At 27.5% G+C, this 60948-nt stretch overlaps 1 protein-coding gene and 1 pseudogene across 1 annotated transcript; both read left to right on the forward strand.

Moving 5' to 3' along the window:
* Positions 1-43945: 43945 nt before the first annotated feature.
* LOC135931856 (NECAP-like protein CG9132) lies at positions 43946-44931 on the forward strand. Its single transcript, XM_065469162.1, has one exon. The coding sequence runs from the start codon at positions 43991-43993 to the stop codon at positions 44666-44668; it is 678 nt and encodes a 225-aa protein (XP_065325234.1). The 5' UTR covers positions 43946-43990; the 3' UTR covers positions 44669-44931.
* An 8575-nt stretch (positions 44932-53506) lies between these two features.
* On the forward strand, positions 53507-60492 carry LOC135930953 (5'-AMP-activated protein kinase subunit gamma-1-like; annotated as a pseudogene).
* Positions 60493-60948: the final 456 nt, after the last annotated feature.

The following is a 60948-nucleotide window of genomic DNA, read 5'->3' on the forward strand; positions in this document are numbered from 1 at the left end:
AGGGTTAGAGTATTTAAGCTATTTATAATTAGATTCTTATTGAGCCCATTATAATGTATAACACGCAGATAAATATGTGAAGTTTGACTTAACGGTAAGGATATTTTTTTACTTTCGTTGATGTTGTAAGTTTTGAATTGGGATTAACATTAGGAAGAAATGCAGCATATGTTAAGGATTGAAAATTGAGAAGTAGAATTAGAGTAAGAATATTGTAAGAAATAAGACAGTTAGACAATTGCGGACCAATGAATTGTTTCAGTCGGGGTCAAAAAGGACACGTCGCTGCATTGCGAGTTAACAATGCACGAAAATGTGGACCTAATGGTCATGCAGATACGAATTGTAGAGGATATATTATTATTTATTTTTACTCATAAGCCATTAATACTAAATTTTATTTACATTAATTCACCAGTGTTAGATGGAACTCTCTTTAGAGTAGAGGATGAGGTCTCACAAAAAATTCGTTGATGATGCTAATTGATAATCATTCTAATGGAATCATTTTAACTATCATCATGCTCATGGGGGACACTGTCTTAAAAAATGATAGAATATTGTAATCATCTTGTGTGATCTATCGTAAAAAAAAGGTCTAAAAAATAATCAATAATTCTGTTTTTAAGGAACTCCAATTGAAGACCTCTTCAGGATCAAATTGCAATTTGGGATCGACTAAGAAAATCTTGAAGATTTGTGGGCGTTTCTATGTATACTTCTTTATGATTTCTGAGAGATGAGATTATATTTTTTTATACGAGTTTCTCAGCCTCAATTCCTGTAGAATCAAAAGAATTATTACTCCTTATATATTTTTTTTAATACATTAAATTATTTATTGAATCGGTACAATTTTTAGCATCCTCTTTATTAAAACCTACTGACTGTAGTTACCTATTTAGTCGATCTATTGTTAACAATACCACATAAATTAAAATGACCATAATGTATATTAACGCATTGAGATAAAGGTCCAGAGGCTTCGATTGAATCTTGAATGGAAACCTCTGAAAGAGTTCTATTAGAAAAGTAAAATAAAACCTAACCAATTGCCACAAAATTCTTATAAATGATAGGAGATGTTTTTCTAAGAAATCACATATCTAATTTATAAAACCTGTTGAGAGGCTTTCCCCATACATTCACAAAATATTTTTTTCTCCTATTTTATTAATTTTGTAATTTTTAATATCTCACAAAACTTTGGAGGAGGAAATAATTTTCCTTAGATTCTTATTCATGATATAAAATTCTGTATATATAAATGGCCGTTAGACCGGGAAACATCGGGTGAGAGACATAAGAAGAAATAATGGGTCCAAACCCACCCGACCGCCATAACCTGCAACTTAGGCTAGATGTTCGTTTTTCTACTAGGAAGAAAAATAAATCAAGGGTCGATTGCAACAGACAAAAAAGGTAAGAAATATATTGAATCCAGCTTATATCGCCATTTATTAAACCCCCCCCCCCCCAAAAAAAAAAAATCATTTATTTTAAAAATTGATATTGATTAAACTTTTATTTTGAAAAAGTATATATATACCCAAATAATCCCATTTATGAAACAATTAAAAAATCTATAAAACCATGGTATTAATAATTATCTTCGTATCTTTATAGTGAAGATTTAATATTCAAGGAGGAATTGGTACTCACGAAGACAGTATGGCAAAAGTAAGCCTGATTGAAATCAAAATTACTATTATTGAAAACACCTATCGATATTCTGTATTCGAGGTTTCGTCTCACATTAGTTAAAGTATAGGAAAGGGCTTTTGACTATTTAATATATATTCGAAAAAATAAATAAATATATTAATATATATAAGAAATTGTTGTTTCATTAGGAATAATCCTAAAAAATGGTTGGAGTTGGGGAGGGGGGGGGGGTATAAGGATTTTAAGATTAGGTCCCAAAATGAATGAAGATTCCCGCTAAGAGTCGTTACCCGCTCATTTCTTTAACGCCGTCTTTAAAACGCTCGCGAATTTTAGCGACGATTAAAGGATTACCTAAAACAACCCAACGCGAACAACTAAATTAAACCTAAAAATAATTTAAAATCTTTTTATTTATAAAATAATCTATAAATTCAGAATGAAACACAACATCTATACATGCTAGATTAAAAAAATGTCAAAATTTATACAAAATAACTCACTTGAATTAAAGTAAGACCAAATTATGATAAAAATACAAATTAATTCTTTTGCGACATGAAATTTATGAGAATAAAAACTAATGTAAAATCTAAATTTAGTTTAAACTTTATATTGAGTTTGGTGGGCATAAATCTATTTTATACCAATTACATGAGTACCTTACAAACGTTAAAATTCATTTTAAAAATTTAAATATCTAATATTTATCTCGTAGCATAAGATATATATAACAAGGATAGTAAAGATGTTAATGACTATATAATTGTTATAATAATATTAGTACATTTTATATAATCCGTAATTTTATTTACTAATCTAAATGACAAAGAAATGAGATAGGGTTACCATCTAAGAGTGTCATTTAAAAGTTTTGAGAGGTATTATTGTGATCATTACATATTGATTGATCATGGATTCTTAGTTAAAAAACAAAAATTTTATTACATTCACAAGGTATCGTCTAACAGAAGATTTTTGTGAAGGAGAAGGATCTAATTCCATGATCATGTACTCTGAGTTATAAGTACTTCCGGGGAAATTCCAATATACAGCTATATTCAATTTTCCGTTCCCCAAATCTATTACACATGCATTATTGATCTTTGGAGCGTAATCGAAATTAACTTTAAAAATACAAAAACAAGTTATAAGACTATTAATCACTTAGTATATACAATATAAAATAATAGATTGCCACTTAATAGGGTTGTATAATGGCAACTTTAATAAACATATTTGGGGAAAATGATGTGATTATTATTTAGGTATGTACACTTGTGTATTTCATCAAGGGACATGTTTTAAACAAATACTAGCTTTTATTAAGAACGAGAGCTTTACTACATGTTTAGAATACCTATCTTATGAACCGCAGACCTGTCGCTAACCTTTGAGTCATTTATAATTTATATAAATAATTCTACATATATAAAATGCTTATATAAAATTATATTAAGTTTCAAAAGTGTACATATAACAAAATTGCCCGTTATTCATATGGTATGTGCAACTAAACACGATGAAATAAATCTCTGGTAGAATCCACATAATTAGTGTTGTTATTACCAAACTTTGACCATCTCTACTGTAGTTTAGTCAAGTTTTTAGCCTAAAAAAATTAAATTAAGCCACTAAATTTAGTCTCAACTTGAAGATTGATTCGAATATTTTGGATATCAAACATGGATACGCTGTTTTATAGTTGACTAAATTTAGGTAGTTTAACAACACTACACATAATTTAAAGTTGAAAAAGTAACTCTGTTGTAATGTACAAAAAAAAATATATTTTTCAAATAATTTAAGTTGCACTTGTTAAACAAAAAAGTAATGTTTTATTTCAGATGATTTCGATATTATTTAAGTCTTAGAGTATGTAGATGAGATTTAAAACTCGTAATAATTATAGATATTTCATACTTTAAGGGTTTTAACATGTGGAGTTGGGCTTTTAATGTTTTTTTCTTTTAATTATTTTATTTTGCATTTAATTTAATTTAATTTTATTTTATTTAACCCTCTTTCTTTAAATTTTGTTTAATTATTATTTATAATTATGCAATATATTTATTTACATGTTTATTTATATATATATATTTTAATTTATTATTTTTCAGTTCTTTTTATTTACCAATCTATTCTAACAACATTGTCAATAACATATATAAACAAAGTTGTTACAAGGTTTTTTTAAAATATATCTAGATACAGATACATCGTCTAAAAAATATCTAGATACAGATATTTTAATCAAAAATCTATCTAGATTACATTAACTACATTATTATACCAGATACTTGTATCTAGATCCTTTAATAACTCTATATATAATAATTAAAAATGATATGTTTCAAATATAGTTATATATATATATAAAAATACCAAGTTCAATTTCTTTTGATGTGTTTTCAACTATAAAATTTACAAAAAAATAATATATTTTTTAAAAATATTTATTAACTCATGTCTATAAATTTTAAACATATAAATGATAATTATAAATGTTAAAAGCAATCGTTATGATCATTAAAATCAATATGAAATCTTGCAAATAAAATACATAAAATGTTTAACTCCGCTAGGCTATAATTTTTGTAACATTATTGGGACTATATTTTAGCGTTAATATCTTATGAAAAATTCTCTAAAAAAAATAATTTCATTCAAGAAGAAAAAAATGATACAAATTAATTATCTGTTTTAAAAATTCAATAATACCGCAGATTGAAATTTTTTAGCCATAACATCACCATCATGCGCATATAATTCTTACTTTTAATCTTACATGTCGATAGTCTAGCCTCCTAGAAACATTAAACAAAAGCTTCATTATCACCATGATAAAACCCCAAAAAATACTTATACTTATCACTCCAGCAACATTTTCAGAACACTTGGCAAAAAACTAATAAGACTCAAACCCGAAGATCCCAAAAAGGACTACAAGAACTCTTCCATTAAGTCATAATATCACGATTAGTATGTTTGGGCAAGCTGGGTTTCCTGACCAAGAACCCATTCAGTGATTATATAATCTATAGCATTTTTTGTTTTGTTCATGTGTTATACGTTATTATCTTATTACTTATTTTTACTCGCGTTGTAAAATATTGTATTCGAATTATTATAAAGAATTAAAAGAAATGTTACCTTTAAATAGTTGCCAGAATGAATCTTTAGAATAAATCTCCTTATTTTCCTTGTGAACGTATTTCACACTAATTACCAGATAATAGATAAGACCTTTCATTAAGTCCAAAATAATAAATCCATTTTGTTTCGATTTCTGTGTAATATTTATTACGAATATTAAAATCAAGAGTCTGAAAGATAAAAATTTTCAAAAAATTCTTTGAGCAAAGAAGATTTATATTTTTTTTAAGGGTTTCATAAATGAATTCTATATAAAAAAATAGATATAACCTTCGTCTCTTGATACATATATTCAGAACTCTTTAAGTTTCTAAGGAAATAACTATAACCTTGGATATCAAAATTCTTCCATGATTTGTGTGAATCAAAAAATATTAACAAATCATAATTGGTAGCATTATTTTCTCCTAAAATTAGAACTAAATTTGCTATACCACGAATTGATTGTGTTCGTAATCTACACTTATCGTCATTGAACTTGTATCTAATTCCTACGTAAATAATAATTAAATCATTATATAAAAATATAAGCCATACAATCATTTTTTTCATGTGTGTTTGTTATATAAAAAATTATAATTTATACCTTTTATAGTAGATGCAGTCTTCAGATCTACCATAGCAAAGCAAATCCAGCCAAAGACAAAGAATATGCTGGTAAAATAATTTTTCGACATGGCAGTAAAGCAGTAAGATTATTTAAATCGTAAAAATAAAATTAAAATTATTTAAAAAAATTTAAAAACAAAAAGTTTAGAAAAAATTATTTTATTGACCTTTTGAACACGTTTGCATAATAAGAGGAAAATTTTGAAAATTTATTATTATAATTGTGTGCAGACTAAGAAGGTTAAGGGTTCAATTTCAAATTTTTGTTTTATTAACTTTAGAATAATCTAAAATAAAATTATAAATCAAGAAATCAGCTTTTGCCTCCCTAAGACTTTAACAATCACATGGGGGCCAAAAAATTTCAAAATTGAGCACATCCCCCACCCCCTTCCTTCCACCCTCTAGTGACGCGACTTGGAGATCATTTTTTTTATTGTTATAAATAAACAATAAAATGGTTAGATTAAAGATAACTCGTTAATTATTAGATTAGAGGTGCAGAAGAATCATCTTCCAGAAAAACCCATTCTCTACGACATTTTTGAACAATGCCTCTGGTCAGGAATAGAACCTCGACATTTAAAATTATTTAATTTGACTATTAAGTTTTTAATATATCGCCGGGCTGGTCTAGTGGGCTTATGATGCATGCTTGAAAGCCGAAGATACCAGGTCCTGATAAGGAACTGTAAAACATTTCAGGGTTTTCTTCGATGACTGATGCCTAAAGACATATGACAAGATGAATTTCTGAGCTTGGAAATGCCACTCTGGTTGCGACAGGCTTGGACAGCCGGGTGCTAGGATACTTGTCCAATAAACCAAATGAATATGAATTAGATAAAAGAGATAGCATGAACAACGTAAAGTGGAGAGAGATATGGAAGGCGCTTACCACCTGAAAAAAAAACAATTAAGTATTTTAAATAAATATAATTATTTTTTTTACTTCAAGAAATATACACCAATTTTTTCACCCTTCACAAGAGCGGCTTAAAATGTTTCCGACTTGTAGGTATCCAGATTTGACTAGAATATTTTGAAGTAAAATAAATAATCCAAATATATAGACAAATTGCCCAAAGGCGAATTCTAACCGAAATAGGGTTATGGCGACACCCACTTCATATCCGGCCAAACCCATTTAAATATAAACACTCTACCATCCTAGGATCGTTACGTTTTAATAAAAAAATACTTCTTTTATTATCTACAAAAACATTATTTTTTATCATTAATCTTATTTAATAATCGTTATTATATCATTATTATATATATAATGAAGTAATATTGTAAAAAAATTAATGTGGGTTTAATTTGTTATTCTTGTCGCGATTCTTTCTTTCCGTCCTCGACGACTTCGTATGCCTTCCTGGTGGTAGACCAACGTTGTTCGATACCGGAAGCGGCAAATATGAAGAATACGGCTCCGACCGTCAAGATAAAGGCGGAAAATATAAATACCCTTCTCCACTCTTCGGGACTTGACTATATATATATATAAATATAAAACATTGTTAGCGATTACTTTATCTACTCGCGATTTAACACATAATATCAAAGATCTGCAGAAGTACCATTTGCACGGGCCGGCCAGGCCCGGATTTTTTTTCAAAAATTTTATTCGGCCAGGCCAATTACATTTATTTTTGATTTTTAGTAACTTGGCGATTTCAAATATTTGGTTTTAAAATATAAGGCCTGGCCGGCCTAACTATTTTCAAACCCGGCCCGGGCTGGGTTTAGGAACGGGCCTGCAGGTCTCTGCATAATATTGATATGCTAGGAATTGGAATATGTTAAGAACAATCTCGCTACACCCGAATCTGCGATAGCCCAGCGGCAATGGGAAGAAATACAATACTACTTACTACAGTATAAATACGATTTGTCGTAAAACATTATCATATATTTTTATAACAAATTTCTTAAAAACATTGTTTAAAACACTTGTTATAACTAATATAAATTTTATTTTGCGAAAAAATAATGTTAATGCTTTAAATATAAATACTATGTTAAAATGTAAGTTAGTTATTTCTTTTTTAACAATAATTACTTAGTCAAACAATTTTATATAAGAAAGTTGAAATGTTTTATGACAAATCTTACCCACACTGTATAACAATCACTTCATAAAGTGCCAATTAAATCTTTAAAGGTGTCATTATATGTCATTTTATAAAAATATATCGGAACGAGTCACTCAAAATTTTTTGATGAAATTTTGCAAGTTTTTTTCTTCTAAAAAAACAAGCTATCTATAGTGCCAATCTTTTTTTTCCCCAATATTCCTCTAGTCCAAACATTGATGCGATTATTCCAGCCCGAAGATGAGGAAAGTTACCACAACTTTTCAGATTATCACTTTTAGCCCAAAATTTATTTAGCAATGGCGTCCCTAATCTCCCCTAAGCTATCTTTTAATTTCACAAAATAATGGAGATCATTGCATCTTAAAATGGCTACCATCAACTCAAAATCTACGTGTTACGAAGACAGCCATCTTAGTTTACTAGGAACTCTATGAGAACCCCCTTTTTACTCCTCACCCCCTGCCCCTCACTAATATGTTTTTTTATAATTGTCTAGTTTTAAATTGTTTAACATGACTTATTATACATGTTATTTAAGTATTTGTATATTATATAATATGCCAATATACACATTAACCATTAAAGACTATACTTATGATAAACTATTAGAGGTAATTCTCATTCCTCGGACAGAACATTCAAATCAATATTTTGCAAATTTTGTTCCATTTTAGGAACTCAATCATGTTTTTCTTAAAATTAAATCATTTTTCTATTTTTATGGATATAATACTATATCTTAGTTACCGTAGATCTCAATGAGGGCTTCTCTTTGTTCCAGCTCATCCCTCCTTACTTTTTCTATTATAATATAATCTTCTATTTTTATAAATATAAAGAGTATCTTCAATACTTTTTGGAGTATCAATTTATAATAATTTAATTAAAAATATTATATATAATATCTGTAAAATAACATTTTTTTATAAAAAGATATATAAAATTTAATTTATTTTTTAAAAAAGAATAATTATAAATAAGGTAGAAAATATGTTTGAAAAGACACTTGACAAAGATTCGAAATGACATTTCATAGGCTATTATTCTAACAATATTGTAAAACTTGATAGTAGAAAAGGATTTACCTCTTTAGACGTAAAGGCGGATGTGACCGTCGGTGATACGATGCCGGATTACGTGCCAAAAGTGTTAGTTATGCTCAACAAAATTCATGAGTTAATGAATATTTGTATTAAATGATATATACTATAAATCTGCATGGGGGCTTTAAACCCCCCCCGCCTTACCCGCCGTTAACAACGGTCTCGGCCTTTAAACTCGGCCCAAAAATTTTAAAATGCTAATCATTTCAAAAATAATTTTAGCCTTCCAAGTGGATTTTAAATGATCCACCTACCATACGATTCAACTGTTCAGATAAAAAAAAACAACTATAATTTATTTTCAAAAAAATGTCGGCACCGTCCTAAGTTGCTAATTTTTATTTTTAAAGGTCACTTGGTCAGGATTATTTTAAAATATAAAATTATGTCACTTTATGGCCTGTTCAGGTAGGATCAGAGTGTATAGAACCTATCAGTGTACCCGTTCAGTTCAATATTTCAGGTAGTTTAAAATTTTAAAAATGTTTCTAGAATTTTATTGGGGTTATTTATTTTTTTGGGAGAATGCTAGGTAACCGCACAAGAGCGGCTATCGTTCCTATAGGAATGCCTGGTTTAATTAAAACAAAAAAATTTTTAGATAGCATTTATCAGAACCGAGGTATATATATTAACAATGGCCGAAATGCAGAAGATGAATGGGGGTGAAAAAGTGGGACTTAAATATCCCCAGGAAAAAATTTTACAAAAAGATTACAAATAAAAAAAGGTGCATATTTAGGAAAAGATGATTCGTTTAACGAAGATGCCTTAAAGTTTTTAAAAAATAACAAAAATGGACTCCGATTAAGCTTGTTGTTTAAAAAAAAACATCTGTTATTTGCAGAGTTGTTAAAAGATACTTATAAAATGGATCAGATACACAGTTTAAAATAATATCTAGATACAGATATTTTAATCAAAAAATCTATCTAGATACAGATACAACATTTTTACGCAAGTATCTAGATCCTTTAACAATTCTGGTTATTTGTATATATAAAAAACCGGAATATATAATGGTCGTCATTCGGGTTCTCTTCATGGGGGGGACTCCATTTTGAGATCATGCTATGAGTCGCCGGCATAACTCCCTGATTTTTTTTTAAAAAAAAAACAATCAAAAAAAGCATATTCATTTTCATTCCTACTTAATATGGATTCTCTTTTTTTCCACCATTTTTATTTTTAATTAATTAAGTTTTTTTATTTTTATTTTCTTTTTCATTTCATTCTTGTTATATTTATTTTTTTTGGAATATTTTCTTTTTATTAATTTTTGTTTTATCTTTCTATTTATCATTTTTCTCCTTTTTTTTAATTACTTATTTTTGGGCCATCAAAATCCATCTATTAGGTTCCTTTTTACTTTAAAAATTTTTTTTTTGAATGATTAAAAAATAATAAAGATAAATAACAACTGCAAATTATCAGTTAAGGGAAAGAGTGAATATTTTCATTCACGCATTGCCCATCACATATGTGTTTATTATCATCAAAAAATAACCTTTTCAATTTTTTTATGACCCCTGGAGGAACATAGTTTTTTTTTTTAGAAAAAAAAATATTGTAAAATTTGTGGACGTCATATAAAGAAATATCTACAAAATTTTAATGTTTTTAGGGCATTTAATAATCATCTTTTTTTTGCAATGAATTAAGTAAGCTTGTTTAAGATTGAATTGTAACGTGATTAAGAAGTAAATTTATTTTCCTCCAGGAATGTCGAAAAAATATTAAAAAAAAGAATTTGTTTTTAATTCAGACAGACATATTTTAAATATAAATGTGAATATATGAATTTTTTTAAAATAATTAAAAATAAATTCAATTTCGATAGTTTAAAACCATTTGTGAATATAAGTGGGATTGGAATAGGGGGAGGGATATAGTGATTCCTGTCATTCCTATCATTCCTTCATATCACTAATTTCTTCTAAGAAAAAGTTTTTATTATATATAATTTCATAAGTAGCCTTTCAAAAAAACGGGAAATAAAACTTAATTAGTATTCCTTATTTTACGGGCAACACTATTATGCGATTGTTTTATCAATTTTGAATAAAGAAGTTTTTTAAAAATAAAATGTCAGTCATTAGAAGTTTTGATCGAAAACTGACCTCTCCAAGACCTTGTCCGAACCTAGCGAGCATAAAGGCGTACGGATTGAGGCGGGCCAAGGGTGGAGATATGAGGGTGCAGATAGAGACCAGGGCTAAACCGCCCGCTAGCACTCCTTTGGCGCCATACCGGAAGGACAGCCATCCCCCGGGGATTTGAGTCAGGATGTATCCGTAAAAGAACGAGGCCAGGATGTGACCCTGCATCCTTTTATCCCAAGGTAACGCGGGAATAATTCTCGAGTCGGCTTCTAAGCGAGAAGGGTGACGGGTATAATTTGTCAAATCATGGATGAGGGATTCATTAATCTATTTATGATATATATAAAAAGATGTAAATATTTAGGACAGGTGAATCTAATATCGGAATATATGCAGTGGAATACCTAACAAAATCTCTGGCCAGAAATTTGATTAAAATTTTGAATAATTATAAATTTAGAATACTAACTACAATAACTCAGCCATCAAAGGTAATTTGTTAAGTCACACGTGTCAAAAATGTCGTTTATTTATAGGTCCCCTATTATCACCTGTAAGCGCGAATTATTGATCAGATGTTTATTTTATTTATTATTGGTCATTTTTTTAAAAAAAATATCGATTATCGGATATTTGTCGATAATTATGAAAAATTTTCCGATCAGATAAAATAGCTTCCCAATTTTTAAAAAAATAATTTTCAAAATACTATATTATAACTTAAGTGATGTTGTATCTAAAAGTAAAAGGTAATGGTAATATGCAATAATAACATTCTCCTATGTTGTATACTTTTATATATTTTTAAAAAATAATTAAGTATATAAAGAATAAAATCGGATGTGATATTAGAATCAGAAACTGTAAAACATGTTTCTTATCATATCGGTGTACACAGGAACAGGGCCTGTAGCCAGGAATTTCCAGCTGAGGGGGGGGGCAACTGTTTTACTTAGGGGGAGGGGCTATTTTGTTTTTGATATATAGCAATTAGTTTGGCACCGTAGAAATCTTTTGCTATTTTTTTATTCTTCCATACGCCGTCGGTCTTTCATGAATTCTCTAATGCTCGATGGAACTATCTTCAGTGTAGAAAAGAAAACCTCAGAAAAAGCCGTTGATACATGATGATGGCTGTTGAGTAGCATATTTAAAATAAAATGAATATATTTTTTTATACATAATATTCAATTCAAAATTACCTATTTCTTTAACTTCCGCAACCTGATAATCCGTTTGAATATTATCGTTTCATGATATGTAAACGTTTAAGTATCTAAGTTTGGATGATTCTAATGGGGGCCATTTTTTCAGATATAAAATAATCAGGGTTAAATGGGGGGAACAATGCAACTAAAACAGCTGACTCCACTCTTAGAAGAACTAAGAGTACCAAAAGATTATAATCATCTTGTGAAAATATATCTATAAAAAACGATTTACAAAGTAATCATTAATTTTATAAGAATTCTTTTTTAAAGAACTCCCAATTGATCCTTTCATGATCAAATTGCAATATGGCATCATAGATTAAAAAATCTTGAAGATTTGTAAGTCGTTTTACGAACCTTTGATAATATTTTAGGTGGGTGAAATAAAATTTTGATACAAGTTTCCCAGCCTTAATACTTATCAATTCAAAAGAATTATTACTTCTTTTAATATATTAAATCATGGAATCAATACAAATTTTAGCATCCCCTATATTAGTGTACCTACTGAATGCAGATAGTTATTTAGTGGATCTATTGTTATTAATACCTCATAAATTAAAAATGGCCAATATAATGTAATTTATATTAAAGCATTTAGATAAAAGACCAGAGACTTCGACTGAATCATGAGAAACCTTTGAGTTAAGAGTTATATTAGAAAAAAGTAAGATAATATTTGAGCCTCGAAATTTTTATAAATGACCAGTCCACCTCTAGCCTAAAAGTCTCTTAAGATTATGGCCTGTATATTTACAGTATACATTAAAACGACTATTATACAATACATAAGATAAATTAAAAAAAATAGAAATGATAACTATATTATTATAACAATTTTGAACCAATTTCTTCATTTTGGCCAGACATGACGTTTGCACATCACATGCCTGATTTTATTATATTCAGTGAATTAATATTTAATTTACTAAGATGTTTTAAAATACAATTAGTAACACTTTCAGCAGAAAGACAAATTAATGATTACAAAATGTAACGAACAATTATGCTCAGGTAGAACTCGTTGAATTAAATAAATAATATTTTCTAAAATAATTGTTGTATTTTCATTTAGATTTTATCATGTATGGTGTATTCAAATTTAATAACTAAATAACCTTTTTTAAAATTGGGGTGGCCATATTTGGGGGACAAAAAAATTTGTTTGAGGGGGTCTGTCCCCCAGGGTCCTACATGGCTAAGGCCCTGCATGGGATCACCCCTAAAAATGTAAATTTTTCAAGAATAAAATATGTTATAAGAAACGGAATTCCGAGGAATGCACATAAATGCATGATGCCCTGCCTTATACTAACAATGTTTTTTTATCAAATTATTAATCATATTTTTTTTAAAAAAAATTTTTTGTCTCTCCCACTTGTAAGATTTGGCCAAATATAAAGATTAAATATAGATTAAATAGTTGTACTGATTCCTTATTATCAAATACTAATAATTTTATAACTAACTAAATGATAGTAAAAACTCCTCTATTGTCATCGAGAGTGTATAGACCAAAAATTAATATATAATTGGAACAAGGAGAAAATGTTCATGATATTTCATTTCATGAATTGCACTTTATGTTTATTTCTTCTTTCTTTCTTTCTTTCTTTCTTTCTTTCTTTCTTTCTTTCTTTCTTTCTTTCTTTCTTTCTTTCTTTCTTTCTTTCTTTCTTTCTTTCTTTCTTTCTTTCTCTCTTTCTTTCTTTCTTTCTTTCTTTCTTTCTTTCTTTCTTTCTTTCGAAGAGAAAAGAAGAGAAGAGAAGAGAAGAGAAGAGAAGAGAAGAGAAGAGAAGAGAAGAAAAGAGAAGAGAAGAGAAGAGAAGAGAAGAGAAGAGAAGAGATTAAGAATATAATTTTTTTTTAATATTTGATTTTTTGTAAAAGTAAAAATTTTGTCCAACAAGCCGGTGAGGCAAACCACTTCAAGAGACTTCCTATACCATTTGTTTTTTAAGGCCATAATAATTTGAAATGCATTTTTATTTATTAATAATGATATGTATTGAATAATTTTATAGTTTTATTGTTCAAAATATCATAATACTTATAAATTGAAGCTAATTATATACAAAAATTGATACTCAAATTTGGTTAATTTAACAAACATTTTGGATATAAAAAATTAAGGATCTTAAGGAGAGATTATGATTTCTCCGCAATAAATCATATATACCAATCAGTAATCAACCATAAAATTGCCTTTTCAAGATTTTAAAATTTTTACATTATTAACTGCCATTAATTGATGTGGCTAGCTCTAAATTGACAAATTATGATTGAAATATCTTTAGGTAAAGCCTTAATTTACGACTCCGTCTCTTCATTTCTAAAACATTTAAATTCTGACCAGGTTGATATAGCTACAAAAAAAACAATTAAATATTCCAATTTAACAAATATGTTTGGAATTTTCAAAAAATATAGACGGTAATTAGAGCCCTTATATCCCATGAAGGGTGATAAAATTGGTGTTTATTTCTTGAAAAATAATTATTATAGAAAAACTAAATAATTTTAAAAATTTAGTCAAGATTCTATCCTGACCCGTAGGGCAGACACTGTTTAAAATGTAGTAGAGAATAGGTTTTCTGGAAGATCGTTCTTCTGTGCCTCTAATCTAATCATTATTGAGTAATCTTCAATCTAAAACCATTTAATTGCTAATTTAAAACAATAAAAAAAATGATTTCCAGTTACGTCACTAGGGAGTGAGAGGGGAGGGTCTGCAACATAAAAATAATAAAAAAATATTTAGTTGCAATTTTTTTAAAAAAAATTTCTCGGAAATATTATGCAAACGTGTTGAAAAGGTCAATAAAATAATTATACTAAATTTTAGTTTTTTTAATCTTTTTATATAATTTTTTTTTTAAATTTTTACGATTTAAATTATCTTACTTCTATTCTGCCATGTTGAAAAATTATTTTTCCGACTTATTCTTGGTCTTTGGCTTGATTTGCTTTGCTATAGTCGAATTGAATACGACATCTATAATAGGTAAATGTCAATTTTTTTAATATTATCTATTTTTTTAAAAAAAATAAAAATTAAAACAAACCTATGGTAATTTTAATTATATGATTAATAATTATACCTTCAAAGGAAAAGAACCCGTATCAAAGGGCACGAAGTGTGTTCTAACACAACCAACTATGCTTTGGCCCTAGCCACCGCCTTTGTAGCTATTCTCTTGGATTTTTTGTAATTTGTCTTGTCATCAAGGTTTTTGGATTTGTACAATATTTTATATAGGGCTTTTTCTTCTTTATAGTGGCTTGTACTTCTTCAGTCCCCCGCCATATTTCTTTATATGATTGTTTTCCTCCCCTTGTCACTCCTAGTGTCGATTTGGCAGTGTCTGTTAATCTGGATAAAGGTCAGTCCACATTTATTCACTGACTTGTGCGGAATTTATTATTTCAATGTTTGCATTGATTGCAAAGGCATCTGTTAATGTTTTTTATTTACCCCATGTGATGCATGGTTACAGTTTTATCTTGTTTTAAGTGGATTTATTTGTGATCTGTAAATCCATGACTAGTAGCTTGTGTTGCGCGGCTATATCTTTTCCTGGGATAACTTTGCAATCTATTACATCTTTTAATCTTCTACGAGAGATTAGCATGTAATATATCTGTGTTTTCCTTGTACCACTTTCATATGTTATTAAATGACTGTCTTTTTTCCTATAGTAGGTGTTGGTTAAGGCAAGGTCGAAGGCTTGAGCAAATTTCAGTACATGCTCTCCTTCATCATTTCTTTCTCCGTATCCAAAACTACCATGATGCCTTTTGTAGCTATCTCTTGCTTTTCCCACATGCGCATTTAAGTCACCACCTATGATAACTAGGTCATCCATGGGATTTTCATTACAGCTTCATCAAGGATAGCTCTAAAGTCATCTTTCTCTTCTTCCTTGCAACCAGTTTGAGGAGCATATACTGAATGTGTAATATTGATTGACCAATGTAGAGTTTTATCTTCATTAGTCTATCAAAGATCCTTTTGACTTCTACTACTGAGGAGGTTAGATCTTGACTGATGATGATGCCGACACCGTTACTATTGCTAACAATTCTATTATAGTACTTATACCCATTTCCAATCATTAAATTCTTCTGACCTTTCCATTTCATCTCTTGTATGCCGCTATATCAAATTTTCTCTTGTTCAACATTGATGTCAATTCTCTCGTCTTATCTTTAAATGAGTCTCCAATATTTAAGACTTGCTATTCTTGCTCTATCTCTGTGTCCTTCATTTTTGTTTATTGGACAAGTATTCTTAGCATTCGGCTGCCCAAGACTGTCGGTGACCGGGGTGTCATCTCTAAGCTCCGAAATTTATCCTACCATATGTCTTTACACATCAGTCATCGAAGAATAACCGGTAAATTTTTACGTTCCTTACCATGATCGAACTTGGTTCTGTTTTCAAGCCTACATACCACTAGGCCACCCCGGCGATATATCTAAAAAATTATGAATGTGAAAATTCATTTAATTTTCAATTTGGGCATAGCAATTTTCAAACTATATTAACTGGTGTAAAAAAAAGAAATTTTTCTAAATTTAAAAAATTTTTGAATTTAAAAATTATATTTATATAAATTTATAACTCAAGACTAATTAATTTATATTTAAGATTTATAATTTTAAACTAAAATTGTAAAATTATATTATACCTCATTGAGATATGATGAAAATAAAAGTCCCTATTTGTGAATTGTAACTATGCAACTCTCGTCGGTAAAATCATTTCCAATTATAGCATTTGTTTATAATGATGTATTATAGTGCTTACAAATTTAGTTTGCTATGGCCTTGTTTAAACTAAGGTGATATTAAAGATTAAAGATAATTAATGGATCGGAAATTTAATTAAGATATTTTATTAAATATGTTAGATAATGCAATGAAAGAATCCCACCTATTTTAAAGATTATATTTGGAATTTATTATTTACTTGAGAATTAAAGCAGCTTCAAAAATTCGCTACCTTATATGATGATTATTGAAAGATAATTTTTTATTTTAAAATTTTTAATATAGTGACCAATCCAAAGAATATTAATAAATCAAATATTAAATAATAATAATTGACATTTTATTTTATCATTGTTATATATTCTACTAATCGTATTGAGAGTATTACAGGGTTGAATCAGGCAAATATTTTTTATTTTATCATATTTATTTACAGATTCTATGAACATTATATCTCAATATTGAATAGTAACTTACACTAAAGAAATCAAACCTAAAATTAGCCATCACACACCTTTAAATTAATTAAATTATACTGTAATTCGCGGGTATAGGTTTTTTTTTGCCCCACTTCGTTTTAATAAGCCTATAGAGGTTTAAGCAATATTTTCATGTTGTGCCTAAAACGGGCTTGGCCGCAAACGTGTGGAGGGCTCCTCATATTTTTTACTTTTATACCCAAATTAAATTATTCCAATTAGATGCAAATGAGGAAAACCTAGCGTAGCTCTGCCACGTATCACTAATCGTATTTAATATTTAATGAAAACATAGGTTCCGCACTTTCAAGTAAATACTTAAAAACATCTTTATTTGATAATAACTACAATATTATTAATTACAATCTATAAGCTAAACATGATTTATATTTTTCTTTAAAGATTTGAATTAATTTTCAATGTATAAAAAAATGTAGACCCTTAGCTGGATCTCGATATTATTTATTCTAATTCGGAATTATATTAAATATAGATTAAGTAATTTTGTTTAGGAGATGTAATGCTAGATCCCATTATTAATAATCTAGTGTATATTATTTTGCTTTTATTTTCAATTTTTTATCTTGCTCAATTACATTTCGCTTATAGCCACTTTCAAAACAAAGATTATCCAATAATATAACAACAAATACGATCAGACCTCAACACAAATATTAATTATTTATCATAGAACAAATATAATTAAACTTTATTAACTAATTAATAATATTTTTTTTAATTTAATCGTAATACATTCTCATTTATTTAAAATCCAGAGATTAAAAATAGCAAAGGAACTAAAACATAATTATAATAATTCTAAAATTATTATATAAATATGAAACAAATCGATATTTTATAATAAAATATTAGAATAAACAGATCATAACATATATTCCTCAATACTTCTTTAAAGCCACCATTTTAAACCTGTTCATTCATGATAATCTTTATAAAAAAATGTCTAGTCGATTTCAATACTCTAAGAAAAATGGATGTAAAGATGACCTTATTTTTTGAAGCTTATTATCAGTTTATTGTAATTCAGATTTTATGACATGATTGAATGATGAATTAAAATAGTACATTTTTTTTTACAGTTATACTAAATTTGATTTATTTAATAAATATAATTTAAGTAAAAAATAAAAATTGATATTTCAAGATTCTAAGTTAACTCCACTGAGGATGTTGTAAGGCAGAACTTGAAAATAATCATTTAGGTAGCAATTTCGACATATAATTATCAATTTACTCAATTTTTAGCAAAAAATAAATAAACCCCTACTTTCACACAAAAAATTATCATTGTTTTAATACAACATCAAAAACAATATAATAGCAAAAGTAAATGTTTTAATATTTGTATAAAATATTATCTAACTTAATTTTTTTTTCCTCTAAATATTACCCTTGAGTTAGTTATCTTGTTAAATTATTATATTGAATAATAATTAACAACATTATATTATAATTTAAATTTTATTGAGATTATCATTTTCAATTATTAAATTAATATGTTGCATATTGAGAATCATTTCTATTTATTTTTTTTGAAAATTTATTCTTTGATGATTAATATGATCAAATTATCAATCGCAAATATGAAAAAAATTATTAGGCATGATCTAATTCGATAGAAATGTAATATTTCCAATATAATAAGTTTGTACCAAGTATTTTTATTTTCCTACCAATTCTAATAAATTTTAATCATAAAAGTCATGCGATGCATACATCATAAATCTCTTAAATTATTTAGGGTAGATTATCCTTTAATTTATTTAGACATCATTGTGTGTTTTATATTTGATTTTCAAAAATCTACTAAATGCGTTATTTGAATTTAAAGAGGGAAATTATATTTTTTGAAAGTTTTCTTCCAAGGTATCCTTGAAATTTTTTAATATTATTATAATTTTTCTTTCCATTTTTTATTCAAATGTCAAAGCTATTTCTCTAAATCTAATCTGATAGCCATTTAACCATAGGTCACCCCCAAACTTCATCAACAATAGATTATAAGTAGTCAATGCATATAATTTTAAGGATTAATCAAATTATCTAATCTTAATATACAGTGAATTTATTTGTATTAAGATTTATAATTTAAAATAATATACATCCTTTCTTTCTCCTAAACCAAAAATTGTAAAATAATATTATACATTGTTCAAATATGATAAAAAATAAAAAGAACTTATTTTTAGGTTGCATTAGCAACGCTGTCCTTAATTCATATACAATCATTAAATTTGCGTATAAAGCTATAATATTGTAGTGTTAACAAGGTTTGCTCGTGTTTAAATTGAAGAGTAAAAATAATTAATGTATCGACTTAAATAAGATTTTTTTAAAAATGTTATTAGATGCAATAAAATAATCGCACCTATTTGAAAGATAGTATTTGCAATTATCATTTACTTGAGAATTAAAGCAACGAAAAACCGTCAATCTTATATGATGATTATTGAAAGATATTATTTAAATATTTATTATAACGAATCCAATGGATAGGGATAATTCAATAATTATATATATCGCACCTATTTGAAAGATAATATTTGTCATTTATTTTTTATTTGAGAATCAAAGCAGCATTAAAAACTGCCAATCCTATATCATGATTATTGAAGGATAATTTTTTATTTATTTAAATATTTATTATAGCGAAGAAACCAATAAATAGGGGTAATTCAATTCATAAATAATAATATATTAGATATAAGTTTTAATATTAAAATAAAAATATCTTAAAAATTAATTAATTTTTATTAATATTTTAAGTAATTTATTAATAAATGTTCTAAGTTTATTATTTAATATATACTAATTTGGCTTTATGTTATAGTAGAATATAAGATTTTCAGTTTTACTTTATTATAGCTTATAACGATTATTATTATAGATAATTTTTTTTAAAATATATATTCATATTATAATTTCTTATAGATAAATAAATATTTTACAATTTTATTTTTGACTCATATTTTAAAAATTATAATAGCTAACTATTTATAAAAATATATAAAATTATTAAATATAAATATATATATAAGTATCGAAGGCTCTTAAAAGAACTTAATTTAATAAGATGTACGTTCAAAGCAAGTAAAATTATGTTATAAAATTTCTAGTCAAAGTATTTGCATAACCCTTCAATACTCCTGTGAAAAAAATGACATTAGTAGTCCGGTGGGGTTTAATAGACCCCAATTTCATATGTATATATCTCTTATTTTCATTTTTTTTATTTAATATTTATTTAAGATAGAACTAATTTTAAACTTGATAAAACATTTTTATATTTTTATTTCTTAAACTTAGATTAAAGTTGACGAGGATAATTATAATTTGTGCCAAAATTTTCTAAAAAAAAACTTACTTTTTTTAAATTTCAAATATATAATTAAAAAAATAACTTATCCATCATATAATCATGATAATTTATAATATGGATCTTTTCTTTATTATAAAATAATTACACTAATACATTCAAACATAAATAATTATAAAACATATACAAGGTTGCCATGGCTCCCCCCATCAGCGGGAGGCTCACGCCATTTTAAATTTACACGCAGACCTCTCTCTCTCCAGCAAAACAACCGCAATTGGAAATCTCCCGCAAAAATCTACTGCAATTTTTTCATTTCTTTAGCAAAAATACTAATTTTGAGAGACATTAATTGATTATTTTTATATTTTAAAAATAAATTTTATATATTTATTCGAAAAACATGTCTAGTTTGTAAATTTATTTCTATCCTATTTTAATTTTATCCAATAATAAATCAACATCATTGCATTAATATATGTCAGTACAGGGAAGTATATCAACATGATTGCAATACAATATTCTCCAAAATAATAAATAATATAATGCAACTACAGTTGCGGAAATTGTTACATCTATCATGTAGTTCAACATTCACAGAGCTATATCATCACACTGGGGTCGAATTCTCATGATATTTAACGATTCCAATATATGTGCAAACCTTACTCGTGGCAGAACAAAAATGAGCAAGGCCATCATAAGTGTTTTAGTATCTGAATCCTAGAGGTCAATTATAGACGATTTGAAAGATGGGCATCCATATGCAATTCTAACAGATGCATCTAATAAGGGAAATATTAAAACATTTCCCTCAATCCTTCACCATTTCAACAAGAATAAGAACATTTCAATAAAACTGTTAAAATTTTTTCCTCGGATAATGAAAAATCCAACAATGTTGCTTGTAATGGTAAATATAGCTGATTCAGGGTTATCAATGATTTCCATGTCAGCTTTCTACGCTGATAGTGCCTCAGTAAATTTTTGCAAAAACCAAATTTACCGAATTGAAGCAGCACAATTATGAATTATTACAATTGGCCATATTACCATATACTACATAATTCTTGCAAGAAGGCAATGAATGTACTATCTGTAGATGTCAAAATAATTGTGATGAAATGTTTAAACGAATTTAGTTCATCAACTAAAAGAGTTAATGAATTAAAAGAGTTGGTGAAGTGGTCTGACTTAGAATGGTGTGATTTGTTGCGATATATACATATCAGGTGATTGTTATTAATACCTGCCATCGTTAGAATTTTAAAATACCTTCAAAAAATACTTCTTAAATAGAGATTTTAAAAGCTGTACTAAAATTTTGAAAAATTTTTTCGAGTATGAAATGGCAGAAGCATATTTGGGATTCGTTTCACATGTAGGGAGAATTAAAGCAGCTTCAAAAATTCGGTACCTTATATGATGATTATTGAAAGATAATTTTTTATTTATTGTAAAATTTTTAATATAGTGACCAATCCAAAGAATATTAATATATCAAATATTAAATAATAATTGACATTTTATTTTATCATTGTTATATTTACTACTAATCGTAATTTTAAAAAAAAATAGATTCAGCTCTTTCAGGTAAAAACATCTTTATTTGATAACAACTACAATATTATTAATTACAATCTATAAGCTAAATGATCTATATTTTCTCTAAAGATTTGAATTAATTCTCAATGGATAAAAATGTAGACCATCTCGATAATACTTATTTTTTATTCTAATTCGCAATTATATTAAATACAGATTAAATAATTTTGTTTAGGAGGCAATGTAATGCTAGATCCCATTATTAATAATTTCGTGTATATTATTTTGCTTTTATATGTAGATGAGAATGTTGAGGATGAATTTTGGGGTATCAAGAAAGGATTGCGAAGTAAAAGAATACTAGGAAGTTTAAAGGTAGTTCATATTTAGACTAAGATAATGGTTAACTAACTTAGGTGGTATGGGCACACAATGAGAAGGCATATGAACTATATAGGAAATAAGGTTGAGAGTTTGGGAATGATGGGCAAACGTAAAAGAGGAAAGCCAAAGTTCAATGGGGACTTAAAGTTTAAGCCAAAGAATTATAAATTAGATAGATAGTATAAATAACATAAAGTGGAAAGAAATATTGAAAGAGCTTTCCACCAGAAAAGGTGAAAGCTAAAGAGAAAAAATAAACAATAAAATAAAATGGTAATAATTATATCACCTCCTAAATAAAAAATCTTCCACAATGCAAAATCACTATATAATTTAACAAATAACAACATCTCCGACACTATAAATGATTTAAATTTTCCCTATTGTGATTTTAAAAATTTATTGAGACTATGCTATAATCACTCTTCTTATAAAGCTGCTATCTTCTTCTTAAACCCCGATTACATGTTCCGTAATATGCTCATAATTATTTTTCATTCTTCATCTTATTGTATGAGCAAAAATATACGCCTGTATGCGACGATTCCAATATCATGTTATCTCGTATAGCGAAAAAAAAAATTCACATAAAAAATGATTTTTTAAAAAAATCCAAGAACTTTACCTAAAACACTACATCACTTACAATTTATTTTGTTTTTTTTTGAGATTTGTGTTAAATCCTTCAAAAAAAATTGATGAGCATTCTTCTCAATTATTAATTTATTTTGATAGAAAATATTTGTTGCTTGTTATGATAAACATGAAGTAACTACAGCGATTGGTAATTAATTTCCAAACTTAAGGATGGATTTTAAATAATATATATTTTATAAATTACACATCCTTAGAACTATGTCACTGAATTATTAAATATTAATTTTTAGTAATATTTAATTTTGAATTATATTTCTTCTGTTAACTATTTTGATTTAGTTTTATATCGCCTCTCCCCACTTTTTCTTCTTAAAGCATTAAATAAAAATTTGTAATAATTAATTTATTTAAATTACTTAATGAATGAATTAATAAAAATTGTAATTATATTTTATTATTTTATCAATATTGATTTTGATTTACAACATCGCCGATCACGAAATTTTTAAATATTTTATATCATATAGTGAAGGGGTTATCTCAGTGCTGTAAAATTGTCAAAATAATTTCGCTAAAAATAACTAAATTAGTGGGAACCTTATTATTAAGGTATAATTTCTTTATGCTAAATAAATTTTGCCTCAGTTAATTTCTTTCTCCGAACGAATTGAATCATGTCCGGATTTTCCCAAAGTGAGGGGACATTCCCGGGCACATACGGAATATTTACAACTAATATTTATTGGCTTAAATGAGTGAAATGGTCAAATTATAATTTTCTAATAATGAAATGTTTAATATGGTTTATAAAAACTATGTTCTTCGCGCTTTTTTTAATTATATTTTTTATAATCCTTATTATTAATACATTTATGATTATTTTTTATTATGAATTCGCATCTTAAAAAAAATTATAGGATAAATTTGAAAGATGAAAACATTTAAAGTGTCCGGCAATTACTTCACCCGGCACGGAGGAAATAACGAAAATGATAATAGGTATCAAATAAATCCCCTTGTTCAAAATTGTTGGAATTTTATTTTATATTTATTAAGGGTTCAAAGTTGTTTACTATTAATATCAATATGTGGAACCTAAATAAATTAATTTTAAACTTAAAAATTTAACACATTCTTTTTTTAACATCGATTAAATAAAATTGGAGTTTATTTCTTTACGAAAAATAATTATCATAGGAAAACTAAATAATTTAGAAAAATTCGTCGAGATCCTATCCTGACCCGAGGCACTGTTTAAAATGTCGCAGAGAGTGGGTTTGCGGGAAGATCTTTCGTCTTACTTTCTAATTTAATCATTATTGAGTAATCTTCAATCTATAACCATTTAAAGATTTCCATTTGCGTCACTAGGTGATGAGGGAGAGTGGAGGGTTTAGGGTTTTGAACCCCCTGAAAATTTTGAAATGGCTTAGTGACGTCCCTGTGATTTATTAATTTATAATTTTTTTAGCTTATTACAAAGTATATTTAGTTACAATTTTTTTTAAAATAAAATTTCTCGGAAATATTGTGCAAACGTGTTGAAAAGGTCATTAAAATAATTAATTTAAATTTTAGTCTTTTAAATTTTTTTTTTTAATTTTTTAATATTTAAATTATCTTACTTCTATTCTGCCATGTTGAAAAATTATTTTTCCGACATATTCTTGGTCTTTGGCTTGATTTGCTTTGTTATAGTAGAATTGAATACTACATCTATAAAAGGTAAATGTTAATTTTTTTTTATATTATATATATTTTTTTATAAAATATAAAAATTGAAAAACCGGAAATGATTTTATGACAGTTTTTATATAATGATAAATAATTATACCTTCATAGGAAAAGAACGAAAATCAAAGGGGAAGGAGTGTGAATTTCTAATACAACCAACTAGCGGTATAAAAGATTTGTATCTCAATTTAGGGAAAAACAATGCTACCAATTATGAGTTGATAATAAATTTTGCGACACTCAAATCATGGGGGGAAAATTATACTATCCTAGGTTTTGGTTATTTCCTTAAGAAATTTAAGCATTCTGGCCAACGTATGTTTTCTCAATATCTAAAGTAGGTTATCTTTTTATAGAATTTATTCATGAAATACTTAAAATAAAATTTTTAAATTATTTAATTACATTCTTTATTTTACATATCAGTTTTTTGAAAAATATTTCCAGAAAAAACTTTTATAATTTTCATTTTTTTAATGATTTTTTTTATGCATGAAATTTATAAAAATTTAGGTAACATCATGATCAAAAAACATTTCCTCTTCAAAAAAAACAAAGATTTTTGCTAACAAATTTTAAGAACATTTTTTATTTTTAAAAACTCTTATTTAAATATTTGTTTTACAGATACCGGTAAAGAATAGATTTGTTATTGATGGCTTAAAGAAAGGCACTGCTTACTACCTGATAATTAGTGTGATATACGTTAAAACCAATACTAAGGAAAAGATATATAAAAATTCCATCTGGCAACCATTTAAAGGTAATATTTATTTTAATTTTTTATAAAGTAAATTGAATTCAAATAATATTGAGTTTTTAGCAAATATTCTATTAGGTTTCGCGAGCATAAACAATTTTTTTAATATAATAATTCTGATAAAGATATTATGCGATGATAGTATAAGTAAGATAATAACATAACACACGAACAAAAAGAAGTGATTATAATTATAAAATCTTGGAACGAGTTTTTGGTTCAGAAATCCAGTTTTCAAACTTACTAGAGGGGATTCAGGACTTAATCAAAGAGTTCTTCTCATTCTTTTTCGGGTCATGGGGTTTGAGAGTCCAAGTTTTTCTTGTGCCTGTCCCGAAAATGTTGTTAGCGTGGTTTGAACACAGGGGGACGAAACGCCATTTATGCAGAATATCATGATATTTTTTTATATTTAACCATGATGATAATTAAAGTTTTTGTAAATAGGAGACTACAATCCAAAAAAATAAAAGGTAAGAATTTGCAGTCTGGTCATGGAATTCTGGTTATATCCCCCCAGTCTCCATATATCGACGCAAGGCCAGTTGGTTAAGTGACAGGGTAATTGCTGCTTTCAGGGCTTGTTTAAAATATAAATTGAAGCGTGGCCTGACAACTGCGTTGTAATTGGTGATTCCTGAAATAACTGGCTTGTGACATATGAAGCAGTTAGGAGATATTAATATTTCTGCTAAAAATTTTAATTCTAGATTTTTAAGTTGCAATCCCATTGCAAACAATTATTGTTATTTTCCAAATAAAACTTTATTTTAGAGTTTCTCAGCTAACTCATATTTATGCCAAACAATATGCTATATTGCATTCATTGGAAATGAGGGGATTTTTAATTGAATGCGTGATCTAAAAAATAACTCTTTAATATTCTCAATATTTTGATAGTTGGTAGTACTAAAATAGTTCACATTATTCCTTTTAAAATCTATGAAAGAACAGTATATATAAAAAAGTATAATTAATAATGCTTTTAGGGGTAGGCACATATTTTTTAGGGGGGTTTGTATCCAATGAAAATCCTGTTATGTAAGCGCTGGATTGAACTAAGTTTGCAATTAAGTTAAAGCATGGTCGTATTTGAGAACGATATCAAAAGATGAAAGTTTTTTTATCCTAATATTTAATTTTTATAGTAGATATTGGTTTTTATTCTATATCCAAAAGATAGTATAAAAGTAAGTTTAATCTTTTTATACATGGCAAAACATCGCCTCAGATCATAAAAAAAATAAATTTTTGTTAACACAATTAAATTTAATATTTTATAATTTGACATTAACGCTTCAGATAGTAAAAATAAAACCTTTAAATATCAATTGAAAATAGCTAAATATTATCTTACAATAATATAACACAAATAATTTTAGTTATGGTTAAATACATTTGATTAAAGGTAGGCTTTATGGAGTGGCAACGAGTAACAAATTTCCTTCATGTTTTTGAAACTAGAAATGGAAAATAGCCTCTACGCCATAAATGGAGAACAAAAGATGAGGAGAGATTTCTGCAACCTTCATATTTTTGAGACCAAATGAGTTTGTTATCGGAGCAAAAAAATTGAGCAAAATTTAGTTTCGCTTTGAGCTGTTATCCAATTATGGGTGCATCGACTTGTATTTAGGTGAGCTCTTTCCATTCTCAGAGGGTAAACCAGATATTAATTTATTGTCGATATATCTTAAATGAAGACCGAGCTTAAACTTGATTTACGCCGGATAGTAACTTTATAGGTCCAAAAACACGATTTCAATGTGTAGTGTTATTGAATTTTGTACCCGTGAATATTGTACTGTCACTAGAGCGTATGTAGCAGGGAAGGTTCTTGATAACACCTGATCATTTACGTAGCATGGTTAAAAGGGAATTTTTTCAATGAATGGGAGAAATTTTATAAAATGCGGGATTTATGCGGTAGAGTTCTGGGCGTGTTGAGGAATGTTGATTACCAAGGATTAGGAAAATATTTTTCACACACGAACTCCTAACTGCCGTTAATGAGAGAGGATTAATTTGCAAATTTACTTTTCTCGTAAATATCCTTTTAAGCTAATAAGAATTTTGCCCTTTTTCGTCCCCAACACCTCCCTACCCCTCCTGTCTCTCTCTCTCATAAAATATATCCAATGTTATTCCGTATTAATTTATATTTACTTTGATAATTCTCTATTTTAAAATAAAGAACTCAAATTATGTTTTTGTTTTACGTTATAATTTAAAAAAAATTTATAAGATACCAAAAAATTTTTTAAAAAGGCCAAGCACCAGGCTAGTGTTATGCGGCTCAATAATCTAATGTATGAAAAGTGAGAAAAATGCAATGAAAATCGAAATATATTAAAATGTTCTGCAATTCAACTTAATTCAATCTAAATTGAAAATAAATAAAAATGTCCGATTTATATATCACCATCTAAAATATATAGCCTTAAACAGTAAACGTTACGCCCAATAATGTTATAGTAACATTTATAAAAAATATTAATTAACAATAATTATTATGTTTCAACAATGATATCATTTATTTTAAATTCCAATATATCAAAAATATGTTTATCGTTTAAATTAAACAATTTATATGTTTAATTCAAATTAAATTAATATTAATATCCCATTAAATATACACAATATTAATTTAAAATGGGCAGTTAATTCAAAATTAAATAACATTAGCACATCATTCACAATAGGTCACATTAATAATATATCAATATAAATTAAAAATGGACCAATACACATATCCACCATTTTCAAGGATCCAATTTTAAATGTATAAAATAAAAATTTTACCATAAAAATCTCATTTTATATAATATTTTTTTTATAAATCACTCATTACCTTAAAATCACTAATTTTACATTTCTATAAAATTTGCAAAAATTTTATTTATAATTTTTAAATTTTATTTTAATAAATAACAAAATTTAATAACCCTTTCCCATAATTAAAATAACTCTATTTACACATGAAATCTGACATAAATTTAAAAAATTCTATTTTGATATATTAAGATAAAAATATCCAACCCTTCTCAACTCTTTGTATTCAAGTTAAAGGTCTGTTTACAAAGATCAGACTTATGACCCTTGTCTTTTTATTACAAATTTTTCACATATATATTTACAGACTAATTTTAAATTATTTTTTGGAAATATTTAATGGCCTCTTCATAATTTCTCTTTTAATTTTTTTTAATATCTATCCATATTTTATTTCTTGTAAAAATCTCTACTTAATATATATATATATAATTAATTTTACCCTCTATTTAGTTTTCAATATCATTTCCCAAAAATTCTAACACTTTTACATATATAAATTAAAAAATTAAACATTTAATTTTAAAAATTATTAGTTTAAAAAATACTTACCTTGCGTTGTGTTTATTTATAATAGAATTTCTTATCTTGTATTTAATGTGATCCATACTAACATAGAATTGACGTTTCCATTGTCACATTCATCAATAAAATAACTCCAATTTCCATAAATTTAACGTGTACACATCAAATTATAATAATATATATATAACTATGATACAACAAATGAATTGGTTTTTAGATCATCCCTTTTATCTTTCTAATCACTAGTGATGGGCAATCTCTTGATGTCTTAAATGCATATCATATTATATTATCATAAGATATAATTAAATATATATTATACTATTCTACATTATTAACATTGGATATTATATAAAGTTATATATATAAAATGTAAAAATACACAATTAAAACACCATCCTTCCATTAATTAAAGTAAAAGTTTATCATTTTATACCTACAAAAAATAATAATAATTGTATTGAGGAATGAGGCTATCTAATTAATCATAAGCTAGCTCTGAGATAAATAACAGTAGACACCCTAGATTCAATGAGTGAATTATATGCGAACTAGGATTATTTTGGAGATCTGTCTAGCTAACTTCCTAGCTCTCCTTGACTACCCATACCTTTTTTTAATAAGTCTATTTTTTTCATAGTGCATCATCCTTTTTAACCATTCATTTAGAAATGACATTTCTTATATAAAATTAATTTTTCTTCGCTCGAATCATAAGCCTAAAATCCAAAATTTTCGTAGTGGGTCTTCCCGCCCAAATTTTTAGAGTCTTTAGGTTTAATTATTTTGATTTATGTACTAAAAAAAAGTCAACTGAAATTAAATATTTTGTGTATTTTATTTGCTAGATTCCCATATCAATTTTACATTTTAACAAACTTTTATGTTAAAAATTTAAAACTTATATAATTTAGATACGCCATATTTTTAAATGATCATTTCCATATTATTTTTTGAAATTATAGTTAAAGATGAAGACCTATCAGAAATTACTGAGCTCGGTGGCGGTATATTATATATATATATTTATTTAATAAATTTGAAATATATTTATTTTTTATTATTGTATAAAAGCGTCAATTTTTGATTTTTTTTAAAAAATTTTAAATCATTTCTTGAGTGTGTTTTTTTTTTTAAATTTAAAAATCGTATTCTACCAAAAAATTTATTTCATCGTGCCTAGAATATTCACTAAATGAATTTCAGAGGATTTTGATATAATGACTCGAAGGTTAACAGACAAAATTGTCTAAAAATTCATAAAATAGGTATTCTAAACATGCTATAGAATACATTTCTAGTAATAATCAGATTTAACTATTAAAAAATTGGAAAAATTTTATTAAAGCTAACACATATAATCCCATTTTTAAAAATAGCTAAAAATCCATTTATTCAGCTACCCTTCAGTATACTCTCGTTAAAATAAAGGCTTTTTATTTTATTAAATTAACATGTCTAGTGATGGTAAAGACCCCTACGAGTTACCTTATTATTTAAAGTCGCTATTAAAACCTTATAAGTGGCATCCCCTTATTTGATACCGCTTATAGTATGTAATTTAAATAATCAGAATTTCTCTTTTTTTTAAGATTTTGAATTCGTTCCAATGATTTCAAGTGTATATCTAACTGATTTTGGGAACGGAAAATTAAATGTATCGGTATATTGGAATATTCTCAAAAATTCTCATAACTGGCAGATAGGTTGCATTGAATTAGATCCTTCCCTTCCTGACAAATCCTCTCATAGACAAGAAATATACAGGAAAGGAAAGGAAAGGAAAGGAGTAATAAAATTTATATTTATCAGAATTGAAATTTAATAACTAAGAAGCCTGTGATCAATCATATTTATAATGATCACAATAGTATTTATGACTTCCTCAAAACGTAAATGGCATCCCTATATGATCACCCTATCTCCTTTCTTTCATTTCTTTGTCATTTAGATTAGTAAATTAAATTACGGATTTTATAAATATACTAGACCAATATTAATTAACTTGTACATTTCATTTATAAATTCGATAACTTCTTCATTATCCTTGTAGTACCTATGGATACTTGATAAATATTCATATATATAATGAATTTTAATGTTTGTTAGTTATTCATGTAGTGTATAGAATAAATATAATGCGCACACATCTCAACATCAATATATACCTTCACCAAATTCATCTAATTTCTACATCGTTTTTTATTCTTGAAAATTGTATTTTTATCATAATGTTTTTATTTTTTAAAAAAATTTAAATTTTAACTTGATTATTTGTATTTTTTTAAATCAAAGTTTCATGTATAGTAGATGCCATGTGCATTTCGGATTTATAAATTATTTTAAAAAATTTGGATCATTTTATTTGCTAAGTTATCTGAGATATTTGTTTTTGCTAATCTTTTAACCTCATGAATTTTTGCGAGCCTTTTAAAGGCAGTGAAGAAATGAGAAGGGAACGATTGTTAACATGGATCTTCAGTCTTCGATATTGGATCCTAATCTTAAAATCTTCCTAACCCCTTTAACATATTTTGGATTATTTCTAATGGAACGACAATATCTTATATATATTTTTTTATTTTTTGAATATATATTATATAGAAAAAGGCCCATTCCTATACTTTTAGTAATGTGAGTCGAAACCTCGAATACCGAATATCGATAGGTGTTTTACTCCAAAACGATGATGATGATGCAAGGGAATTTTGTTACATCTACGAGACTGTCTTCGTAAACATTACTTCTCCTTGAAAATTAAATCCTTACTATAAAATTAATAGATAATATTACCATGATTATATATTGTTTTTTATTGTTTTATATAAATTGGATTAAAGGGGAATATTTAGTTTTACAAAACCTTTGATTAATATCAATATAAATTATGTGATTAAATTGTTTTTTATTGTTTTATATAAATGGGATTATTGGGTATATTTACTTTTATAAATTAATATCAATATGAATTATGTGATTATTTTTCTTTGTTAATAAATTACGATATCGGCTAGATTTTATCAGTAACAACCGACCATAGATTTTTTTTCTTCTCAAACATTTAGCCGGGCTCTTATTGGGGGGAGAGGTTGTATCATGCTCCCTTTTTATCTCTCCTTAGGCCCGATCCAGTCTACGGCCAGTTTATATTTATCAAATTTTATATCTTTTATAATCAATTATTTTTTGTAGTAAATGCGTTTGGTGTATGTGGATCGTTTAAGATATGTATAAAATGAATCTGATTTGAAAAAAAAAAAAATGTCTATTATTAATTTACTTTATAATTTATACTTGAATGCTTACTAATTATTTTTAAAATGATAAGAACAACCTACATATGAATACGTTAAAAAAAATGGCTATTTAGATCGCGTTGGCGGGTGACCTGGGTACAAATATACGGTTAGATCTCGATATTATATAATTTACCAAGTCTTTATTACATTTCTGATATAATTACTTCTTTAGATAAAATCTACTCGTGCTGGCTCTTGCCTAATAAAATCTGTTAAGCCATGAGTCGCGACTTACTATTTCAACTTTTAAATTTTTTTTTCTTACTAAAATCTGAGGTCGTTTTCTTCTTCTGCGCTAAATGAGATAGCAGATTTTTATTAGCCAACTAAAAAAATTAAAAGATCAAAGAAAGGAGCAATTCGCCAATTAATAATTCTGTTCATCGATATCAAATATTTATATCACATGATTTGCCGTTCTTATCATTTAATTGATTGTACAATCATGTTCGGGCTTGTTTAAATTATTCGTAATAGATAATATAAAAAGTATTTTGAAAAGCAAATCTAACCAAAAGACCAGGAATATGTTGGAAAAATAATATTTCAACATTGGCCGAAAGGAGTGAAAAATATTTAAATGAAAAAATATAACTAAATATTATTTTTTTAAATTTTTATTATTAGGCAGATTAAGAGGGTTAGAATTTAATTTTTTAAAAAGATATTAACTTTGTAATAACGTAAAAAAAATTACAAAATTGAGCAACCTCCTTCCCATTCTAGTGACATTAATGGAAATCTTTTTTTTTATTGTTTTAAATAAAGAATCAAATGGTTAGATTGAAGATAACTTTAATATTAAAATGATGAATAATTTAAAATTACATCGTAAAATATATGTTATCTAATAATTATGTTGTCATATGTATCTATCTCATTAAGAAAAAAAAAACATTTTTATTGTAGAGAGATATCGCTCTTTTCATTTTCCTCTCATTCTCTATTTTCTTCATTTTATTCTCTATTTTCTTCATTTCATTTTCCTTTTATTATACATTTTTCAAAATCCTATAAAACAAAAAAACCTCCAAAATAAAAAATTACAAGTTTAATAAAAACCAAAGGTATTATAGAATGTCACTCTAGTTATTAATACTTAAAATTGTAGTTAAATATTACGATGTATATATTTGGGAAGGATGAATATAACACTTTTTTAGGGATCTTCTAAAATGAGGGACACTGGAAATATAGCTATAAATTTTTAAGAGGTACAATGAAATAAAATGTTTTGGTTAGAAAATTAATTTTTGACACCCTTCCCGCTCCCGTATCAAATTTTCTTTAAATAAAATTGATAGATCATATTGCCAACGTTTTTTTAAAAAATAATTAAATTAAAGTTAAAATATAATGGTATTGATCTTGGGAAAAATTTTAAAATAACCCTGATTTAAATACAAAATAATATTTGATTTTATAGATTTAGGTATTTTTTTACTAAAAATAAATACACAAAATAAACGGAGGCGAGATAAAAGTCAATAACAAAATTAGCTAAAATTAAAATCCTTTTATTGATTCGAATGACAATCAATAATTTATTGGATAAGTATGGTATCCCTTTTGTTTTATGAAGTTTATAATTATTAACAATTTATATCCTTTTTTCCCTATATTTTTGTATTCCATATTATAAGACTTAAAAATACAATTACTTGTTTATAATAACTCTTTTCTTTAAAATGTAATCTTATTTTTGTTATCAATTAATCAGTTTTTTATAACTCATTTCTAATAATCCGTGGATTAATGAACAATTAATTACTATTGCTCTCTGTTGTGTCGTATTTGAATCACAATTGTTTTCTTTATATATATATTGATAGGTTAAGATTAGTTATCTATATGGTACTAAATATACTTAATTAATATATTTTATAAAAATATTAAAATTTAGGGATTCTTCTATTTTATTGACATTGGATATTATATAAAGTAATATATATATATAATGTAAAAGTACACGATTAAAACACCATCCTTCAATTAAAGTAAAAGTTTTTCAATTTATTTCTTATTATAAATAAAATAATATATAGTCGATATACATTAAAAATCGGTTTTAAAGATTATTTATAAATGTATTTTTATTTATTTTTTATTTAACATTTATACCTACAACTAATTAGGATTTTTACGAGAATAGACTCCGATTGGGTGGAAAATCTTCGATAACATCTCATGGTTATGCTTCTGGAAGCACCCTTATGCGTTGCCTCGAATATTCAATTATCAAAAATTTAATAATATTTTAATTTATTATCCGTATTAGAATTATCGAATCATCTAATAATTTGTTTTCGGTACTTGGTATGTTACGCAAGTTTTTTTTTAATATTTTTCTTCTTGAATGGAATTTTTTTATAATTCTATTTATTATTATGATTAAAAATAAGCCATGATTTATGTCACAAAAATTAGAGCCTAGCGGAGTTAAATATTTTGTGTATTTTATTTGCAGGAATATTCTTATTTATTTTTATCATTATAACGATTTGCTTTAACATCTTAATAAATTTTACATATTAAATAATTTAAAAAAAATAAACATAGTAATTTAGACATGCATTTTATTTATTTACCTTTTAAATAAATATTATTTTTGTAAATTATAGTTGAAAAGTCATCAGAAGAAGTTCAACCTGGTATATATTATAGATATATTTAATAAATTTTATATTAGCAACGTCAATGTGTTTATTTTTTCAACTTTAAATCATATCTTAAGCGCGATCCTTTTTTAAATTTAAGAATCGGATTCTACCAGAAATGTATCCCCTGGCTTAGAGTATAGGGGAGACTGGGGTTAGGTAGACCCCGGGGTTGGCAAACCACTTAATCTCATTTTAATATTAAATACACCTGAAGGTTAAATTTTATCCTTATACAGTTTTCATTAGTTTACATCTATAGACAAAAAAATCTTTCGATATAATTAATTATTCAAAATTTTATTTTACGAAACATAATTTTGATGAAATTTTTTTCAAATGATTTTTGGATGACAAATTTTTAATTTATAAAAATGTATAATAATTTATATGTAAATTAAATTCTTATAGCAAAAGTTTTAAACACACTCTTCTTTAATTTGGGAAAGTTTCATGAGCATTAATTATAGCTAGACCTTTGCGCCGACGAAACTTTTAGCGGCCGGCGCAATTTTCAAAAATCTAATCGACGGCCGGAGGAGAGCCTATTTTTAGCCGCCGTCAACAAAATCGGCCTAATTCGACGCAGTTATAAATTTTTGTAACATAAATTCTGCTTAATTGCTTAATTATTTTAATTTTAAAGAAACAACAAATAACACTACTTTACAGATACCTCGGCATAATTTTTAATATTTATTTAATAGAAAACTCATTATAAATCCAAAATCGATTTCGTAATTTTATAATTATCATGTATAAAAATTATTTTGTTTAAATTTTCGGGACGTAATGACGAACCCCTTGAATATAACGTCAATCCAGCGGTATTTTTCACTAGGTGTGCTAGTCACCCGAATGAAAAGAATTTTTTGGCTAGCCTGGAAATATTGGAAAGTTCACTCTTCTTTTCTCTCCAAAAATTTGGAACATCTATACCTTGAGAATATCGTTTTCCAACAAAACTGTGGCATTCTTGTTCTAGGTCACCTAACTTGGAATCATAATTTATATTTGTTGAATGTTTATTTGCCATCAAATAACTGTTTTGCTTTAATTGAAAAACAACATATGTCCCTTAAAATGGCAGATATCTTATTAAATAAAATGGGAAGATATCCTATAGCTCCCAATTAGACTAGATGAAACTCATATGTTCATTCAATTGAATTAATGGACAAGGTGATCTTTGAAAAATTTTTAAAAGTAGAAGTCATTAATCAAATTGGATTTACAATGTGTTTAAGCAGGAGGAATGTTTCGTTATCAAAGAATATCATTATTTAAATAACTAAAATTTAAATATTATGGTTATGAAAACCTTTGCAACATCGTTAAAAATCTTGATAATAGGAGGATGATATGAACCAGTGATATCTAACCCCAGTTCTAACCTATCTAATAGAAAAATTAAGGAAACTTAGCCACTTGCGGTACAACCAGCCCCATATACAGTGTGTTCTTAGAGGTGTTGATTAAAGGTAATTGAGAGATATCAGAGATAGTAATGATCTAAATTTAGTAAAATGACCAGGGCTATTAAGCCTCAGATATCTGATAAAATTTTAATGAGCCAGCACAGGCACAAAAATTTTGAATTTTAAGCTAATATTTTGATTAATATTCTTTGATAAAATAATATAATATGCTTATTTCTTATTTCTTTTTTATATTAAGTCTAAATATAATAGTAAATTTAATCAATATTAATGATATAACCCTAATGTAAATGCCATACAGATAATGGACCAGGGCTGACTGAAAAATTTAAAAGGACTGAGTTTTGCAGATATTTGATATATATTGAACAATTATTCAATAATAAATAAATTATCAATTCTTTGTATAGATTTCCTCCATTATTAGATGACAGTAACATATTAGCAGTAATAATTCACCCAAAATTTTAGTTAAATGCCTTATATAAATCTATCACAAAGTCTGTTAGAAACGTTAATTGCCCATTTGGAAAATGCTGGATCTATACGTGCAGATGCTTCAAATGAATGTATGGTTGGAATAGATATTTTTCGGGAAAAATTCTGCTAAACAAATGTTTAATTAAAGTCGTGGATGTTTAAACGATAATAACTTAGATAAAGGTTTTATCATTAAAATCAAATTTTAATAATTAAATAAATATATTTTAACTGTTATATTATATTATTCGATTACAATAAATGTATACCATAATCAATTAATTTTTATATTAGTTAATTTTGCAACCGATCAAAAATTTTCTTCGGGAATTTAAATGAGGAATGGATCGTGATCTAGATCATTTTTTTTTAAAAAAAAGTCGATCCTGGATTTAGATCCTTTTTTTGTAAAAATCGATCAACAAGCCTGGTTCATGATACGTATAAAATGAAGTTGGTTAATTTAGAATTAAAATGATAAGGACAACTTTCACATGTAGAAATTATACACAATATCCATTAAAAAAAAATCACTATTTAGGGTCGAGCTGGCGGGGCTCAATGACCCGGGTATAAATAAATATATAGTTGGATCTCGCGATTAATTTACCAAGTTTTTACTATTTCTTCAAATATTTTTTCGTACATTGAATAAAGTCTAAAAAAATAGACTCGTGCCCGGTACCTTATAAAATCCGCTACGCCATGATGCGTAACATAATTTATTTCAACTTTCTTCTGCTAAATAGCATATCTCGCCAATTATCTTTAGCCAACTTAAAAAGTAAAAGGATAAAAATAGAACAATTTTCCAATTTATAAGCCTTGTTCATCGATATCAAATATTTATATCATAATTTGTCGTTCTTATCTATCATTTAATTGGTTATTGCTAAAACAAATGTGAGCTATGATCACGGTAATCTGTGAATTCCATCCTCCGCTCATCTATAAAATAAAATTATATGAAATTCGAAAAATATATTTTGTAAAAAAATAGTTTATTTTCATTATATATTAAAAATTTGTGCATTTTAATTTTAATGGATATAACACTTAAATTAATATAATTTTTTTCTAGATTTAATTCTTGGCGAAAAATACTCAATTACTCAATTTAGGTAGTCATGGTAAAACCAAGATATGTTTTAATTCGTATAAACTTATAGAATCTAATTGGTACCTTTCAGCGCGATATATAGACATTAAAATTTCTTAAGGCCCTGAACGAAATAAATTAGATTACAAAGTCTTATACTAAATCGTAATCAATTAAAGTCTTACGACATTAATATTGATAAACATATAGTAAAGGTAATAAACATAAAGTGCACTTCATGAAATGAAATATCATGAAGAATAGAATCTCATAAAATAAATAGGGTAAAAGATAACAAGATATTGAAAATTGCTCTTTAAGAAATATGATATAGTTATTTTTAAAATATAAAGAATAGTTTATTTGGATTAGAGTCATTAGCTTTAGCGGAGGGTAAAATTACTAAAGATAATGGTTTCAGGAGTTATCAACTTAAGGAGAGTGGTCCCATAATGATTAATTTTGTAAGTGTATAGGATAAGGGTCTCAACAAGCGCTGCAAACTAGTTTTATTACAACTACTTCTATTAGATTTTAATTACTTTATCTTTTTTATTTAACATGCTCATATATCCAGAGGTGAACTGGTTTTTTTTTTAAACATTTCGTATCTTTTATAAGAATTTTGTAGCAATTGGTTCTTATTTTACTTTTTAGAACTCTTAACTCAGAAATTTCCACTTCATAATTCGGTCTTTTATCTCAACGCGTTAATATAAATTACATTATATATGGCCATTTTATTTTATGAGGTAATACTAACAATAGATCCACTAAATTAGTATTTAGATTTACAATCAGTAGATTAGGTACTAATATAGGGGATTATGGCCATTTTATTTTATGAGGTAATACTAAATTTGTATTTACAATCAGTAGGTTAGGTACTAATATAGGGGATGCTAAAAATAATAGAAGTGATAATTCTTTTGATATGATAAGATTTAAAGGCGGAGAAACTTATATAAAAATTTTATCTCATCCCTCAGAAATCATCAAGTGTATACGTAAAACGCATACAAATCTTCGATTTCAATATTAATATGGGTTATGGGAAAAAATTATATGAAATTTAGCTTTTCAATTCGTTCATTTCGAAATTTAAAAATAAAAATAATCCACAAATTTTTAATAAAAGTTGCGTTAAAATTTTAATGAGTGTCTAACTATTTGTTTTATTTCAAAAAATTATTGCAGCTGGAAATCCTTGGCTACGGCCCTGTCCCTACATTATAGAAAAAGAACAGATGACATTACTAATATTTTTCGTTTCGAGGAAATCCTCTTATTTGTTGACCTTGTTATAATAGCCAAAAGGTTAAAAAAAATAAAAAGTACCACGAACTTTAAGATATTTATTTAATCACAATAGTTATTTATACCAATGGGTCCTTAGACCCCCTTAGGTTATCAGTTTTTAAAAATCGTATGTAAACTAACTATTTGTTTTATTTCAAAAAATTATTGCAGCTGGAAATCCTTGGCTACGGCCCTGTCCCTACATTATAGAAAAAGAACAGACGACATTACTAATATTTTTCGTTTCGAGGAAATCCTCTTATTTGTGATTGACCTTGTTATAATAGCCAAAAGGTTAAAAAAAATAAAAAGTACCACGAACTTTAAGATATTTATTTAATCACAATAGTTATTTATACCAATGGATCATTAGACCCCCTTAGGTTATCAGTTTTTAAAAATCGTATGTAAACTAACTATTTGTTTTATTTCAAAAAATTATTGCAGCTGGAAATCCTTGGCTACGGCCCTGTCCCTGCATTATAGAAAAAGAACAGGCGACATTACTAATATTTTTCGTTTCGAGGAAATCCTTTTATTTGTGATTGACCTTGTTATAATAGCCAAAAGGTTAAAAAAAATAAAAAGTACCACGAACTTTAAGATATTTATTTAATCACAATAGTTATTTATACCAATGGATCATTAGACCCCCTTAGGTTATCAGTTTTTAAAAATCGTATGTAAACTAACTATTTGTTTTATTTCAAAAAATTATTGCAGCTGGAAATCCTTGGCTACGGCCCTGTCCCTGCATTATAGAAAAAGAACAGGCGACATTACTAATATTTTTCGTTTCGAGGAAATCCTCTTATTTGTGATTGACCTTGTTATAATAGCCAAAAGGTTAAAAAAAATAAAAAGTACCACGAACTTTAAGATATTTATTTAATCACAATAGTTATTTATACCAATGGGTCCTTAGACCCCCTTAGGTTATCAGTTTTTAAAAATCGTATGTAAAATAAATTCTCAAATCAATGGGAATCGTGAATTCGAAACCTTACAATCCAAGTTAATGTTATCTGAGTCTTCTATTTTAGTTTCATGCATCTTAATGCTGGCCTTCTTATTTCTAAAATTCAGTCGTTTTTTCCTTGTCTTAGGGCCATTTACTGACAGGATTTTTTTCAAAAATATTTTCTAGTCATGTTTTCAGCTAATTTTTTATTATTTCTAAAGAAAGGATGATAATTTGAATTATTTTTTTTATATATATTTCTTAAAGAAACATAACCGCCCCTCTGGATTTCAAATGTTTTGTACAAATGGATAAAACTATTCACAAAAAACGATATATTAATAATCTATTCGTTGTAGCCGTTAAAAAAAGAATAAATAAATTTAATATAATATAATATACTAAATGTCAGTCATTTTCTGATATTAATAATTAATTTTTCCTTGGGGATTATGGATTGGGGTTGTGGTGGAAGGATTATAGGGGAGATCACCTGATGCAAATGTTGTTAGGAAGAAAGGATAAGGATATCAAGACTGAACGAAGAAACAAAATGATTATATAATTATATTGATTGTTTTAGATCTATTAGAGACTGTTTTGGATACATTATATAAATATATGGATAGTAAGTATTACACATTGAATTAAGAATGGTAAGTTAATAAATATTAACCTTTGAATAAAGATTGGTAAATGAATTTGTAAGTGGGAGATGCAATAATGGTGATCGATGATTACCTCAGGATCAGATGTTCTGGTAAGTTAAACACAATGCAGTTATTACTATACGATGTGTCAGAAAGAAGTGTGGCGAAAATAAGATTTTCATATGGGTAGAGATTAAGGGATTTTAGCATTTTGTTTTAGATATTTGGCAAATAAGGAATATGATAGAAAGTATGTAATGAGTATTAGGACTGAAAATGAAAATATAATTATGAATTTATTATATATATATATGATGTATAATAATTATATATTACTTTGAAAAGGGCTTACTGTTGAGGGTTAATGATATTTGGTTCATTTTGGCCCATTTAATACAATAATATTTGTGGTATTATATGTCTAAATTTACATTTTTACATCCAATGTTTGACAATAAGTTATTGTCTTATTATTTTGTAAGCCTTAAGACTCATTGAATGAGAATAGGTTTCCATCAGCCAGAAAATAGACCTCACGTAATGCCGGACAGAAAGGATTGCTGAATATTTAAATGTTGGGGAATTATAATGAGCAGGGGATATATATGTAAATATAGGGTTAGAAAAATATTAAATTGGTAATTGTAAGTGTGATTAAGATATAAATTTGTGTAATTGAGGGTTTGTGAAAATATATATAGAAGCGGATTTTTATAATAAAATATTGTTATATAATTATACATTTTGGGTTTTTAAGGGATGGACATGAGTGGGATGGCTTATTATTAATTAATGTTACTATATTATGAATGTAATCCAGTTTCAATTAAGGTTGATATATTATTAAGGGATCTATTTTGGATGTGTTAATGTTGTTTTATTTTGAAGTAATTAAGCATTTTTATATAATATGGTGTAATTTGAATTACACTATGATATATTTAATTATAAATGATAAACATATATAGGATACATTTAGGTGTAAAAGGAATGTTATATGAAGCATATATGGGATACATTAAGATTTACAAGGAATGATATCATTGGTGAAAATATGAGGTAATGCGTCTGCAGGGTTAACGTTATGAAATACATTGAAATTAAAGGAATTGAGTTATGATAAAAGTCAGAATAATGTCTATAATGTTATATGTGGATAGTTATTTTAGATTTAATGTATGAATTTTATACATATATATAAATTTGGTATAAATTATATGATATATTGGTATAAGTTTGATATTTTTGATATATATATAAATTTGGCATGGATTTATATGATATATTGGTAGAAATTATGATATTTAATATATATTTTTTTAAATTATGAAATCTTTATATTTAATATATATATATTTTTTAATTTATAAAATTTTATAAAAATTTTTACTTGCATTTTTTATACTATTTTTATTGTATGCAATGATGTGAAAGGCAAATATTTTTATTGATAAGGTCAGCCATGTGTTTATGAGTATGCTTTAAAATGGAAATATCCTTTAGTTTGGTATGCCTTAAAATGGAAATATCATTTAGTTTGAATACTTGAGAAAGTTTTTTTTTAAATTTTAATTTGTAAATGTATTTTGTTTATTACATATATTTTATCTTTGTAATAATTTTATAGCACATCACATTTTACTATGTATATAATGAACGTATTTTTTTTAAAAAAACTCAGATTTTTTGAATGTTATATTAAAAAAACTCTAAATGTATACCATATAGCCCATTATATTCTCAATCTTTGTTACTTTGCATTCTACACTGTGAATCTGTGCTAATTGTGATGGCAGGGTTAGGTAGAAATGGTATATTTTTCTTAGGATACTGAGTAATTCCTAGATGAAAAATATTTTATTTTCTACATATTATATATTTTTCCTCCTTATAAAATATTAAATTTATGTCTATACCTAATCCTTGAAATTTTGTTTAAAATCTTTGTTCGGCAAATTTTCGCAATTATTTTTAATAAAAAAAAAAAATTCCTATCTATTTTAAGGGATATTTATAAAAAATTTAGCTTTGTTTTTTTTTAAATGACAGAAGGAAAGTTACATGTTGTTGAAATTTCATTTCACACATAAACCATTTGTTCACATTACGGTATTGTATGTAAAATCATTATTTCCTAATTCCTATTAATCAGTCAGACCTTGAATAATGTATATTATAACTCGTATTTTTCAAATGTATTAAAATGAATAAATTATTATGTCTTGCTTGTATATTATATTGTCAATATTACCGTTCCATAGATTATATTTATGGATACCACGATGTAAATGTCATTATTGTTAATATGTTTTCCAGCGATTATATATTGAAATGTATCATATTATACTATAAATCATCATAAAGGGAGACGATTCGATAAATTCCCCGAACGTTTTCAGGGCGTACCGAAATTTGATACAATTCAAATGGACGATCCGATACGATCCCACCAGAAAGAGAGGGACGCTGGGCCTTTGAAGGTTGGGCGTGTTGTAACCGTTAAAAAAAATAAGAAATAAATTTAATATAATATACTAAATGTCAGTCATTTTCTGATATTAATAATTAATTTTTCCTTGGGGATGATGGATTGGGGTTGTGGTGGAAGGATTTTGGGGGAGATCACCTGATGCAATTGTTGTTGGGAAGAAAGGACAAGGATATCAAGACTGAAAGAAGAAACAAAATGATTATATAATTATATTGATAATATGTTGATTGCTTTAGATTTATTAGATGACTGTTTTGGATACATTATATAAATATATGGATAGTAAATATTACACATTGAATTGAGATTGGTAAATTAATAAATATTAATCATTGAATGAAGATTGTATAATGAATTGGTAAGTGGGAGATGCAATACTATTTTTAATACATTTCATTCTCCCCTATTGATTAATTAAAAATTACTATTTAAATTTTTTATTCAAAAAAATTGGTTAATTGCTATGATACATATATGAAACTATTCATATAAATTAATTCATAAATAAAACGCCAATATATTCTATATATAAAAGAGATATATTTTGATATCTATCTATATATAAATAACATAATATCATTGCATAATATAGACATAATCACATTGGAAGAGATTTGACATCAATCAATAAACCGTTCTGAACTATTTTTCGCCTTTATGTATACAATTATTTTTTTAACACTTTAAAAAGGGATTGAATTACTATGGATGACTATGAATCAGTTATATTAGTTAAAAATAATGTAAGCATTTATAATATTGCTCCGGTTTATGGAAAGACGAAATATAAAGCTGCAGATTGGAAACTTGATAATCCTGATTGGACTGGGCGCTTAAAATTGATTTCTATTCGCGATAAATGTTCTATCAAATTCGAGGATGCAGATGGCAAACTTTTTGCAGCATGTCCTGTTGATAAATACCCTGGTAACTGTATCGAAGGTGTAAGTGATTCTAGTAGATATTTTGTGATTAAGCTTCTAAGTGAAAATGGTCGATCAGCCTTTGTAGGATTGGGCTTTTTAGATAGATCCGATTCCTTTGATCTAAATGTAGCACTTCAAAGTCATTTTAGATGGCTTAAAGATAGTAAAGATATAGAAAAAAATATGAACCAAAATAAAATGGAACCTTCTATAGACATGAGTCTAAAAGATGGACAGACTATAAAATTAAATTTTTTGCTGCCAAAAAATAAAGAAAGTCCAAGCAATAATAATTCTAAATTAAAACCCACATGTTTGGTTAAAGTGCCGATTTCAACATCTACAAAATCAGATTCCAATATAAACTCAGTGATCAATCAAAAAAATTTGTTAAGGACCCATGAAACATCAACTAATCAAGTATTGAATTCAAATACAAGCTGGGAAACATTTTAAATTCCAAAAAAAAAAAATATTTACTAAAAATGCTAACAAAGACATAATATTTATCATATGTAATATATACCACTCAGTTTTTTTATTGTATTATATCAAAAATATAATATTTAATAAAATTAGTAATGTTTATAAAACATTTAAAATTAAATTATATGATTCATCTAATTATTACATAAAACTAAATTATAATATTATTAATTTTTTTATGATTAATATATTTATCTGCTATACAAATAAATGAATATTATTTTTTAAAGTTATTATTACAATTCTGAGTTAATTGTTTTGTCTTTAAATTTTTACATTTTTTAAGAAATCATTCATAATATTATCTTATATTTTTAAAGCTAGAATAAAACAAAAAATATTATGGTTTGTCATAAGAAAAAAGTAATTTTAAAATTCAAACTACAAATTTCCTTTTTTTTTGAAATTCATATCCCCCCTATACTTTTAATGCATAATTTGAGTTATTAAGAAAAATGGGAAGGAAATTAACTATATAATGATGAAAATCAATAAAGGATGGTAAAAATCTGACTTAATATTTGTCAACAATTGGGGGTAAAGCCCTACATAGACCCATACCCTTAGTAGGTGAACCCTCACCACACCTGGATCAGAAGTCTGATAAAGCCTGACTTGTTAAGATTTAATGCACAAGTTTATTGGCTCATTATTTAAATGTTTGCTGGACCCATCCAGATACGATATTAAATTTTTACTAATTTTCTGGACTTGCCCTTTACATATTACAAAATATCAGTTTTATAAAATATTGTGTCCAGTTTATTAAAATTTTACAACAATATCTGGCACATGAAATTTTTTAGAAAAATTTTCTGGCCAACACATTTTTAATGTATGCTTCTTAATGTCATTAAGGATCTTTGTTGCTTGTCTCTCTAACAACCATTTTATAAATCAATTGTCTTTTGATATCTGTATTTGTAATTGGTTGGATCATATCAATAAATTTATTTAAATTTACTATTTGGTTCGACAGCTCCTAAAATAGAAAAACAAAAATAGAGATATTGTAATTTATATTCAAATAATAATAATTCATCAAAAATTTCTTTGACATTGAAAATTAATATATCAAAATTTTAATTCTCACTATAAAAATCAGAGACAGGCACACGGGCCGGTTTGCATTTTATATCCTAGCGTTTTTATTTTATATCCAGGCTGGGCCCCATTTTTAAAACCGATTATAAACCGGAACGAACCGCTGTAATTTTCGGAACCGTAACCGACCCGTTATATTTTTGAACCGGTTCATAACGGTTTTTAAATTTGATTAATTTAAAATTATTGAACTTAAATTTAAAATTTTATTTTTCCTGCGGGGAGTTCAAAATTAAAATTTTTGCTTTTTAACCATTAAATCGCCCAATTATCTTGGTATCAATCAAAATACAAAGTTTATTGTTTTCTAGAAATTAGGCAAATTCTTAAGAAGCCATCTTCGTGGTTAAATAGAATAAGGAATTATAAAAATATTTGTATATATTAAAAAATAATATTTCCCTAACATTATTAATATATATATATATATATATGGTTTATTAAATTTGAATTACTGGAACGAACCGAAAAGAACAGTTATAAATTGTAAAATTTCTTCAAATATAAACCCGTAATGGAACAAAACCTTTATAAAATATATGGACTAAAACCCGAACCGCTATACTTAACGGTTCGAAGTCCCGATCTATACATATCCACAAATCTTACATCCTTAAAAAGATCTCATTCTCTCTCCCGCCATGATTCCTTTTCCCCATATTTTTTATAACATGCATCCGGAAAATCCATTCGGATATCGAAGGTCCGTTTCATATTTTTTTTACGAACATCAACTTTCTTTTTATCTTGCCACGATCGAAATCGTATGATGAAAACCCTTTTCAGGCTCGGTCAGTCGGAATATAGTGGTCAACACGGTTAAGATATTTTTTTGAATATCTTCGTGTATATATCGTTGGCAGTCCATCAAATCAATTTTAAAGTTCATATGATTCGAATCATTGGCAGATTATTTTTTGATTTTTTTTTGATTTTTTGCCAAACCGCGCGACTAGGTTCTTAAGCCAATTTAATTTCTTATCGAATAAGGTGTTTATATATATGTGTTAACATTGACACTAGCATATATATATATATATATGTCTATATAGGCATAGCCAGAATGAATTTTTTTAAGGGGATGGGAGAAGGGGGGGGGGTGTACTATTCATAATTTAAATGCTTATTTTCGTCGAATTTTCGAATTATATCCTTTACATTTAAAAAAATATTAATATAACTTTTTACTAATTTTTCCTTTTTAAAATTATTCTTATGAATATGTTGTATACATTTATTTGGGGGGGGGGGGGGATAGGGGGAGGGTGTGAGGACGTTAACCCCCCTCCCTTCTCTCAATTACGCTCTTGATAAAATTATTAATTAAATTAAACTAACTATTATTAATTTATTCTTATACAAAAAATATATATGTTTAGTGGACATGTTCCTAATCAATCCTTAAATAAAAAAATTAACCTTTTTTGGGTAGAATCATAAATTTTAAAAGGTATTATCAGCAAAGTTAAAGACTTTTTTTAGTAGCTAATAAATATGCTACTGCAGCTTTAATATGAAGATTAATATGTTGAGCAAACCCTTGACTTCAAGAATATCTAAACTATGTTTATTCAAAGTGACCGGTATTTTTTAAGAGAAAGATTATTAGATCACAATCTTTTAGGTTAGATACCTTTGCCAGGCACATAAGATGTTTTTATGATCATATTGAACCTAGTGTCAATACAAGATGCTAACAAGATCATTTAGATATCGATGTTTATGAGAAAGCACATAACATTTGCTAGAAAAAAATGGCAAATTTTATGGGAATTCACAAAAAATGAATCTTAGATTATCATATGAACTAATTAAAAAGAGATTAGTCAACTATTTTTGAAATAACGATCATAATTTAATATTTTTTTTTGAAAAAAAGCATTTATTTAAAAGATAAAACCGAAAATACTCGCTCAGTCGGCTCACTTAGTCGACTCACCGGGTAGGCTCAATTTTTTAAAATTTAATTTATATATTTATATACGACCCGGTTCGGATATTTTTTTTAAAAAAAATTTCAGGCCCGGCCCGGGTATTTTAAAAAAGATAAAAATTTAGTAAATTTTAAATTATTTATATATATAAAAACATAAATATAAAAAAATTATGTATTATATAAATGATTAATTATAGTAACTTATAATGTTAAACTTATTACTTTTATATATAACTATTTTTTAAAAAAAATGGTAGCTAGTAATTGTAACTCTTTACTTTTTTAAAAAATGGATTTAATTAAGTTATATTTCTAAAAGTAACTTTTAACAACATTAAAAAATATAACAACAATATATATAAAAAACATGCTTAACCCTTCAATACTCTTGTGGGGTATAATGAGACCCCAGGCTTGCTAGAATTGATATTACACATAAAAACGATTTGTTATTATGATCTAAAATCTTCAGTCATCAAATATATCTTTGAATCTAAATATTTTGGTTGAGTATAGCTTTCAAGATATAAGCATTTTGTGACTGGTTGGGGTTCTATGAGACTTCGCCAGATTAAATACTTAATTATTTTATATATTATAATTATATAATTTTTCAATATTTTTATTTTTTTTATCAATTTATTATGATTTTTCTCAGATTTATGAAAGTAAAGAAAGGAAGGAAGGAAGGAAGGAAGGAAGGAAGGAAGGAAGGAAGGAAGGAAGGAAGGAAGGAAGGAAGGAAGGAAGGAAGGAAGGAAGGAAGAAGGAAGGAATAAAGAAAGAAATATTTTTTTTCTTGAAGTTGAATATTAAAAAAAATTTTTGCCAAATTTACACCCTGGAGCTTCTACCTTTGCACAACTAACATTTTTATCCCATTCATTTTCTTCATTCAAAAGTCCTTTCATGTAGATCTTGCAGGTGTTCTTAATACCACTACTATCAATCACCATTTTTCCTTCCATATTTTTCAAACATTTAACACCTATCACATCCAGGGTTGCCAGGTCAAAATTTTTTAGATTTCCGGAGAAATTTGGTATTATGCAGGAGAAATATAAAAATTGCTAAAGAAAATTTTGGCCGGGATTTTGAATTGACTTAATTATCCGACTTTTATTTCTTATAATTAGTTTATATAAATACAAAGTCGGTAACTATTTTTCAAAATAAAATAACATCTTGATTTATTAAAATATATTAATTTATAAAAAAAACCAACGATCTTTTTTAAATATAAAAGAATGTAAACAAGATAAAATTTTAAACGATTTTAATTTTACAATTAAAAATATATTTTATGCGAATGTCCCGCAAAACGACCGCAATTGGAAATCTACCGTGTGTGTTTATAAAATTATAGGGATAGGCGCTTAATAATCACGTATCACGTTTAAATAGGTAGTTAGGTACTCCAAAAATAAGAAATAATACAGATGCAACTACAGTTGCGGCAATTGTAATCACTTATCTTGTAGTACAACATTCACAGAGATACTTATCATCACAATGTTGGTAGGATCTTTTCCCCATAATATTTAACGACTCTAATATAAATGAAAACTATACTTGTAGAACAAAAATGAGCAAGGCTATCACCAATGTTTTAGGACCTAAATCCAGGAGGTCAATTCTTGACGATTTGAAAAATGAGCATATATATGCAATTCTAACAGAGATCCTCAACTATTTCAACAAAATTAAGGTCGTTTCAATAAAACTATTAAATTTTTTCCCCTCAAATAGTGAAAAATCCAAAGACATAGCTAACCATATAATGGTGAATATAGCAGATTCGAGATTATAAATTGCATGTCAGCTTTCTGATCTGATAATGCCTCAGTGAATTTGATTTTACAGAATTGAGTCAGCATAATGTTGGTTGCGATATGTTCCTAATACCCGCAATCGATGGAATCTTAAAATTTTATAAACCTTTAAAAAAATATTTCTTAAATAAAGATTATAAAAGCTGTCCTAACATTTTGAAAATCTTTTTCAATAATTATGGCAGAGGTATATTTAGGAATGATTTCACTAGAAAATCTACTATATGCTGTTAATGTGTAATTTCAATCGAAGAATCTTAACAAAGATTCACAAAATTATGCTGCAGATGTGTTCATCTTTACAGTTAAAAATTGACAATAATTTTATGGCGATTGCTAAAACTTTATTATATTTTAAATGTTTACCATCGATATTGAGATATTTATAAAATTCCTGGCATGACATATTATATATTTACTCGGCCTCTAATGATGTTAAAGCAATCCGATTTCTCTCCTTTTTCCAGGCAATCCTTATCAGGCTGAAAATGCGCTCGGATGATGCTTTAAAATGAAGTAAGGAGAAGACATACTCGCATACTTTTTCCAAGCACGGGGCCATTTCCCCTCTGCTTTTAGACCATCTAACTTTAAGTATTTTGGCGAATCATAAAAAATAGAGAGAATTACAATCTCCTCAAAACAAGAAATCAAATTCTTTCGGTATTTTTAATATATTTATTAAATTATAAAAACCATCAATTGATGGTTTCTGTTCCAAGGTCATAATATTTATACATTTGTAAATAGAGTAATTAAAATCAAATTTTGATTGTAAATATTTTAAAATTGTCCTAATAAAAATATCTGCTTCATTTTAAAAATGTATTAACTTGAGTATTATTTGAACATTTTAATATAATATTTTTAGCAATAGCGCCATAAAATTTATTATCAATTTTTAACTTTAGAGATGAACAGAGCTGTAACATGTTTTGTGAGTCTTTTTTAATAAAGAATATTCTGATTGCAACTGAATATTAACTGCATGAAGTAGATTTCTTACATGTGAAACGAATACCAAATATGCTTCTGCCATTTCATACTCGAAAAAATTTTTTAAATTTTTAGGAGAGCTTTAAAAATCTTTATTTAAGAAGTATTTTTTTTAAGGGTTTGTATAATTTTAAAATTCTATCTATGGCAGGTATCAATGACAATCACCTGATAGTTATATATCTTAACAACTCACACCATTCCAAGTCAGACCACTTCATCAACTCTTTTAATTCAATAACTCTTCTAGTTGATGAACTAAATTCGTTAAAACATTTCATCACAATTATTTCGACATCCACAGATAGTACATTTATTGCCTTCTTGCAAGAATTATGTAGTATATGGCATATAGAGTCAATTGGTATTAATTCATTATTGTGCTGCCTCAATTCGGTAACTTTGGTTTTTGTCAAAATTTACAGAGGTAATATCAGCGCAGAAAGCTGACATGCAGATCATTGATAACCCTGAATCAGCTATATTTACCATTATGTGGCTAGCTACATCGTTGGATTTTTCACTATCCAACGAAAAAAATTTTAACATTTTTATTGAAATGTTCTTATTCTTGTTGAAATAGCGAAGGATCGAGGGAAATGTTTTAATATTTCCCTTATTAGTTGCATCTGTTAGAATTTCATATGGATGCCCATCTTTCAAATCGTCTAGAATTGACCTCTAGGATTCAGGTATTAAAACACTTGTGATAGCCTTGCTCATTTTTTTTTTACCACAAGTAAGGTTTGCACTATTGGAGTCGTTAAACATCATGAGAAAAAGATTCGACCCACATTATGATGATAGAGCTCTGTGAATGTTGAACTACATGATAGATGTATACGATTTCCACAAATGTAGTTGCATCTGTATTATTTATTATTTTTGAGAATATTTTTGTATTGCAATCGATGTTGATATACTCCCCTGTACTGACTTATATGAATGAAATGATGTTGATTTATTATTGGATAAAAATAAAACAGGATAGAAAGAAATTTACAAACTAGCAGCGTCTACATGACAGGATTTTTACTGGATGCAAACCCCCTTCAAAAACCTTTACCTACCCCCCTAAAAAAGAGCAGAAAGTTTTATTTGTAAAATAATGTGTATGATTGTTTGCAATACATAGATTTGGTGGATGAATTGTATTATAATAATTCTATAATAAAAGTATTAATTTTTGCAGCAATAAACTTTTATTTCATCTCAAATTTAGTAGATAACCCTCTAAAAATTTATATTACCCCCATTAAAGCAGCGTACCCCCCTCAAAAAATAGGATGTGAACTGTTCCTACCCCTCCGCTCATGTAGACGCTGCAAACTAGACATGTTTTTCGAATAAATTTTTAAAATTATTTTAAAAATATAAAAATAAATAAGTAATGTCTCTCAAAACTATTATTTATAATTAAAAAAATTTAAATATTAAAAAAAAAATTGCGGTAGATTTTTGCGGGAGATTTCTAATTGCGGTAATTTTGTGGGAGAGAGATGTCTGCGTGTAAACTAAAAAATTGCGAGAGTCTCCCGCTGATGGGGGGAGACATGGCAACCCTGATCACATCCTGCCTCTTTTTTGACATCTGCTTTGCTATTCGAACCATATTTCCCATTCAATCAGCGCATTCCATTTCTTCAGCAAACTCCTGTCTTTTCTTCTTGCGCCTTCGCTATTAACTTCTTAGCATTTCTTTTAGCCATCTTGTAAATATCGTTATCACAATTTTCTTTGCTGTTATATCATTCTTTGAAGCACCTCCGTTTCTCATCCACAGCTTTAGCTACCTCCGGGTTCCACCACCAACTATCCTTAGGTCTAGGCGGCCCTTTTGTCCATCCACATACCTCCTCAGTTGTCATCACCCAGGGTTTCTTACCATTTATCCTAGATGCTTGTGCCACCTCCGCCTCCCTAATCGCCAATGTCATATTGAATTGACGTCTAGCACTCTCCTCCTTCAATTTCCAAACCTTCAGCCTTGGAACAAATTTTCTTTTAGTGACCCTGACACCTAAGAGTGAGGTCTCTTACAACTAGTCGATGCTGATTTATAAATTCCTCTCCCGGTATCACTTTCACATTTTTTACTATACATCGATCGCATCTCCTAAATAATCAACCACATTTGGTACTACCCGACTTATAAGGCACCAGCTTCTCAGATTCTTTCTTAAACATTGTATTACAGTCAATCATATCCATCATCACTAAAATCTAAAATCCTTTTTCCTTCCAAATTTCTCATGCCGTAACTGAACCCTCCATATACTCCTTCAAAACCCTCAATACTCGCTCCCACATGTCCATTCAGATCACCAGCCAGGATAATCCACTCTTCATTTGCCAGTCTCGATGTCACCCCCAATAGACTGTCCCAAAATATATCTTTCTCTTCTTCACTTCTTCCAACCTGAGGAACATATGCCGAGATAATATTATAAAGCCTTCTACCAAAAATAATCCTTATAACCATTATCTGGTTATCTAGCCTTTTCACTTCTACTACTTTGTCCATAAATTTTTCCACATACCCCAACTTCAGCCTTACCATCAATACTTCCTTGCCAAAAGAATTTATACTTTTCATTAGTCTTGCCAATCATTCGTGTCCCATTTCCTTTCCATCTAGTCTCCTGTATGCAGCACACATTTATATGCCTTTTATACAATACATCGACCACTTCTCCCGCTCTTCCCGTCATACCTCCAACATTCCATGTTGCGACCTTAACTCGATCCCTCGTAAACTGGTTTCTTCACTTATTATCAGGTCGTTTATGGCCGTTTCATTTTCATGAATAGTGGTTCCACCAGGTTTCCCATCCTTCTTTTTGTCATAGGCGGTTGAAGAGGACCACGGGGTACTTTGGGTTCTACCCCGCCCATGTGTTGTCACCATAGGGAAATTTTTAGCAAGGTTTTTACAATCGGATGCCCTTCCTCCTGACATCAACCTCTTTAAGAGGTTTAGGAGACAGTGATCTTATTCTAGACGCAGATCACAGGGAACCTTTTAGACCTCCATTAGCCGCCAAACTTTACCATTCCCCCGCCACGATGAGGCTGAAGGTAAGGCAAATCAAACCATTATACATGGTGACCTTAATATAATCCTCTTCTAATTAAGGGGGGGGGGGGGATTCATAGATAAAATAAAAATGATTGGCGCTGGCCTCTAAGAAGATGACGAGGTATAAGTTAATTTGTCCGACATTTTATATTCAGTCAATATAAACGATTTTTTTAATATTCCTAGGATGGCTTGAGATTATCTATTTATGCCAGGCATATTGGTGTCGTGTCAAAGAGTTTTCTTAAAAGAAGGAAGAACTGACAAGTTTAATAGAATGTCTACAGAAATTTTTTTTGAAGAATTAACCCTAATCCGGGTGAATTATAATTGAATGAGAAATTAAAAATTAATTTTTATTCCCATTTCCTGAAATTTGTCCAAGAGTTACATCCGGTCATAAAATTGGCGTAATAAGCTTCCGTTTTTTTTCACATTTCTGTTAGAAATATATCCGTCCTAAGAAATCTATCATAAAAAATGTTCGTCTTTTAAGACTCGGTCTCGCGTCCATTCCACTATCTCATCCCCCCTCCCTCACACACAAAAAACGCGGGACAGAAGGACAGTTCTCATTCACTATAAATAAGAAACGAGGCATTAAGGGAAATAAACTCAATGGCCGATCCAATTCGTGCTAATTTGAAGGAAAATAGCTGAAGATGATATCCCAAAAATTGATGGAAGTGATTGTCAAAGAATTACTGAGCCCTACATATACACGGGAAGGATATAATTGGTTAAAATATTTCTTACTTCCTACATCCATAGGAAACCCCTCATATCCTCTCCATGTAAAAAAATCTAGCGTATCCAAAATATAACAAACGATTGTTTCCTCGGTCAAGATCACTGGTCAAACAAATCTGGCCAGTTTTTTAAGACCGGTTTTTTAGTTCGGGTTTCTTTAAATCAGTTACCGGTTTATTCTGGAATCGAAAAATTATTTGTATTTTATAATTATGAAATTTAATATATTATTTAATTATTTTTTTTTTCAAAGCAGATTTTAAACAATTTATCAAGCAAATCATGTTTATTTGGACAAGAGTTTTTTTTTTCATTGTTTAGAAATAAATTTTTTTTTTTGAGGATTAGGTAGAGGCTTCAATCCGTGTAGGCATAAACTGTATGTGCCACAAGGTAAACCGTAAAATGTATTATTTTTAATTTTATCATATTATTACGAGTTATGAGGTTAAAAAAAAATTGAACCAATGGGTAATACCCAATAGGGGATCACATGTTTTTTGGTGAAGAAGAATAGAAGCTTCTTTAAGTGCGATATTTTTATATGGATTTCAAGCGTAGTTTGTATATGTAGATTAATACGTAAATACGCGTTATATTATATTATACAGTTTTTTTAATTATTATTGTAATGAATATGAATATGAGTATTATTAAATAAAGATCATCTTAATTAGATATCATTAAAATAAAGTGGATCTTTACACAATTAATAGTTATGAAAATGCACACAAATTTTTTTTTAAAAAAAATATATTTCTATATTATTCGATCCGCAAGGTGGCGTTTATTTTTTTGAATTAAACAAAATAACAGTAATATCTATGTTAGCGTTAATATCTTCTTCTTTTTTCCGGCACTTTTTTTTGAGCGCGCTTTTTTGAAATTTAAAAACCGGAAATATATTTTAGCAAGATTGGAATGCCTTTTTGTTGAAAGCCTTTGAAAAAAAAAATTATATGGAAAATCTAAAAAAATTAAATTTAAATTTAAAAGTTCGTGGAAAAAAAAATTGACTGAAATTTCATAAGAGGGTCAGGTATTACAAAAATGGCGGCATACATTTAAATTGAGAGGAACATAGGTGAATTTAAATATATATATATATATATATATAAGATACTAAATTGAATTATGAAGGGTATAATTGAAAAGTGAAATATATTCCACAAATCGCACATATATATATATCTATCCCAATGACATATATTAATACCTAGACTGACGATTCATTCATTCATTTAAAATGCCTTTCTAAGCGTCGTTGATATGCAAATCAGCTGGAATCGCCATTTTGGTAACCCATATGATAATTATTCTCATGTTAAAAACTACAATTTAAATTGATAGCTTGCTTCCTTGTTATCTCGATGATCCGGTAATTCTTTAATAATCTCATTTAAAAAATTTAATAATGATTAGTTTAACCAAGATGGCGTCTCCAGCTGATTTGCATTGAAGTTACACTTTTAAATGAACGAATCGTCAGTCTAGTATATATGTCATTAGATAAAAGTTGATTTTATAATAATTTTAAATATAATTTGTTAAAAATATATAAATCTGACAAAACAATTATTTTAAAATGATAATTTTGCCAATTTGAAGGATAGAAATATTAATTTGAAGTTATATTTTTATACATTTAAAAAAAATTATTTTAAATATAATTATTATATTATAAAATATTTAACTATATATATGAAGGGATTAGATGAAATATAATTAATTAATTTGTATTATTTTAATCATTAAATAGATGAAGTAAAATTTAATTTTTTTTTATTACTTGTTTATATCATAAGAAAATGAATTACATCACATCATTATCTCATACCAGAGTTATTTGTAGAAACTAAGCCCAGAAACTCATTCTGAAAATTAAATAACAAGTATATTAAACGAGATATATTTTAGGGTGTGGAAATAAAAAAATCTTAATTATTTCTATTAAACATGGATTTAAAATTCATCGGTTTTGAAAAATCATTTAAACTTATATCATCAGAAGCTTAATAAAGTAAAAATTATTATGTGGTCTTTAATGGTTTTTAAAAGCTTGTCCATCCCTAGAAATCAGAAAATTCATAGTTTATTCAAATTAATTAGGAAAACATATTTCGGCACTATCCAAACTAAACTAGAAAATATTTAAAATGAACCAATGATGTTAAAGGGTATTTAAATAGTTTTAATGGTAGGTGGTATATGCTAAGCGATTATTAGCAAGATTTATCATTTATTATAGCAATAACCAACATTTTCTTATCAGATTTGTTTAAATAAAATTATAAATTTCAACAATAACAAATAAAATAAGGAAATACATATATTTTTTATTAAAATACTTTTCAAACTTTTTGACTGTAAATTCGAAAGAGCTTTAAGCCAAGGAGGAATATTCAATACAAGTGTTATAACCTAAATAGTTGATTGAAGATTTAGAATTATTTTGGCCTTAGCACCCGCAAAAATTCTATTTATGATCCTCAACTAGCCGGAATTCTAGGGAAATTGTTTAATGTATAAAGCGAATTTTACTAGACGTTTTTTGATTTGATTTTGGTGTTTAAAATTATTACCAGGTGTGCCACCCATTCTTCGACACAATTTTATGTTCGATGATTTTGAAATTTTTTTTACGCGCGAAAATTAAAAAAAAATATATTCTTACTAAAAGAAATTGTCATTCTTTCGGTAAAATTTTAATGGAAAAATTTCTTAATTTTCAACACTCTCTTACAACAAATTAAATTAACCGTTTTTAAATTTTAACTGAAAATTGAACTCCGGTTTTTAAATTTGAACTGAAGAACTCCGGTTTTTAAATTTGAACTGAAGAACTCCGGTTTTTAAATTTGAACTGAAAATTGAACTCATTTTATCATAGCCTTTTTCTTCATCTATTACATTTATAAGATAATAATTAATTTAATGTCAGTTAGGGTTTATTTAGTGTTTAAATGTCTTCATTGCTTATTTAATAGAATCCGATACCCAGAAACCTGTTGGAAATGAAAGGAATATTTGTTTAGACGAGATACCGAATTATTCATATGTTAATTTTTTAAAAAAAAGATGGTAAGGACGGCTTTGACACCCTTCCACTGTCTTAGACCTAGAGGACCACAAAATTCAAACCTGGCGAGACGAATTTTTGAAGGAACATAGTCGGCCTTTTTTGGGGGTGGATCCCGGGGTCGATCTTCTTCTGGCAGCGAGACTTCTAGTCAAGAATAAGGTGCATCAGCTCCCTGTCCTTGATCCAGTGACTGGTAATGCCCTCTACATTTTGACCCACAAGAGGATTTTGATATTTTTGTGTCTCTATATCGACGATTTACTTCTTAGACCACGATATATGGATTGGATCTTGGAGGAGAGCTCAACATTGGTTATTCGCGCTGATTTTAATTGATTTATATTAAAATGCGTTTTTTAAATAACGTTCATTTAGCCGCAGGAAAATTCCCAAGTCGCTATTTCAACCTTTTCTCTTTTTAAAACTTGTATCTTTTACATTTTATATATGTTTATCCATCCATCTCAAAATAATTTTTCGTAAAAGGCTCCTTACACAGATATCCAGACAGTATTAGATTACCCCGGTCCAAGTAGCACTCTTTCTATTTTATAACCCGCGTCGTGTTTCAGCTTTACCGGTTCTTTCTAGGGACGGGAACGAACGTGTTGTTGTCGATGTTTATGCTAAATTTGACGTTATCAACTTGGCGGCTGAACGCAGTTTACCGAAAATTAGATATCACTGTTAAAGAAGCCCTATCCTACCGCGCTCACGTTATAGAGGGCGTCCATTTTGTATGTTATATATTTACAATGTAAAATCCAATCTTCGTTGGGATTGAGCTAATTTTTCAATTATCTCATCCTTGCTTGTCGTCGAATGCCTATGAATATTCAGATCCAAACCTTTCAATCTACTTTCACAAGTTGTACTTCTTGGTATGTTTTTCAGAGACCTACAGGTCCCCAGACCGGGCCCAAAATTTTTAAAAAAAATACCCGAACCGGGCCGTAAAAATTTTTTTAAAAAAATATCCGAGCCGGGTTGTAAATTTTTTTTAAAAAACCGGAACCGGGCCGTAAAAAATTTTTTAAAAAAATCCGGGCCGTTCCCTGCAAATGGTACCTCTGCAGGGCTCGGTTATTCTTCTTAAAAAGAGAGAATGTTCTCTCATTAGTTTACTAATGGGAAGAGTCGCTAATATATAAACCCTTTTAATACTTGGGAATATAATCTAAAATGTGTTTTGAAATGCAAAGCATCCATATCATTTTCTAGGACTATATCAACCCATAGTCGATTATATAAACATAGTTATTCAGCTAATAAGGGATCATGATATACTTTAACGTCTTCATGATAAAAATCTAACAAATATTTTTTTTTCTATCACCATCTGAAAAAGGTTGGTAAGTCTTTTGTAGCAGTAATATCTGCAGATTGGTAAGTGCTGCATGATGAATTTAAACCCATTCATTTATTTGAGTTATAAATATGTCTAAGAGACAGATATTTGTTTTTTAATACTCTTCTACTGATCCTATATTAATGTTTTAACGCTGAGCTTGCCTTGCTGCAAGTCGAGGGAGACAAATACTAAACACGTATAGCTCTGCTTTTGACTGAACAATAACATAAAATATGAAATTCTTCATCAACATTAGCCCTAATTTCCTTGAGTTCTAATAAAATGACTCTCCGCTTTTCTCATCTTATTAATCAAGTCAATGTCATGCTTTTGAAAAGTATTACATATAGTTGTATAATTAAATCATTCTAATAAGGAAAAAAATTTGGAACTAGCATTGAATCTAAATTTTCTTGCTTCTGAGGAAATATTTTTTTCAGGCCATTGTGATATTTCAGTAATAGCAAATAATCGGCTCTTCTAACTGCATAAAAGCTGTTACTGCTTGATGGTGCAGACTCTATCTCTTTGGACAAGCTTGCAATTTCTAGCTCCCTGTTGGACCAGGAGTTTCAGAAATAATTATTATTTCCCTAAAAAATTTGAAAATGGTAGATAAATATTACGCCACTAAAAAAAAATTGTAAATAATAAGTAAATAGTAGGCCGGAAAACTTGAAATCGAAATTAATTGACAAAATAACTTATCAGATGAACGTGCTAAATAAATGTAAATTAAATATTTAATATGAGATAGGAATATATATTAACAAATATAAATTAATATAAACAATAATATTTTTGAAAAATATAATCCGCCACCTGCATATTTTGGCTTTGGGGGGGGGGGTGTATTTTTTCCCCTGCCCCCCCCCCCCCCCCAACTGCGTACTCCTGGCCTTGTTATTTCATTTTTAAAGTATGCCTTGAGTCATATTTTATACATAAAAATATTGTTTTATCTCTTTTGTTTATATTTTTTGAATGTCCTGGTGATTTATGACATAACGAACCAATTATGCTTTTTTTCCATCATTCTTCTATTTCCCTCCTTCCTTTATCTTCATTTATTTATTTTTCTTTCTTTTTTTGAAAAAAAAAATTAATAATTATCTATCGGTTTGCAAAAATAAATATAAGTTTTATTTTTATTTATTTTTTTTAATCAATGCGTTCCTACCAGAGCAAATTTTTTTTTTTAGATTATACGTTCAAAAGACTTAAAAATGACTTTATATCAAATAAATACCATTAATATTTATATTTTTCTGGTTTTGATGTTTGTGGCAGGATATTATACTACTATCGAATTTATTCTGGGTAGTATTATTATACAGTCATCGAGAATAATCTACTAAATTAAAATAACATTATTCATGCATTTAAAAATATTGTCGAAGATGTGGTTACGATTTTTAAGATCGGCCGAAGGCCGGACAAAAGGGCCGAAAGATTATATATGTATGGACCCCCTCTAAGGAAAATTCCTAGCTACGCCACTGGTTCCTATATAACAAAAAATTTGCGGAATTTTAAAAGCCGGTGTTCATAGACTCGCGATAATCGACGATAATTGGGAAGCGCGGACATCGTTATCCGTATCCGACATGCCGTCTTTCCTTACAAAACCCGCACCGCGATACAATGAAATTAACTCCGAATGAGATTCGAATGTTTGTCGGACAATTGATCGGACGGACTGGCAAAGATTTGAATTTATCGTTGATCGAATTTTGTTTGTGAACAAAAATTTTTTTTTGGCTTAAAGTTACACGCCTTGAGAACTCATAAAATCACTTAAAAATTATGTAATACATTATTGGGAACGTAATTTAAAAAAATGGAAGGCACTTACCTTTTAATCATATAAATTGGACATTGTTATTGTTATGGAGATTTAGTTTTTATCCCATATCCTCATATTAAGATATATCTCCCACCCTTTAGGGTTAGGGGTACTCTTAGTTCTTCTGAGAGTAGAGACAGCTGTTTTAGTAAATTTTGATGCACCTTCCTCCTTGTTTACCTCGGTTATCGTAATAACTTATACAGGTGGTATACTAATTTTATTCCTATATTCGTGTGCTCTGTCTCCAACCCCAATAACCAAGGTAAACAAG

Source organism: Gordionus sp. m RMFG-2023, chromosome 1 (genome assembly GCF_954871325.1).
Source record: "Gordionus sp. m RMFG-2023 chromosome 1, tfGorSpeb1-WG-v2, whole genome shotgun sequence".
NCBI lineage: Eukaryota > Metazoa > Nematomorpha > Gordioida > Chordodea > Parachordodidae > Gordionus > Gordionus sp. m RMFG-2023.

Excerpts from the sequence above, each read along its gene's own strand:
- LOC135931856 (XM_065469162.1), top strand. The coding sequence starts at position 43,991 with ATGGATGACTATGAATCAGTTATATTAGTTAAAAATAATGTAAGCATT.